The following is a 72,089-nucleotide window of genomic DNA, read 5'->3' on the forward strand; positions in this document are numbered from 1 at the left end:
CACCCACGATATTAACCTAGCCGGCATGACGCAAGAGTAATCTAGGCGTCCCCAAATTACTCAAGAGGGGATGAATAATATTTTTATAGAGGACTTAAAATATATTCTCATGACATTAGCCTCTAGGACCAATGACGTACCCAAGCTGGAAATTCATCCCTCACCTAGAGCCAAAGTAGCATTAAGGGGGGGAACGCCAAAGTAGCATATGAGTCAAAGTTACTCAGAGCACCTAGTGTAAGTGATGCAAATGTTAAACACTTGACCACCAGAGAGTAGCTAAAGTAGCATCCTAGGGGAAGTGATGCAAATGTAAAACACTTGATCACTAGAGAGTAGCCAAAGTAGCATCCTAGGGGGAGTGAAAATCAACCCAACCATCTCTAAAATAATCTTTAAGCTAGAGAGTAACTAAGCCAAAGAGCCTCTAAGTTACCCAGCCAAGTTAGAAATGAGGGGGGTGAAAATATGTTGTAAAACTCACATCTGACCACCTTGCAGTAACATAAGAAAATGGCACCAAGGGGGGGTGTTGAGAAATGTGGTGCCATTGAGCACAAGGAAGAGATAGGGAGTGAGTTAAGTAAGCTAAGCAAGTGCAAAGTCCAACATGAAGCCACATGAGCAAAGGGAATTATCCCACATTGATATACAAGCCTAAGAGTGTACCTCTTTATATAAAAGGGGGCCATTTTAAGCAATGAAACATGAAGCAATCTCTTGAGCCTCTATATGAGTACAAGTCTCAATCTTTGCTTAAAATGAAACATGAAGCAATCTCTTGAGTCTCTATATGAGTACAAGTCTCTATATGAGTACAAGTCTCTTGAGTCTCTATATGAGTACAAGTCTCAATCTTTGCTTAAGTCTCCTACTTAATTAGTTTAGTAGTTAATCATCATGTTTATGCTTAGGCGTCACCCACCTTAGATTAGTTTAATTATTAGATTAATGCAAGATTAGCACTAATCACCATAATCATGCATATGGTACCCATGATTCTCAACACTTGTAAGTTCTAGGACTCTTCAACAGTCATGGGTCGTATCGTGAGTTAGGTTTACATTCTCCATGTCTCCCCATTTAGATATATATATGGAGGGTCGACGTTGTGACAAGGTTAGTTATAGGTGCATGTATGTGTGTGTCGTGAGATGCAAGAGATGAAAAAAATGTGATGCTCTTAGTGAAATCTACGGATTACGTACATGAGCAATGGGTGAAAGATGTATCCCTATGTGTGTACTCCTCCAACTTGAAGATTTATCTAACTCAACTACTTTCTTCGACTCTCTTGTTGTTTCTTTCTTTGACATTTCGTTTCTTAGAGAGTCAAGATCATTAGATTGTTAATGCATGGTAGTAGTTGGCTTTGCCCATAGCAGTGGAGCTAGGTGGCAAGGAAGAAAATAGGGGCTAATCTTCACCAATTGGCTATTTCTTAGGGTTTTTTCGTAAAAACATTCGCCAGGTATCTTAAAATAAATTTTCTAAATTTTGGCCGTTTTGAAGGGTTTTAGAAAATATTCACCCAATTTTGGACATTTTAGGGCATTTTTTGAAAATATTCACCCCATTTTCTATAATTTTAAATTTATATAAGAGAAATAATCACCAACCCACCTACACATATATATTCAAGGAGGCATCTTATTTTTTACCCTGCTGGGTGGCCTCGTAGCTCAAGGGATTTATCATTGCCCATAGTTGCCATGGAGCTGGTGGTCTCGTGCCTCAAAGAATTTGGCATTAATAAGCACTAGGGATAGAGGCAATATGGATCACTAAGTAGTGGGGCTAAAAAAGAGGCCACAAAAGGTTCCTGCTAAGTGGAGAAAGCTGTAGGTACGATAAATCATACCATGCACTAGGCTTGTGTTGCCATGGTCCCCCCCATCTAGAAATGTAGACTTAATGCAGGTGCTTAAGATATCAATGCCTATTCATGTGTCTACAGAGCTCGTGTGTATATTGTAGGTGTCATAGGTGGGAATTGGGCAAAAGGGTAGTGGAAACGTTGTGTGGTGACTGGGTGATGGCCTCTACTACACTTCCTGCAAGCACACAAGAAGAAGACACAACGAAATCAGAACTGGGGGACACTCAAATCCTAACTCCAAGGGCACCGATCAACTTTTCTGATGTCCCCAACCCTCCATCTGACTTAATGGAACACCTCAACAATCTTCAACACCCTCCCAACCTCCATGTTCAATGCAGTTGCCTCCTCTAGTTGTACTCTCATGTCAGCATTGACCTTCAAAAGCCCTAACCATTACTCCTCGTCCCTTAGCTGACCACAACTGACTTCCAGTTGACCAAAACAAGTTCCAATTGATAAAAAATTACTCAGATTCTGCCTCTGAAATCCTCCACTACTCCCCAGTTAGAAACCTATCCTCCAGGTCCCTCTATTGTCCTCCAACATCATCTGACCTTACATACATATCCCCAGGACCTTCGTGGACACCCTACTAACCCTCAACTATCACCCCTCTGACTGAACTTGTCGGAATTCTACGTCAGCAGTATGACGCAAAATCGGCTGACTCAAAAGACTACACTGAAATAGAAACCTTCTTCAAATGTCCTCAGGTATCCACAGGCCCTCAAGCACTTCTAATCTCAAAGAGATCACAGTTTCAGCTCTCTGCTACTGCTAACTGCAAACAGATGACACACAGCTACCTCAGAAACCCCATAAGACCACAAATCCTTTTGACTCTTGACTATCTAACTCCAAACTATCATCTCTGACCCCCCAAAAGCACTTCCCCTAAGCTCAAATAAGCCAAAGCAAAATCCCTCGACTGACTGATTTGATGTACAACTCACACAGAACCTTCACAACTCAATTGACTCAAACTGAGTCAACACTGACTCAGTATCACCTCAACATACACCAATCCAACACATACAGGTCTCTCCACCATGAACTCAATCAGAACATCACCTTTATCACAATAAGAACATCAAAACAGTAGATTATATACCCAAACACTCTCTCTACTTTAGATATACAAAAACAACAATAGCCCTAAGACATGGGCACTAACTTGAGAAGCAAAAACAACAAAGCTCAAGGATCCCCCTCAGGTGAACCCAACAACAACACTTCAATCCTCTGCATCCACTATCGCGCACGACAGGTCTTCCTTAGCACACAACTGACAAAAAACAGTAACAATTGAGCAAAATTGAGTTGGCTCAAGTTTCTAATGGAGGCACCGCACAAAGAATCTAGGGAACTCACATCCTAGTCCTTCGGTCTTCAGCTCTACCTCCACTTTGATCCAATCAAACTTCTCACACTGTACTAGCCTTTACTCTGCAACACTTGGAAAAACAACAGGATGTCCAGCCTGCAACTAGACTGTAGGAGCCCACTCAACTATAGTCACACTTGCTCTCCTCCTTTTGGTGGGAACTCTAGCCTTGCCTCTACCTTTAGAGCCCTTAAAAATGATCACAATCATTCCTCTTCAACCTGCATCGCCACCTTTCCTTCTTCCAGAACCTACATAATCCGCTTCCTTTGTTCATCCACACACGCTTTTTTCATTCATGCACCTGCTCATCATCTTGATTGCCATGTCGCTCTTTGCCACTTGGGATCCACCTCATACCACCATACACACCTTGCATCCATCGACACATTATGTTTTGGAGGGGCTTAGGATTCACCTCACATATAGCCCACCCCCCGAATGAAACACTTTCAAGTGTTTCATATCACTCTTTTGTTTCAAACTCATCACTTCAACAAAATACTTTATACAACTCTATTTACACCATCACAGGCATCATCTAGGACTTCAACATCCACTTGGGTCAAATGGGTACAAAACCCTCCTCCATAGCCATCCCGCTGCACTGAGCCCCTCTACGCTTTTCCCTCATCAAATAACTACTACATTTAAGCATTCGTTCTCTCCAACCTTCTTCCTTTCCCTTCACTCCCATCAATTCTGAGCTCTTCACACACTTTGAATTCCTCTTAACTCCATGTACTCCCATCAAGCTTTCATATGCCCCTAAAGACCTCCAGAATCACAAGATTCATCTAGCATCTATATTGCATACTCACCTTTCATTTGTCCTTGTAAAACATTATTCAAATCATCTAAACTCTGCAACTTCTTCAAATACTCTGCATCTTGCAGGTCATAGCCATATACATGGTTCACAGCTAAAGACTGGGCATCATCTACAACAACAACACTCTCATCATCACAAAAAAACATCCCAGTGCCAGGCCTTCCTCAACACTAACATACAAAGAGCCTAAATCAACATCCTGCTGCATGTCTTGGTCAGCATTCTTAGTTGCTTCACTCCACAGCCTGCTCACAGTATCCAAAAGTTCATCTTCACTCTGACACTCACTCATGTATCCACATGGGCCTCGAGCTGCTCACCATCACTCGTAACCATAGATTCTTCAAACAAGGCACAAACACCCTCCAAAGTGTCATCCATGAAGGCATCCACAACGCTATCTACACCACTATCCATATCGTCATCATGTGCACCCGATTGCTGAACCATGCCAGCACCCTCATCTCCTATGGCAACATAGAAAGGCAACTTTGATAAGCTATCTTCCTCACACTCTACGTCATCATCAAACAAACCTGCAGACTCCATATTAGAATCGTTTGATGAAGCAACCACCACCTCATGCTCCTATGGCATTTCTAGCACACTAGGGATTATGTGTACCACCTCCATAATAGACTCAACAATAACTAATCCATCTTCCATTGCTTTGTTAGCATCTACTAGCTCCAACTTTGGGTCCGTGGCTATACAACCTGCATTCTCTGTCACTTCACAAATAGACTGATCCATCACCCTTGCATCCTCAGACACACCTCTAACACACGAATTTACAACTTGCACTCTACATCTAGCAGGACACACATCAATAAAATCAAACATACACACATCAATCAAATCAAACATAACAAGTCTAATAGGCCTAGCGGATGGCATACCAGCCTTTCGTCCCACCTTCTTCTCCTGATACATGGCAGTCTTCACAATTTCAACAAACGTGAGTGGGTCCTTTAGTTCCACCTTCTCTCTGATCCTCTCAGTCACAGCAACTCAACAAACTTGTCTTTCTTCAAAAAAAGTTAGGAGGAGCCTGGTTCTCTCCCAAGGTCTTCAACATCCTCCTCCAAGCAACTTCAAATCTTTCCACATAATCTAACACTTCCTCACTCTCTCCTTGGGTCAACCTACCTAACTCCCTCAACAAATCCTTTGGACTATCAGCTTTACCGTACTTCCTCTTCAAGGCTTCTCTCAAACTATCCCAGCTTCCTGTCTTAGCATCTAAGGCCTCATACTCAAACCACTCCCTGGCTGCATCCTCTAGCAACAAACTGATCCACTTCATCTTGTAGGCATCCTCCTCTCCGTTGTTCCTCATAGCAACCAACTCAACACTCCTCAAAAACTAGGTGACATCCTCACCCTTCTAACCTCTGAACACATCATAACCAAATCCAGCCATTGGCCCTGCGTTGATCAACAAGCTCTCAACAAGTGAGTTCCAAACAAAAGCCTTCTGATTTGAGGTGGCACCAAAACAATGTGTGGTGGCCAGGTGATGGCCTCTACTACATCACTTGCTATATGCAACAAGCACACAAGAAGAAGACACAACAGGATCAGAACTAGGGGACACTAAAATCCTAGCTCTCCAAGGGCACCAACCCCAACTCGGTTTTGGCCCCTAGCCCTCCAACTAACTCAATGGAACACCTCAACACCCTCCCAACCTCCATGTCCGATGCATCTGCCTCCTCCAGCTATACTCTCAAGTCAGCCCTAACCATCACTTCTTGTCCCTCAACTGACTTCCAATTGACTAAAACAAGTCCCAAGTGACTACTCAAATTTTACCTCTAAAATCCTCCACTAATCCCCAATCAGAAACCTGTCCTCTAGGACCTTCTATTTTCCTCCAACATTAGCTGACCTTACATACACATCCCCAGGACCTTCCTAGACACCTTGCTAACCCCCTCAGTTGTCACCCCTTTGACTGAACCTATTGGAATTCTACCTCAGTAGTCTGATGCAAATTCGGCTGACTCAGAAGCCTACACTAAAATAGAAAACTTCTTCAAATGTCTTCAAACATCTGCAGGCCCTTAGGCACCTCTAATCTCAAAGAGATATCACACTTTGAGCTCTCTGCTGATTGTAGCTGACACAGAGTTGCCTCAGAAACCCCATCAAACCACAAAGCCTTCTGACTCTGACAGCTCCAAACTGTCATCTTTGACCCACAAGCACTTCCCCCAAGCTCAAACAAGACAAAGAAAAATCCCTCCACTTTCACCTGACTAATCTGATGTATAGCTAACTCACAGGTGACAAAGAACCTTCGCAACTCAACTGACTCTAACTGAGTCAGCACTAACTCAATATCACCTCAACCGACACCAATTTGACACATACACGTCTCTCCACCATGAACTTAATCAGAACATCACCTTTATCACAACAAGAACATCAAAACAAGAGACTATATACCCAAACACTCTGTCTGCTTCAGATATACAAAAACAATTCACTTTCTCGACAACCCTGAGACATGGGCACTAACTTGAGAAGAAAAAACAACAAACCTCAAGGATCCCCCTTAGGTGAACCTGACGACAACACTTCAATCCTCTGCATCCACTATCACACACAACAGGTCTTCCTTACACACAAATCAGCACACAACTGATAAAAAACAGCAACAATTGAGCATAATTTAGCTGGCTCAAGTTTCTAATGGAGGTGCCGAACAGAGAATCTAGGGAACTCACATCCTAGCCAATCTTCCGTTCTTCAGCTCTTCCTCCACTTTGATCCAATCAAACTTCTCACACTGTACTGGCCTTTACAACACTTGGAAAAACAGCAGGATGTCCAGCCTGCAACTAGAACAGAAACCTTCTTTAAATTCCCTCAGACATCCCTTAGGCACCTCTAATCTCAAAGAGATATCACACTTTGAGCTCTCCTGCTGACTGTAGCCTACACACAGCTGCCTAAGAAACCCCATCAAACCACAAAGCCTTCTGACTCTCCTGACAGCTTACTCCAAACTATCATCTCTGACCCACAAGCACTTCCCCCAAGCTCAAACAAGACAAAGAAAAATCCCTCCACTTTCACCTGACTAATCTATGTATAGCTGAGTCACAGCTGACACAGAACCTTCACAACTCAACTGACTCTAAATGAGTGAGAACTGACTCTAACTCAGTGAGAACTGACTCAGTATCACAACTCAACTGACTCTAACTGAGTGATACTGAGTCAGTGAGAACTGACTCAGTATCACAACTCAACTGACTCTAACTGAGTGAGAACTGACTCAGTATCACCTCAACAGACACCAATGTGACACATACATGTCTCTCCACCATAAACTCAATCAGAACATCATCTTTATCACAACAAGAACATCAAAATAGCAGACTACATACCCAAACACTCTTTGTGCTTCAGATATATAAAAACAATTCACTATCTCAACAGCCCTAAGACATGGGCACTAACTTGAGAAGAAAAAACAACAAAACTCAAGGATCCCCCTCAAGTGAACCCAGCAACAACACTTCAATCCTCCGCATCCACTATCGTGCACGACATGTCTTCCTTACACACAAATCAATACACAACTGACAGGAACCAGCAACAATTGAGCAGAATTGAATTGGCTCAAGTCTCTAATGGAGGCACCGCATAAGGAATCTAGGGAACTCACATCCTAAGCCAATCCTCTGGTCTTCAGCTCTTCCTCTACTATGATCCAATCAAACTTCTCACATTGTGCTGGCCTTTACTCTTCAACACTTGGAAAAACAACAGGATCTCCAGCCTGCAACTTGACCTATAGGAGCCCACTCAACTACAATCACACTGGCACTCCTTCTTGTGGGAACTCTAGCCTCACCTCTACCTAGAGAGTCCTTGAAAATGATCATAATGGTGCCTCTTCAACCCACGTCGCCGCCTTGCCTTCTTTCAGAACCTACGTAGCTCGCTTCCTTCGGTCATCCACGCACTTGCTTTTTTCATTCATGCACTTGATCGCCACGTTGCTCTTTGCCACTTGGGATCCACATCATACCATCATATGCACCTTGCATCCATCTACACATTATATTTTGGAGGGGCTTAGGATTCACCTCACAAAATGTAGAAGGTCCTTTCGATGAAAACTCTAACACACCGATTTCTTCAACTCATACACATGGTTTGAGATAGGGAATTGAGTAGTGAGGTTGGCTGGTATAAGGCAGGTGTGAATGAGATCGGTTTGGTCCATGAGAATAGAAGAATTTAAGACACCCAACATGGTATGTGAATCGGTAAACTATGAGCGATGGGTAACTTATCGGATAATGCCTGTGGGATGCAGCTTTGCAATTAATTAGCATGGTTGTGGACATGCTTTTCATCTTAGAGAGAGAGGCAGAGCCCGAGGGAGTTTTGGGCTTTTTTAGCGTCGATTACGTTATTATCTCTTCTTCCCATTTAGCTTCTCTTCTTTGAGTTCTCTTCTCGGGGAAGGTTTCCATGCTTACTCTCTCTCTTTCTCCCTTCTTCTCTACTTTCTCTTTTTCTCTCTTTCTCTTTCGCTAAAATCAAATGATAATGTGGCAATTTGAGCCCACATGATGATGTGGTACTTTTTGGGTGGTGACGACAATGTGAGCCTATATGATGATGTGGAAATATGATCCTACATATGACATCACACGCATGATCCTACATGATGAGGTGGCACTTTTTTGGGTGGTGACATGGTAATGTGAACCTACATGATGATGTGGCTACGTGAGCCTACGTGATGGCATGGCACACATGATCCTACATAATGAGGTCATAATGAGGTGGTGCTTTTTTTCAAGATTATTCCTAATTAATGAAGATGACGTGTGGTAAGATGAGCATATGTGATGACATGGCTCACCTGAGGCTACATGCTGAGATGGCACATTTTTTTGAATATTTTTTATTGATGATGATATGGCAACATAAGCCTACATGATGATGCGATTTTTCAAGAGTTTTTTTTTTCTCTCAAGAATTCCCACGATATTCTAGATACAAATAATTTAAATATTAAAAGACGAATTCTTGGCATATTTCAAAACATGGATATTTTTATTTATTTCAAAACATGGATATTTTTATTTATTAAAAAATGAATTTTCATCGTACTTTAATTAGAAAATGCATAAATTGAATTCGGTGTTAAAAGAGATGGTTTAACCATAATTTCATGTAGAAAATTATGGTATATTAATGTTGAGGATCAAAATGGAGAAAAGAATATTTTAAGATATTTTTATGCCAATAAATCAATAAAATGATGTATGAATATTCACAAATGGATTATTGGAAAAAGAGTTATCTTTATAAAATTCCATTATTCTTGAATAGAACTATTTATAATTCTAGTGTAAGCAAGTACAAACATTTGTATTAGGTAAACCTTTTTTTGGTTTATTGAACTTAGCTTGTGAACAATATGGATAAGGAATTCCAAAACTTCAATGGCTAATGTCCTTGTCCACTTAGGGTATGAAGACCTTTTTTGTATGTAATGACATGACTTTTTATTTATATGGATGGAAGGGATTGCAACACTTTAAACATTATGTGTGATTAATGGATGGAATAGAATGCTACACTTTCTTCACTAATTTATTTGTCCATTTGTACACTTTTTTGTTGCAAGGATGTACTAACATTTTGTTCTAAGTGTGTGGAAGAATAAGTGAGGGGGAAAGAGAGAGAGAGGTGGTGTATAGAGAGATGTTGGAGAGAGGGGGAGAGGGAGAGTGTAAATTAGGGAGTGAGAGAGAGATAGAGTGGGGCAATAGAGAGAGATAGAGTGTAGGGATTGGGTATGGAGAGGAGAGAATGTGAATGAGAGAGAGAGATACATACTATGAAGAGAGGAGAGATAGAGGAAAAAGCACTCGCCAAAAAGGAATATTCGCTCATTGGGAATTGCTCACCAAAAAAATGTGTTCCAAGCAAGCCATCACCTCTCAAGTAATCCTTAACACTCCACAACATTCCTCTTGCCTCCTGGCATCAAACACCCTCTCAAATCATTATGGAGATCCAAAGAAGAAGAAGAAGACCACCCCCTCAACCTTAACCTCAACAACCCTTCAGGGAGGTCACCAAGAAGGAGTGGGAGTGGGTACCTAAGAGTACGTAAGATTGGGTACCTAAGAGAATCCTCGATAATTAAGGAGGAGTGGGTACCTAAGAGTACCCTCGGTAACCAAGAAGGAATGGGTCGTACCCAAGCATACCCTAGGTAACCAAGGAAAGTACGATGCACAAGAAGACATGGAAGTCACCATTAAGCTAGACAACTACTATCTTTGAGTCCTATTGGATCCCTAGTCATAGGAATCTCAAGGCTTTTACAACAAAAACCGTTCTATATTAGGTCCAAAGCTAAAGAGAGTTAGGTGGCAACTTTGAATGCCAGTTTGAGCCTAGCACACGTTCCGTTGAGTCTCAACCAAGCTACTAGAAGTGCAAGGCTTCTATGAAGGGAAACCCTACATTTGGGTTCCAAAGGCACAAAAACCTACACCACAAGCATCTGTAACCACAACATGCCAGACCAAAGATGGAGTGGAGACCAAAAGTCATGCCTCCATTACTGACCGCCGCAAAGCTGAAGCATGAATGGAGAGCAACGGGATCCACCTCGACTTATATGGTTCACCACATAAGTCGAAGGAGTCCAAAAGTCATGCCTCCATTACTGACCGCCGCAAAGCTGAAGCATGAATGGAGAGCAACGGGATCCACCTCGACTTATATGGTTCACCACATAAGTCGAAGGAGTCCATGAATGCCAAGTAGCAAGAGACAATGTCTTGCCCATGTGCAACCTTACCCTCATTTGTTTCCATCAATGAAGAGGCAACCCCATGGTGATAAACCCCAAAGAGTAACATGCACACACTTCCATGGCACCATCAAGAAACCTAAAGGCTTAAAAAGATTACCACAACCTCACAACACCCTTGTGAGCCATGGCGAAATACAACCTCACCAGTTTAAAGAATTGGAAAGACAAAGCTCAATCACGCGTGCTAGCAAAGCCAGTGAGACAGTGATGTCAAGGCATTTTTCCTAGATGGGCAAGCGACTCACCTTTACTCAGTGAGGCCATACGATAAAAGACAAAACCTTAAAACCTTTTCAAAGTACATATGTAACGTATTACTTTCTATTATATTGGGGAATGATAAAATTTTTGAAACCCAAAACAATACTAAAAACGATAAAAAATTAAAAACATGCATGTACATCCACAAGCATACAACACTTGTACACACCCACACTCAACCCCATGTGCACCCACACATACATGCTCTGCTTGAAACTCCCCTCTGGGCCAACTCCGGGTATGTCGTGTCTATTCAGAGCCTCAACGACATCCTTTTCAATCAACATTGGTTGATGAATAAACATATTCTCATTTTTGTTGAGGCCGAGAACCCTCAAGTACACAAAGTATAGGTGCTTGCATGCAAGATATGGCTTCCTCTTTTCAAACCTTCCCATGAAATCTGGACAAGTGCATGTTGGATGACCTTTGATATGTGTATCATAAATACCAACTTCTATGCCTTCCCCAAAAGTTTCTATAGTGAAAACCTCATGTTGTTTAGACTCCATCACCATTTCTTGTGTTACCCTTGCTTCATTTCGAGAGCTCTTTCAATTCTTGTTACTGCTTGCTCTGAGATGTTAGGCATGTATCTCATGCGTCGCCCCTCTCGATATGTGACATTTTTTGCTGTTGTTTCCTCCTTTCGAATCTCCTAGCTCACTCCTTGTATTGTAGAGGAGGATATCTTTCCTTCGACTTTCTCCATTTGCAAATTGAAACCTGCAAGATGCAATGCATCGACCTCATCTTTTGAGAGTTTAGTACCCTCTACCACAAGCCAAAATAAAGGGACTTTGTGTGGAGGATGATAAATGTTCTTATTAATGGCCCATGTGTGCATTACATCTGTGTTGCAAAACCACATCATCTAACTAGTCTTCCTAGCCACATGAGACCTTGTTGAAAAAACGAGGGAATAGGTGCCCCCTTTGCACATCCCACAATAGTTCATCCACGTTTTCACATCCTTCCTAAATGCCCCAGACATTTGACCCTACTATTTTCTGGAGTCCTCCTAATTTCCCAGAAGGTTTGATGTATTGGTACTTCCACCACACTAATATATGTGGATTCACTGCTCGCACTTGTCTCTTTATCTAAGAAATGAATCCTTCTAGGTCTTCCAATTGGTTTTCTATCTCGAATATGCACATTGAACTCTGGCCTATGGCTTGCATCATCCTCCACATCAATTACTATAGAAGATTGCCTCTTACGCCTTGTTGACTCTCGATCACCACTTAAAGGAGTTGGTGCCTTGTACATGGGAGTACCTACAGTGCTGCTTTTCATAGTCCGTATGAACTATGCTGGACTAGGAGTGGTAGAATTTGCCCTTTCAACAAGCTTCTCAAGACTAGGCCCTGCTCCAATGTGTTTGCCAAGGTTGTAACAATTCTGTTTTGCACTTTGCAAGAGGGCGTTGGCCATGTCTGTAACACAAGCATCATATAATGATATTGTTTGCTTGAAACCCTCCCCAACTAGCCAATTTCCATGCTTGGATTCTGATAAGTTTGAGCGTGGTGTGCATGCTTGATCACTACTCTTCTCTACCTGCAATAATTACTCAAATAAGCCAATGACAATAATTTCTATGTTTGTAAAAAACCAAACTTAACAAGAGATAGGGGTAGTAGTCATACAGAAATCATTATATTGCCCCAATGGGCAATATAATGATAGGGGTAGTAGTCATACAGAAATCATTATATTGCCCCAATGGGCAATACGAATTTCCCACCAACTAAACCATACGTCCATAGCAGGTATGTCTCAATCACTCACATTGCCACTTCACCACCATTGTCGGATGACACGAGCTTGCGCTTGCACTTGTGCTATTATTTTTGTCGTTGTTGCTGTTCGCCATTGCTCACACATGTTCTTGTGTACACCTTGGACTGCTTTCACGACATACTTTGTGGTATGAAGGTTGAGGCTCTATGCCCAGTGGAACACCCTTCATCTCTAGTCCTTCATTGTATACTTCTCTTATGGCATTCCAATTTGTTTGGGCCTCATCTGCCATGAACCCAAAAAAAAAAAAATCGGCCTTCTCAAATCCATGTGTCACCATGACATTATTCAAGCATTCCCAAAATAAGACTTGAGAGGTCTTGTCCTCCTCTTTCATTTCACATGTAGCTACTGTAAGAAGCTCCTGCAAGCTACCACACAAAAACAACAAAAAAGTGATGACATGATATCCATTTAATGCTATTATAGTGTTTTCATAAATGAATTCCTTGCTACCTTGGATCGTACACATGGCATGCCATTGTCACCCAATCTAAAATGGCATGGCATGCCATTGTCACCCAATCTAAAATGCGATGTGTGTGGTCAAATTGTATCCAAGCTCTCCTTAGATCACCATTGCCAGAATGCCTCATTCTATTTACAAGATCAACACCTGATGTAGGTCCCTTTGTTGACATCTTGAAGACGAAACATCAATCAGATGAACTCCCTTGGCCTAGAAATCTTCTTCCATCATGAAAGAAATCGTAGGTACAATCCTTCTTCAACCGCAATAAATCATCATAGCCAAAAGACCCGCTGGAGGACCCCTACATTCTTGCAATATTGACCTGCGAAACCTGCAATATAAAATTGGTTAAATAAGCTCAACAAACCACCTCTTCAAGTAATTCTCAATGCATACTTACTTATTATTTTCAACTAGAGGTCCAAGCTCCTCCAACACATCACTGAACTCCTTTTCTCCAAGCTGCTCTGCATGGCCCCCTTCCTTTTCTCCAAGCTGTTCTGCATGGCCCCCTTCCTTTACCAATGATGTCATAACCAATTCTTTGGCTACACACATTTGCACCCTTCTTGTACCGGCATTCCTATCAACACTAACCACTTTTTCCACCATTTCTCTTGTGCTCTACTGTCTAATAATTTCTTCAATGTTCCTACCTACACAGTGTGTGAATGATTTCCCACGTGTATCATTAACCGAGTGAGGGTCTCATCACACTAGGCATGACATAATAATACACATAACAACCACATGATCCCTTGCATGTAGCTGGCTTCTTGAAAAATAGTAGCAAATTATCTTCCCATTATGTATGGCTGGGAGGCCCACTATGCAAGTCCTCTTAATGCATCCTTTGAAACAACTATCATTGCTAATGCCAGTGTTTAAATACCAGGGACAAGTTGTATTTGGGCACTCCATTATGCCAATACAATGGCTAATCTTGCATACTCATTTAAAGGAAACATTTGAAGTGGCTGACTTTGTTCAAGTATGACCATCTAACTTGTGGTCGATCCCTGCCATTGCTGAACTGGATCCCTTTATGTTTGGAAACTCGAATATCACATCTCCATCATAAAACCTTGAAAGCTCTTCAACTTGTACAACTCGTTGAATTCGCCGCACAAGCTTTGCCAAAGTGTTGTCCTTCTTCATTGTAAGTAAGAAATCCATGGTACTCTTACTACTGTGGCGAGAAAGTGATCCTGTCTGAGGAACCTCTGTCCGTGTAAGGGAACTGCATCAAGAAACTGTGAGGGACTTTCGAGATCCACAAACATCCGACTACACATGGGTGTATGACATTATGAAGTGAATGTCACCTCATACACTAGAGAAAGTGACCCCTTAAGGATATAGAGGTCATTACCTCATACACTAGAGAAAGTGACCCCTTAAGGATATAAAGGTCATTACCCTCCATATCTTGATGTGGAATAAAGCTTACATTCTTTTTCGCATCTTCTCTGAAATGATGGCATCTAAGGGCTTGAACTCCTTGGGATAAGATTTTTTAATCAAAAAGTCCTTGCTAACAATACCTTTCCCATTGCATAATGGAACACACGTGTCAGCATCAGTAAGCTGGGGGAATAGTAGCTTGGCCTCCATGAAAAGAGAGAGAGAGAGAGAGAGAGAGAGAGAGAGAGAGAGAGAGAGAGGATGGCAAGGCAAGGGAGAGATAATCCAAGAAACTTAAATATTTAAATTAAAAAATTTAGGGTTAGGTTTAGGGTTAGGGTTAGGGTTATGATTAGGGACTAAAATGTGCTTAAATATATAATTAATGAATTATTTATTGGGCAGACCTGATAAGGCTCTACAATGTCTCTAATACAAAGCTAGATGATAGGATAAGTATGTGGAGTCACACTGACTACTGCTGGTGGCTACTTTCTACTAGAGACTTGCCACACCCTAAAGCCTTCCACTGAAGCTCATAGCCTAACCTCCTACCCATTCCTTCTAAGAAAAGGGATCCCCATGTGCACTGTAAACTAAACAAGAGATGGGGTCTTATGATGGCCACAGTGGTACTTCCTCTTTGGCAAATTGTGGAATAAATATGTAGAGCCAAAGAAGGCTTGCCTAGCCTCGCTAATCATGCATAGAGCCATTTGGACTCAACAAAGAGCATTCAGCATTAATATTGGGGATGGTAAGTGCCATAGATGCCAACAGAGAGCATTCAGCATTAATATTGGGGATGGTAAGTGCAATAGATGCCAAGAGATGGAGGATGACATGTACATATTTATACACTGCCCCCAAGCCAAAAGATGCTTTGACTCTCTGGAAACTTGTATACAGACCTAGAATTGTCTCACATCTGGCTGAAAAAAGCTTTGCTCCATGCAGGTGAACGGTTTATCCAAAGGAGATTGAGGGACCTGGAGACTAAGATTGCACATCTACACAGGAAAGCAAAGGAAGGACCAGATGAGACAAGCTGATCAGTTTAATCCAGGAACTAACGGTTTTGAGAGAGATAGTAGTCACCAAGGATACTACTTTGGTAAAAGCTCTCTATTTGATGTCTCTTCTCTAATTTCTTAATATAAATAGCCATTACTTTAAACAAAAAAAATTAATTTAACAGCCATCACTCATGGATTATATCAATAGGACCCCCATGTTTTTTATAGAAGACAAGATCATCCTGAAGAGTCTAGACAACAATCTTTCTCTGATTAATTATCGTCCATGGGAATTTTTGCCAATGATTTTTTTTTTAATATGGATAGTTTCGCTTTTCTGTTCAATGCAACATGTCAGAAGATAGGTTTTTTAACAGATTATCAAATAGTGCCATTATTATAGCACATAACTTTCATATCCAATTGTTAATATTAATTGTTAATATTAATTGTTAATATTAATTATTAAGTACTTTAATTGTTGCACCATGGATGCCTTTCCATTCTCTTTGCAATAATAATGTAATATCTTTTATTTTCCTCTTTTTGATGCATTCAAAGGGCTCATCTCAACACTCTATTAGGATAACTCCTAGTGGTGGAAGGTATCCCTAACCATAGATGCTTTTGCCACGTCAGATTGCTCGGTAATTTGACGTGGCAACTTATGGCCACGTCAACTTACGCAAGGCCTATAACGTTAAGGATACCATCACCCTACTCCAGCAATTTAAAAAAAAAGCCTTACTCTAGCAATTAAAAAAACCCTAATTAAGCAATTAATTCATGCAGTTTAATTCTCCGGCACCCAGCCGTCTCGTGGGCTCCAGTGCACCGACCACATCAAATTGCCAATATTCATCTTGCTTCTGCCACGTCAGATTGTCGATGCTCGAAAATCTGATGTGGCAACTTATGGCCACGTCAACATGCGCAGGTACCATCGCAACCCTAATTTAATTACTAGTTTAAAAAATCCATGCAATAGATATTGTAAAAATATTTATAAAGTTTACTTTTAAAAAAACCCTAAAAGGTTCATAATTTTTAGATATTGTAAGGAATTTCGATGACAAGAATAGAGCATTCTTTCTCCATTATTAACATCTAGAGACACATTCATACAAGCCTTTTCTCAAGAATCATCCTTTTGTAGATGACACATACAATTAGATGTGGTGGAGGATAGTATGATCCTTATGGCGATGACACATACAATTGCCACCCTTGGATAGCTAAAACCTTTGGATAGGTAAGAACATGATCGTTATGATTGTGCTGTTAATTGTTAAGTGCTTTAACTGTTGCACCATGGATGCCTTTTCAGTCTCTTTGCAATAATAATGTAATATCTTTTATTTTCCTCTTTTTGATGCATTCAAAAGGTTCATCTCAACACTCTATTAGGATAACTCCTAGTGGTGGAAGGTATCCCTTACCATAGATGCTATTATATATAACATGGCTCATTTTGATGTTTAACTATTAATCAAAAAGCAATTCTCTCTCACACACACACACCCATGCACGTGAGTTAGATGAATAGGGTTTTTAATCATTATTAATTTTTATTAATCTTTATTACTTTTTTACTAATCAAGATTATTATTCTTTATAAATATAGAGCAAACCCACTACAAACTACTTCATTAAACCCTCCCCCTTGCCAGGTTCTCTCTCTCTCTCTCTCTCTCTCTCTCTCTCTCTCTCTCTCTCTCTCTCTCTCTCTCTCTCTCTCTCTCTCCCTTCCTTCGTATTTATTTTTTTGATCATCATGGTATTTTTTCTTTTAAGATCCTAACAAGTGTTGTTATGTGTGTTGTGCCTTTAGATTGGCCTTTACATGAGGGTAGAAGATGGCTCCTAAGACTCGTTCTAAGAAGGCTCATACACAACATGATGTGGTGGATGTCTCTCAACCAGAAGGATCCAAAAGCACTGAAGTGCCTCGTGTGAGTGAGGAAGCCTTAGTCACACCCGCAGTGGATAGTCATGTTGGCGGCTTAATGACCCCCCAAAGCTCTAGGAAAAGGCTAGTCCGTGCCAACAGAAGATGTGCCTTCTTTACCAGATGAGTTTGGCCAGTTGGTGACTACATAACTATTGCAAGATTGGTTGTCTAAGCATTTTGTGGACAATGAAGAAAGGCTTCCAAGGGTACCATTGTGTAGGCTTTTATGAACCCAGCCATAAGGACCACGGATGATCATCTAAGAGAGCTCAAGAAGAGTTTTGATCAACATGGTTATGTGCCTACACAGGGTGAATTTATTGTGTCAAAGAGTTTTCCAGGAGAACAACCAGTGGAATTTCACCCTTGAGAAGCAAAATGGGCTAATGGATTTTGGACAAATCATTCCCATCGTTTCAATGTGGCAGTATGCATATCTCCTTATCTTTATTTTATTGATGCTATTTTATTTTGTCCATCATCATCAATCTGATGGTAAACTCCTTGCATCTCTAGATATAGTGTCCGTCTGAGACAAAGATTGTGAGCTTTCGCGACCTCCACAATGGTTGGAAGATGATTAGGATTGCTTGTTGGGACAAATGTCCTGACATCTTTTAAAAACTCATTGGCTAACACACATGTTGCAACCACAAGCTCCTTCGTCCAAGCATTCCATCTAGGCACAACAGGATAATCCAAATCCACAATCAATGATGTTGGGAAATCCGCCCACACTAAAGAGCATCCCTGAACTGCCAAGGCCAAATGAACAATAATCCAATACTTCTTGAGACCCCCAATAAACCTTGACATATGTGTGGCCCTCCTACAAACAATCATGAAATGTCAAGGTCAACTGTTATTAGTTTCAGAAGACACAAAGCAATGATCTATTTGTTTGAATAATTGATACACTCTTAATGAACTAGATCCTCCAAGAATTGTGTCGGTTACATACACTATTCTTTCTTCTATCACCATATGTCGTGGATGAATATCTTGAGATGCTATTTTAAATCAAAATAGAATATTAAAAACCCAAGAAAAGAGCATTGCATGAAACTTGTAATGATTAAAATATTCTTAGAAAGAGAATGACTTACTAGGTGGAGGACCAACAGAACTAGCTGTATCCCTATTGGAGTGTGATATGCTCGAGATCTCGATTGTCTTTTTGTCGAATGCCTAGATTCGGAGTGCACTTCATCTCCCTTTTTTGATGGGCCAAATTTCGATGGAGACTCCTCTCTCTCTTCTTCACTGCTTGACTCACCTTGTTGGCCTTTCCCCTTCTTCTTTTGAGTTTTTTGCCTTTTTTGTTGGAGGTCTCTTACCCTTTTGGAGCTTCTCTGGTGCTTTCTCTTTGCCTTTGCCTTGTAGTACACGTGATTTTGCTTTATCTTTGGAGCTTTTACTTCCATGAAGCCCTACGCCAATACTTATCATTATTATATGATGTCAATATGCATTGTTGTAAAGAAATGAATACTTCACTTACTTGTCCACAAATCTTTCTCTTCGGGTGGATATGTGTTGTTTTTATATTCCAGCCACCATGAGCACAATTTCCACTCCTCTGTCCCTGTGAGATCTTCAATCCAAATCTAAAGATAAATGCATGTCTCTTCCACCTCACTATTCTTTGGCTAGATGGTGGAGGGAAGGGACATCAACTTGCTCTTTAAATGTTAGCCACCACCTATTCAAACATATGTCAGCATAAATATAATTTATACATATTCAACGTACTAATGTATGTTTGTTTTATACCTATATAAAACTCATCGTGCGGTTGACATCATGTGTGGCATAGCATCTGCTGAATAAGAAGGCTTCATAATAGAAAGCCATGATCCAAATGCATGTGCAAAATGCTTATTTTTGCACTCCTTGAGGTAAGTCAAGAATGGTTTAGCTCCAAGATCCACTGCATCCATGAGCCTTTCGAACCTCTATAGACTCACACTTAATACCAAGCAATATCTCCAATGTTTTTTGTTTCAGGTAATACCAATAAACAAATTTACACAAGAAAGATCGGAATGTATGGTCACTATGACCATAACTTGCATCTATCATTGCTTGTTTTCCACCTGCAATTACTTCTACAATCTTTGCCTTCCTGATGTAATTAAAATAAAATTATAAGGGTTGTGTGTAAGAGAGATATATGCATGTTCTTTCAACCTTATGTATTGGACACTTACTTTCTCTCAGGCAAGATTGAGTGCCCCAAAAGTTGTAACTTGTCCATGTACAATGTTGGCCTTTCATGTTCCAATGTTGGTATTTGAAAATTACATTAAAGAATCCCTTTCCATTGGCAGGATTGGAAATGGCCTCCAAGAATCCCTTTCCATTGGCAGGATTGGAAATGGCCTCCAAGAGATGCCCCATTTTGGTGAAGACCTTTTCTACATCCTTCAAATGCGTTTGCTATGCCTTCTCCTCTTCTTCTGTGCGATCGCCTCCACTAGGCAATTGATGTGTCCTCGCCTTTAATGTTGTTTTGAACTCCTCCTATTTCACTCAAGCATGAAAGATTCATATATTAAGATGTGAAGTTTCAAAAGTAAAGTAATTGCTACAAATAGGCAAGAAAAAATAGCATACCTCTGGAATACAAATTGGCACAACAAGGTCATGGGCACCTTGTACCATCTTGACCTTGGCTTGTGCTTATCACGTGCCGTAATGAGTTCAACCCATTTTCACTCCTCGTTTGTGAGCTTATCGAGTAAGGTGGTTGGGTTGGCAAGCCCAAACCTTTTCATTAAAAATACATTATGGACCATTGTTGAAGGCACATGCATGCATGTCACTCTGCTTAAAGTACCTCATACAAGATCAAAGACATGCTACACTATAAAATATATGTAATAAATTTATGTCAATTCACGAAGTCACATGTTTAGGTTCGCCTGGTACATTTACAACTCAGCCTTCTCTTTTGTTAAAGGCGATGATAGGACAACGAACTAACAATTATCTTTCGGGGAATTTATCCCACTCTACAATCAAAGGCAACATTAAACCAGCCTAGGTAATGGAAACAAAAGAGTAAAGCATTGAGATAAGTTGTACTTACTTTTAATATTGCATTAGTCCATGTAACCACCCTGTGGTTTCTATCCCATACGATAAGTTTCTTATTATGAAGGTGTTTCCACCTTTGTGAATTAATCATCTACAAATTACAGAAACATATAACACAATCGTCATGTATAAAAACCAACTGACGAGGTGACCTACACAAACTATGTTTACATATAAGTATATAATAGCTTTATCAATGGTTTGAACAAAAATGTCTAAGTTGTAATTGTGGGGTAGGTTCCCATTATACTTATTGGAGTGTTTGTACGCAATCCACCAAGTAGATATAGCCCAACATATATCCGAGAGAATGGAAATGATGCAGTGGATGGGAAAGGTTTTGGGCCACATTTCATTATTATTTCAGAGGTTGAATACTACAACAAGAAAGAACCCAATCTGATAATGGGTAGGGAGGACCGTAAGCCTCTACGAGGTCTAGCTCTGAGAGACCAATGGTTACTGCAAGGTATGAAACAAGAAAGAGCTTTTTTATAATTTGAATTTGTGAAATCATGTTCAAGATGGTAGGGAATGTATCTAGTTTTTTTCACTTTCCAGGTGGTTGCTTGGAACTTTCACCATGGAGGGGGACCTAGTTCTTGATTGCTTTGCAGGGACATGTAGCATGGCAAAGGCATGGAAGCAAATGCTCTGACATTGAATAAGCATTGAGAATGATTTGCTATGCCATGAAATTGAGTTGGGAGGGCTTGAAGACATGCCTGAAGACCTCGATGACAATAAGTTCATTGGCAAGGAGACAGAGGCATTGCAAAGGGCACAAGTGGATCCTATGATGGCAACTCTGCGACCTTTGCCACCATGGAATCAAGGTCTTAGGCCATATGCACATCCCTCCCCATCTATGCCACCTCCATTTTATCCACTGCCATCTAATGCACCGTTTCCTTACCATGTTTCTCCATGTTTTATGCCAATCCTGACATATCCTCCAAATTGGATAGCACCATCACAGCCCCTTCCTTCTCAAGGGCAACATAACAGAATCAGGAGCTCGAGTATGCCTCCACATACTTGAATGACTCTAGGAATGGAGGTTTTATTTTGCACTACAATTCTCATAACATCTTCTTTTGTTATTTATGAATGACTCTAGGAATGGAGGTTTTATTTTGTTATTTTGAACTATATTCTCATGGCATCTACTTTTGAACTAGGATTCTCATGGCATATTCTTTTGACATTGTATGAATGAGACTCTAGTATGGCGTAGTTTGCATGACATTGTCTATTGTAATTGTTTTATATTGAGGGTTTAAATTGATATTTTGAATCATCAATTGTAATTTGCATGACATAATCTATTGTAATTGTTTCATGCATGGAGAGAGGGGGAGAGAGAGGGGAGGGGTGTATCTTGTACCTTGTATAGTAATTTTGAGTTACATCAAGAGATAAGGAGTTAGCATAGGGGTGTAAAGAGATAGAAAATATGACAGGGGGGTTTAAAAGAGAGAGGGAGAGCATGGATGTAAGAGTGAGATCGAGAGAGAGAATGAAAGAGGGTCCTAGGGAGAGAGTACGAGAGTGAGGGAGTGAGAGTAGAGAGAAAAAATCACTCGCCATTTTGGAGGAATCGCTCGCTGGAAAATGCTCTCACCAAAAAATTTCCCCCCTAGAGGTTGAGACTTGTTAATAGGTGTAGGGTGTCCTCATCCACCAAGGGTACAATAACCATTCCATTGGGAAGCTTGAGTGTTGCGGTTCTTTTTCACCAAAATTGACTACACAATCATTGTGACTATAATCCATCCCCTCCCAAGGATAATGCTCTCTCTCATTGTACCTACAAGGGTCACATAAAACTTGTAAGGTACGTAGATTTAGTTTCAATATAAAATGTAACTTCAAAACAATCGACGATCATGGATGGGAATTTTTTACTATGGCAATGGTTGCTAAGAGGGGTGGGTGGCCTAATGAGAGGTCCACGTCTCTCAAGATAACACATTGTGGCTAGCCCCAGTGTCAACTAAGGCATGCCATGTAGCTAGGTGGTCTTTTTGGGGAAACTCTAGCTCAAGGTGAGCAAATAACACCATTGGTTCTATTCCAAATGTGTCAAGTAAGAATAGGGATATGACTTCAGCACCATCTAAGCATGCAAACCTTGTCCCAAGATTTTGTGGAAGAGTGTCCATGGTCCTCCCCAAAACGTGAATCCAATCCTCAGAGTTGGCAGGCTCAAGGAGGGGTTCATATTCTTGGTCCTCATTTTCACCATCCCACATCTTGATACAAGCTCTATAGATATCAATTGACATGCTCTGAGTGGTCATGTCAGACTCATTGTTGGTGAGAATGCTTCAACCCTCATGGGATGAGTCTTCCATATTTTCTATTTTTAATGACTGCATATGTTTATGTGATTGGTTTTCCAACCTTATGTGTCTCATGTAAGGCCTTCTAAGGATTATGGTGTATGACCCTCTTCTCTAAAAATCCATCATCATCACGAATGTGTGATGTAAGCTTAGCTCAAAGGTCTTAGTCTTTGTACCTTGAAGGAAACCCAAAGGTTTAGTTGTGTTCCCATCGGTAAGCTTGATGATGACGAGGCTCATGCCTATGAGTGGTGAGCTTCCCCATTCCTCTTGGCAATCCTTGGTGATTATGTTGTCACACCATGACCCAAGATTGCAGAGACTATCATTCCTTTATAAACGATAGGTAACACTGCATTCATTTCGATGCTTTTAAAATAGTGTCCCAAATAACACGGCATTCACTTATTTCATCACTTTCATAGACACTTTTAGCCATCCTTTTATCTTGGGTATGGATGGAGAGTGCTCAGTGTTGCATAACTCATCCTCCTCCTCTTCAGATTTAGGTATATGGGCTCTTAGGTTCCTAGTCATCCAAACCGATAAACCTCTCCAAAGTTGAGAATTTCAATGTAAAAGAGAACTTATCGGCGACCCAAACTTTCGAGGATAAAAGAAGGCTATGAGATAGGACTATGTCCTTTGTGTAATATTTACACTCACTTGGAGGTGGGCTTGGACTTGCCAATGTGTACGAGATGTGTATTAATCCTCCCCTACGAGAGGGAGTGCCTTTGATGGGGTTGAAATATAGTCATCACCTCTACCAAATGGGGTGCCTGTGATGGGATCAAAATGAAGTCGCCTATTAAATGGGTTGCCTCTAATGGGGTTGAAATCAAGTCGTCACCTATTAAATGGGATCAAAATGAAATTATCATCTATCACATTAGAGAAAATATTATAGTGACTATGATGACCCATGGAACCTCAACTTTCACCTCCCATTGAGTCCTCCTTCATTATATTCGGTGATGTGGAATCTAGTTGGATTGGTTCCAAGAGATAGAGGCTTAGGAACAGGCTCATTTTACATTTTTTTTCAGAATGGTGGTCATGGGTTTGAATAAGTCCACCTTGTACACTTAACAAGTTAAGGCTCGTCAAAGTGGTTGATGCCCTGGCCACTTGGGGTGATTCTCACTATGTTGGGAAAATCCTTAAAAGCATGTTCAAATCCACACTTGTAACATGTGCCTCTGTATGGAATGCCATTATGGTTTGGCAATGGATCTAAAGATAGAGTTGGGATACTTGGTGACGGGACCTCTATGAGGACACTTAGTAACACGGTGCAGGCTCTTATAATGATAACACTCTATGAGGACACTCAACAACATGATGTAAGCCCTTATAATAGAAACATTGAAGAGGTGACATTCATGTTATGTTATTGAAGTCTCTCATGTTAGTTGCACCATAGCTTCAAATAAGGAGGCATAGTCAATGGGGGCTACTCTGGATATCTATATGAATTATATTACTCATATGACTCATAGTCAATGGGGATTACTCTAGATATCCATATGAATTATATTGTTCATATGATTCATAGCTCTCATGTTCTAGACTCTCGAAGTCTAGTGGAAAAGTCATAGAGAAACCGCCTTGGTGTGACGAGTGTCAGAGGACGGCAGTGAGACGAGAGGCTAGATGGAGCTCTTGAGCCATGCTCGAGCTTGGCGGATAGGCAACTTCCCACCATGACACGTTAGGGTAGGGTTTCCTTAACAAGGATGATGACTAAATTTTATGAAATTGGAGATCCCATTTAGTAACTAGAGAAGTTCGATCAAATTTACGAGGCCATGGGAAGGATTGATAATCCCACCAAGATATGTTCATTCGAACAGTTGTTTAGGCCACATGAAAAGGCCTGCTAGTCTTGAGACACACATTCATTGTGGGATTCTTGCTCACTGGAGCTAGATGGAGCCCTATGGCACATATCTATAACCTCAAGCAAGATGAGGGCAAAATAATTCAGGACTATATTACTAGAACCAAGTATCTTTTTATGAGATGCAATCTCATGATGCCACCCACAAGAACCTAGATGACTTATCGATTGATTTATGATTAGTCTCAAGAGAAAGAGGCTTCAAGACTATATCTACAGGTCTGTGGCACTATATCTTTACTCGGTGAGTGTTGCCACATGAGGTAATAAATCTAGTATAGACAATCTACAAGATAAGGATGTAGAAGTTGTCCACCACCCAAACCAAGAGATATGGGACACATCATCAAAAGCCTTAACAACTAAGGGTACCCCACCAACATCAGCATGGACAAGTAAGCAAAAAGTTTCTCAATCGTTTAGGCCAACAATGGGGCAAGGCCAACTAGTTCCTTATGTGGGACACTGACATTTATTTTCCACAGAGAGATATGGTTTAGGCCAACAATGGGGCAAGGCCAACTAGTTCCTTATGTGGGACACTGACATTTATTTTCCACAGAGAGATATGGTTTAGATGCAATTTGCTATTGGGATCATACACAAGCACATAGTGTCTACTACTAAGGCCTAGACAACACAACCATTATTGGCATGAGGGAAACTCGAAACCAATCAATAGCCCTACTGCCCATGCCAAATGCTTCTCAATTAGCACATAATCTAGTGCCAAAGCAATCACTAGCCCTACCACCCATGCTAAATGCTTCTCAATTAGCACATAATCTAGTGCCAAAGCAATCACTAGCCCTACCACCCATGTTAAATACTTCTCAATTGGCACACAATCTAATGCCCATTTATCAAAATCCCTAGACCAAGAGATATGTATGTAGACCACCATAATCTAGTGCCCATTTATCACAGGACCCCTATACCGAGAGGTATGTACATAGACCACCACAACCTATGCTTCCATTGCCAAAGAAATCACTAGCCCTATCACCCATGCCAAATGCTTCTCAATTGGCACATAATCTAGTGTCCATTTTTCAGAACCTCTATACTGAGAGGTATGTACAGAGACTACCACTAATGCCATACCCACCTCCAAGATTATCACCCCAACTAATCCCTCCTAGAATCCCACCAGTACATGTGGGATCTCCACGGACGAGGATCGCGTTGGTTATCCTAATCACTCAAGATAGAGAGAGGGAGAGGGAGAGAGGAAGCAAGATGAAACAAGTGATTAGCACTAATCACTCCCAAACCCTATTCCTAAGCGCACCTCACATGCTAAATTTTTGATGCAAGAGAGAGGGAGAGAGAGAACACTCCACTTCTATTGAACAAATGGGAGAATGAGTTACAAACAAGAGAAATTGGCTTTTATAGCCTTTTCCCACTAAGCCGCCCAGGAGTAAGTGACCCGGGGCGCCCAAGACATAGTTACAAGGCTTTTCTCTATGGTTTGGCCAACTGACCAAGATCCTCTTGTATGTCCTTTGAAGCTCAATACTTGGGAGCATCTTTAGGGCGTTTCCCTCATCAAATAATGTGATTTACAATATAGCATCATTACATAAGTGTGCATACATAGTTATCATAGGAATGTGTTAACCAATATGTGGTTAACATACTCTCCTTTCTGAAGTCGATCGCGTCCTCGTGATCGGTGAGGGGTTGTTAAGGCACGCGGGGAAGTATCGCACTTGGTTGGTTCTCCTGTCTCTCCGTAAATGGGAGGGGTTATTGAGATGGAAAGAAGTTAGTGGAGTATTGGCGATTAAGTAACCAGCGAGTTTGATGGGCTCTTATGAGTTTGCTTGTTTGTATGTGCCCAGTAGTACTCTTTATTTTGTTTTCTTTTGTTTTTTTTTCGCCTCTGCGGTGGGACATCCTCATTAGAGGAGTCAGAGTACTTAAATAAGTAGACTAGCATGGAATACTTAATGACCAGTATCCCAGTAGTAGGTGCTATGATTAAAGAGGAGTTAGTAAAACAATGGGGCTAGTAAGCAAGTGGTGAGGGGGGAAATTCCGGAGGGACAAGGAGGCAACATGCATGGAGACTGCTTGTGCTCTGAGATGTTGTATGTTGATTGGCAATGTTCATGAAGCTCTAGCATCTTTGTCAAGACACCGTGATGGGTATCTTGGCTCTTGTGGATGTTGAGTCATCAAGTTGCGGTGTTCTCTCTTTTTCTTTTTATGAAGTGTCTTCTTCTGTCATTAGATCTCTGGGATCCTGTGTGGATAGGAGTGGTAGTCGATGTTGAGGATCCATACATGTGGAGCTAAGAAGAAGTCAAGGGTAGGATTGATGAAGTATGAAGCATAGTCATTCGCGTGAAGCAGGGGTGAAGCAGGGGTGAAGCATAGTCATTCGCGTGAAGCAGGGGTGATTAAGAAGATCTGGGCGATGGGTTGTACCATGGACCAGGCTTGCGCCCCACCATGGTCCCCCCATCCATGGTGATTAAGAAGATCTGGGCGATGGGTTGTACCATGGACCAGGCTTGCGCCCCACCATGGTCCCCCAGAGATGTACCTAGATGGTTGTTGATGATGAAGTTTTATTTGGTGTGTGCGCATAGGATAGAGTCCAGTGAGATTTGTAGGTGTTGTGCATGGGCGAGGGCAAAAGGTGTGCCCGTGGTCCTAATCACCTAGAGACTCTTTTTTTTTTCACACGTGTTTATTGGTCAGCACCCTTAAAGAGGGTTTTGTATTGAGTGGACCATGTGGCTAGAGTTGTGAGCTTACCTTTGAGTTTATCTTTGAGTAGTTGGATAAGCTCAGCCATGTTTAGCATTGCCCCTTGGTTTCGTTTGACGAAGTCAAGGGGCGGGGCTCGGAGCTTCGTGGAGCTTCGTGGATGAGGCTCCGTGGGTTAAAAGGGTTGGGCGAATTGAGCTTTGGAGTGCCCATGGGTTTGGTGTGGGCAAGTCCGGAGGATTTTGCTAAGGAGGAGGGGAACTTACTTGCCCATTAGTCGCCAAACCATCTTTGTCGATTGGACAAGTACTAGCATGGTGGGTGTGGTTTGGGTGAACTACTGGAGGGGTATGCCTTGGGAGCCAAATGATGGAATTGCCATCATGGAAGTCTTGGGCTTCTAAGAGACATTTGGGCACCTAACGCTGCAGAGAGTGATGAAGATCCGTGGTTGGCGAGGCTTCCGGCTTTTTTGTCAACGAGGCTTTGAGCTATGAGGTGGTTGTCGACACGGGGAAGAAGCCTTTGATTGTGGCTTGGGGAGCCACAAGTGTGTGTTGCCTTCATGGAAGCCTTATGGTTGGAGCACATTGGTAGGCACCCAACGTTGTTGGTTACGTTGTGCTTGGGGTTGCCGAACCCATGGTTGTGGGACCTCCTCTTGGTGTTAACACTAGAGCCTTGCTCCTTTTGCACCACCCCCTAGAGAGAGAGAGAGAGAGAGAGAGAGAGAGAGAGAGAGATGATACATGAATGATGGATGTGGATGTGTGTGCGGAGTGTCTTGGTTGCTATATTTGAAAGATTGATACTAATAAAGCACGAGGCAAAAACCTTCATCTTGGAAGGAATACTCTCTAATATGGTGCAATAATTAATTGAATGCCTTGATTTCCATGCTTGGGCTGCATATTGTCATTATACATAATACATTTTGGAATATTTCAGTCTAATTATGTATTTGAATAAAAGTATAGTTTACATCTAATTATGTATTTGAATAAAACAATATATTTTGCATCTATTATGTATTTGAATAAAACATTATATTTTACATCCACATACATTCAAATTCAGTTTGCTTCCCTTCGAAGTTTTTTTTAACAAATTGCATTTGAAGCTGGGCTCTCGTTGCTGAGGGGCAATTGATGGATCTATCCATGGGGGATGAAATGGGGCGGGGTACCAGGCCCAGCAGCAAGCAAGCTCACCTCTCAGACAACGAAATGCGGCAGCTTCGCTCCACCTCCAAAGCCATCTTCATGCAACAGCTCGAATCGCCCACCAAGGCCTCCGGTAAGTGCTTTTCTGCTCCTGTCATGCACCCGTGGGTCGTTTTTGCTTTGAACCTATTTCCAAGCTGCTATCTGTAAATCGATCTCCACCATTTAAAAAAACGCCCATCTACCTGTTAATCCATCGGCAGCTGTTGGCTACTCTCTCTCTCTCTCTCTCTCTCTCTCTCTCTCTCTTTTTGGGGGGAAAATGGAAGCCACCATGTCATGTGCTTAATGCTGTAGAGTGGAGTCTGTATTGTATGTTTTTTTGGTTTATGAACTTTGGCTCGTGTCCAGTAGACATAAAGCTGGCCCAAAAGAGAAGCCCAAACGAACTTTCCTAACCTTTAGGAGCGAGTCCCCGTGCTTAACATTTAGAATTTGAGAGCTTTGAGATTCAGTGGCAAGCATATGGCAATGAGAGCCTTCTTCTTTCTCACATGTCATAACCCTATGTCCATGTCATTATCTTATGCCCATGTCATTGCCTACTTGGCAGCTACATCAGCAAATATCTGACATGTATGCAAATATTTACCGGGCCTACATGGACTGCCATGTCATCAACTTGTGTCCATGTCAACGCCACACCATGTGATGTTGGGGTAGTCAAATAACATCCAGAAGAAGCCACAATCATTGTTAGTGATGCGCTCTTGCTTGCTTAACAAACCAGTTTGGAACTTCGTTCACGACTAAATCATGTGATACTAATGTACAACTCATCTTTGTAGCCAATTGCGGAGAGATGGCGTCATCAGAATTGCCCATGTGACATGTCAAATAGGACAATGAACCACGGTCTCTTTGCTGTGCCATAAGCGCAGATGAGATTTTTCGTTTGCCCTTCAGCATCACCCTCCTGCTTATCATCAAATATCATTGGGGATACTAGATTCAAAGAGGGTAATAGCTGTATGGCATTCGTGTTAGAAGGCGAAGGGGTAGATGTAGCTTCAGCGGTGATAGCCATAGTAGAGGATGATGCTTTGGTGGCTTTATTAGCATGCCACTTAGTGCAATCCTTCTTACTTTGGCCTAGTTGATGACATAAAAAACAATGATTCTTTGTCTCATAGTGATAAAGCTTGTGCTCCCCTGGTTGGACATAACCTCCAATAATGTCCTCCTTGGCCTTCTCCTCAGGTGTCTTTTTAGGCTTGGCCTCTGTGTTTTTCTTGCCGCCTTAGTTGCTCTAAGACTTATGTACATGAGATTTGCAAATTGGGCACTAAGGTACCCTCTCATTGACAAGATCCTCTGGCAAGGCATCGAGGACCATGGCCTCTACAAACTCATGGCTCTTTACTCTCACACAGGTACCCGCACAGGTGACCTTTGGCATGCTAGATTTGGACATCTTCATTTGGAGGCATTGCGGAAGGCTTTTTGGGAGCAGTTGGTTGATGGATTACCCAATGTTGGCACACGTGAGGGCCCTTGTCACTCTTGCCTCAAAGACAAACCACATCGGGAGGCCTTTACAAAGAAGGCTACACGGCGAACTATGGCACCTCTAGAGTTGGTTCATGCGGATTTGTGCGGCCCGATGCGCACTCTGTCTCTTGGTTCTGCTAGTTATGTTTTTCTCTTGGTTGATGATTTTAGCCGGTATACATGGCCTATTTTCTCAAGTCCAAAGATGAAACTTTGGACAGATTCCAAACATGGAGAACCTTGGTGGAGAAACAGTCGGGACACTTTGTCTTGACATTCCGAGTCGACAAAGGTGGCGAGTTTATTTCTCGTCAATTTAACTAGTATTGTGAGCTGCATGGCATTCAAAGGGATTTTGCCAACAATGGTATTCCTTCATAGAACGGCGTGGTGGAGTGGAAGAGCCGAACAATGGCTCGGACTATTTTGGAACATCGGAGTCTTCCTCAAAGCTTCGGGTGGAGCCTACTGTTGTTTATATTCTTAATTAGTTCCCTACTACTGCTGTTCTAGGATAGACTCCCTTTCAGGCCTACCTTGATAGAAAACCCACAGTTTCTCATTTTTGGGTTTTTGGGTTTGATGCATGTACCTGATGGTGATAGGGGGAAGCTGGACGCTAAGTCCAAGCATCATATTTTGGTTGGTTACAGCTCAGAATCTAAAGGTTATCGGCTCTACAATCCTGCAACCTCAAAGATAATCGTTACCAGAGATGTGGTGGCTGATGAGACTGCATCTTCGTTGCAGAAGGGGCTCTTCATCTCTAGGGGCTGATGCGACTCAGTCCTCCTTGGTTCCTCACTAGATCCTCCTGTTCCTCTTCCTTGACTTGACACGGCACGTCCTCAAGTACCTTAGGTGGAGGAATCATCCGACATTGATCAAGAGAGATTTTTGTGGATGCTCCATAGTAGGCTTCATCTTAGGAGCAAGGTTCGACTTCTGAGTGGGATCTCGGATTTCCAATTGGTTGTACCAAACTTTGTGGGGCTTGAGGGTAACACGGTTGCCTTCACTTCTAGCAGGGGTCCCCGTCGATCTCAGAGCGATTGCGTACCACGACATCATCGCAAGAGAACTGTGCGTCAAATTATGCACTGATGTCACGCATCTAGGACTCGAACCTACTCATATTGGGGAGGCGCTTTCCAAACCGACTTGGAAGCGGGCCATAGAAGTGGAGCTTGACTCTATTGAGCGGAATTAGACTTGGGAATTGGTTCCTAGACCGGCAAAGCAGAAAGTGATTGGTGTCAAGTGGGTCTATAAGACCAAGTACAAATCGGTAAGCACAAGGCCAAGCTTGTGGCCAAAGGCTATTTTCAGAAAGCTTGCTTGGATTTTGATGATACGTTTCCACCGACTCAAGGTTGCATCCAAACGCAGTTTGGATAGGATCCAAACTTTCACTAACGTTTCCAAACGTTAGTGAACGTGGGAGTTTGATTAATGTAGATTAAAAATTGAAGGGCGAACGCACGTCAACATCACGTTTTTTTTCTTCTGTTTCTTACGTGCGTGCGGCTCTCTCTCTCTTCGGCGACAGGCGCTCGTGGGCTTGGGCTTCACTGCTTTTGTGGTCGTGCTGGTCATGCTCGCTCATCGTAAGTCAGTCTCTCACTCTCTCTCTCTCTCTCTCTCTCTCTCTCTCTCCCCCCCCCCCCCCCCCCCCCCGGCACAGGCCAACCTCTCTCTTTCTCCCTCCTGCACTCGCTCAACTCTCTCTCTCTCTCTCCCCTATTGCAAGTCTCTCTCTCTCTTCTCTCTCTCTCTCTCTCTCTCTCTCTCTCTCCCCCGCAAGGCTCTCTCTCTCTCTCTCTCTCTCTCTCTCTCTCTCCCCTACAAGGCGCTCTCTGCTGCACCTCCCCGGACCCTTACACAAAGGCTGAAATTTTATTCTTTATTGTGCTTGAATTTTGAAATATATTTTAGAACTCTCGAGTCGTGACTTGTCTTGACATTTCTCCATTTTTTTGATTGCTTTTTGTGCATATGCCATAGATGCCTCGTGCATCGAGTTCCGTATCGGCAAGGCACACCATCATTCAAGGGCCTCAAGGCACACCCAACACCCCAGGTGTCGGTCGCTCCAACACGCGCGTGTTGAAGTGCAAATATTGTGGAGGAATATTTACTAGCACATCCACTCGTGTTATTTATCATGTTGGCGGCATTGGACCATGTTCATTGATGAATCTTCAAACTTCATATTTCAAAAGTTTATAAGTATATATATTGGGGGCAACGTTCACTACGTTTGGAATCTTTTCAGCACGTTTTCCAAACGTATCGTTCACTATGTTTGGAACCACCTTGCACTGACTGCAGGGATGGCGACCATATAGATTGTTCTTGCTCTTGTTGCACACTCTCATTGGCCCATCTTTCAGATGGATGTCAAGTTGGCATTCCTCAACGGGGAGCTAAAGGAGGAAGTTTATGTGGAACAACCCCGGGGATTTCAGGTTCCTGGCTCCAAAGGTATGGTCTACAGGCTGAAAAAGGCCTTATATGGTTTGAAACAAGCCCCCAGGGCTTGGTATGAGAAGATTGATGCTTTCTTTCAACATAAGGGTTTCAAGCGGTCGGCGGCGGCTGATCCAAATCTCTACATTTATCTTAAAAAGGGTTGTATACTCTCATCATTCTCTGTGGATGACTTATCATCACAGGCAGCCATGCAACGCACGTTGCTCAGACAAAGGTTGCCCTCAGTTAGGAATTTGAGATGAGAGATCTTGGGTTGCTTCACTTCTTTCTTGGATTGGAGATTTTTTAGTGCTTAGATGGCATATTCATCTCATAGCGGCGGTATGTTACAGAGTTGTTGGAGGCTTTCAGGATGACAGATTGTAAGCCCATCACTTCTCCCATGGACCCCGCTATCAAACTTTCCTCTTCTGGATCTGATCCAGTGGCAGATACACTTCTGTACCTCGCTTTGTTGAAGAGTTCTCGAGAGGAGTCTTGGAGTGCTGAGATTTGTGTCCTTTGTTGTTGCTGTGGATAGTTGTTGTGGATATGGCTCCCCCTTGAACAAACAAGGATGACAAGTTGGACGAAACCAACTATGCCCATTGGAAGCTAAATATGCAGATCTGGTTCATCCACAAGGGTTTGTGGGGGATTGTTCAAGGCACCGAGAAGAAGCATGAGCATCCTTAGAACTCTAGGAGGTCGACCCAGGATCAAGAGGACGAATTCCTTGCAAAATTACAAGACTGGGAGAATCGTGATTCGAAGGCGCGTTTGGTGCTTGTGTGCAGACCTTGATTTGGTTGCTCAACACACGGCTTGACTGTGCATTTGTGGTGGGAACTCTCAGTGCTTGCATGTAGGCACCATTGGACACTCATTGGCAGGCAGCAGTGCGCGTGTTGCGGTACTTGAAAGGTACCAAGGATTTTGGCATTTTCTATGGAGAGGGGGCCACTTTATGTGGCTGGAGTGACTCCGATTGGGCTTGAGATGCGGATTCTCGACGATCCACTACAGGGTATTGCTTTGCTCTTGGATCTGGAGCCATTTCATGGACAAGTAAAAAGCAGTGTACGGTGGCGCTTTCACTGACTGGGGGGGGGGGGGGGGGGGGGAGTATCGAGCGGCTTGTTCGGCTGCTTGTGAGGTGATTTGGTTCAGTTGGCTACCCTTGCATGTGTGTCACATCCATATAATATAGAAGTACAAAATATTATATGTAGAGTGTCCTTTCACACTTGATATCCAAGGGGAAAAACCACATGGGAAAAAGTGCCCTTGGTTAAGCCCTGTTTACACATAGCACTACCATAAGTGAGCATATGCCTACATGCCTGCACAATTTCAACCACAAGTACTTCAGCACATATCCTAAAACTGTGCTGTGTGCCTGCAAGTATGTAGACCTATAACAAGAATGTAGAACTACACTGTATCAAAATGGTGTACCTGATGACTTGCTTTGACGGTACTCTAGTATTTGTTGCAAAGTAGATCCCTTCAATGTGGGAGCCACCTATGCAAAACCACGTCTTGCCCGTAGCTACCAAGAACACGTTAGTTGCCGCCTTGTGCAGCAGTGTTCCGACAACTCAGCCTGTGCAGCGCTCAGAACCACCACTTCAGCCGGTTGTGCCACTCACTTTTCCTCCAGATGTAGTGCCAATTTTAGCCCCTTTTGCTTGTTGCGCCACCAATAACCACCAGTGCAGAGCCCATGCTAGCCTTTTCTGTTGGTTGCGCCACCTACAACCACCTGTGCAGTCGCCTTTGCAGCACCAAAACCAGCAATGTCAGCTCCTGCTCCTGCTGCTGCCACCTGCGTTGAGCTGCTGCTTGTTGCTATGATTGCTTCCTGCTGTCTCGCCGTCGGCGACTGCCAACACTTGCTGCCTCTGATGTATAGCTGCACGTGCTGCGTGCTGTTGCTCCTGCACTGCGTGCTACACAGCTCAGTGCCGTCGCCTGGCTTCGCTTGCTTTAGCCGCCTTTGTTGATGTCTGGAGTCGCCAGTTATTGCTTGTTGCTGCAGCGCCTGCTGCGAGTGCCACCTATGCACGACTGCCCTGCTATGCGACGCACAACAGCACCACAATGTGTAGCCGTTGTTGCCGACTTGCCACCCAAAGCTGCCGCCTTCAGCTAAGCCTAGAGCATAGCCTGATTGCGCAATGACCTGACACGGCTCCGCTGTAACTCGCGGATTCCCGGGGTACTAGGGCCTTTGACACACTTGTTGATACCATCAATGCATATTAAAACACTTAAACATGGCCACAGCCTTAATACATATCCATCATCACTTTGCATGAAACATAAAAGTTGGACAAAACATCCACAAATGCTGAGAATGGAGCTTGCACATGTGACACCACGTAGAGGCCGGAATAGGCCTCCCCTCTGGAGTATTTTATTACCCAAGGAGAATAATATCATGTACAAGCTTTGAGGGCCTTACTCTCCCCATGGGAGATGCCGGGTTATCCATATACAAATGCCATAGCACAACCCAACATGAGGCCACCAAGCCGGAACATAGGCTGTAGAAATGCCGAGCCAAAAATATAATCCATTTACCTCCGTGTGGGTACTAATTCTTCCCAAACCACGGGTCTTCATGCAATAGAGATGGTACAACAGGCTCAGCTCTCCATTCAGGTGGTACAATAGGTACAGTGGTTGGTACAGCCAGTACAAGGGCTGGTACAGCCAGAACAGTGGCTGGTACAGCTGGTACAAGGACTGGTACAGCCATAACAGTAGCTGGTACAGCAAGTACAAGGTCATTTATCACCCCTTGGGGAGTGTATGCCTATAGGGTGATGCCATTTGGCTTGACCAATGCACCAGCAAGGGTTGGAACAGCTAGTACAGTGGTTGGTACAACAAGTGCAGGGGTTGGTACAACAAGTACGATGGCTAGAAATCATAATAAATGCTTAAATACCCTTACCTTCAGTATTTATTCGTGATGGAAGCCTCCAAAACAGTCCCCAACAGCTGGTATTTTTCATGGGCAGCCTTCAAGAGAGAGAGAGAAAGAGAGTAGCCATCATTAGGGCAGCCTGTAACGGTGGTAGAGGCTAGTGTGTAGCAAGAGAGCCTCTATTAATGAAGGAGAGGGCTCCAATTTATAGATTTGGGGCTCCCTTGAGTGAAAATGGAAAGAGAAGGCTATGATGACAAGTGGAGAGCCACACAATAGTTGGAGTGACAAGTGTGAGGCCACTTGTCTCACTTTGATCCACTTTCTTGCCACATGTCCCAATCTAAGAGATGGGTTCTCCCATAATCTTTACCTCTAAAAATATCCCAACTAGTAGACATTCTGTCATGGGCACCTTGCCAACTCTTGGTATATGCTCAATTCCAGATGTAATGACGCGAACAGAATTTCCATCGGAGTCGGGCCAAAAATAGCAACTCTCCTAAATTTTAGGAGTGTGGTCCTTTGTATTCTAGGATAATCCCCCATTCCCAAAGCTTGTACTTTCCAAATATTTAGACATCTTGGAGTCCACTAGACTGCTTTCATACTGGAAAATGTCCCGGCTGGTGACATCCTCCCCAGCTTCTTAAAAGTTGTCCGCAACTTTAAGCTTCAAGCCATATATTCAAGATATAATCATGTCCCATCAAGTGGGCAAGACGAGACAATCTCAAAAATCCAATATAACTGAAGAATCCATGTCCCAAAGAAATGGGTGAGACTAAATAAGTCTCTATAATAGTAATATTAAAATCATGTCCCAAAATAAATGGGCGAGAATTCCGTGGAAGATATGCTAGACACAGGCACAAGAGCCAATTGTGTTTCAATCACCAATATCAATGAGATAATCATTTGCCAATGAAAATCACCAACCAGGTGCTAAGACACTTAAATAAGTGCCATGTACAAGAAACTATTGCCTCGCACAGAAACATGTGCTATGCACACAAACTGGTGCCATTCAAGAGCACAAACCATGGTGACAAAAAAGCTGGTTCTCCATAGTTATGGCAATCCTTTCTCCCAATCCCAACATTTCCTATGTTCTCCCATACAATCCCAACTCTGATCAACAAGCATGGTGTGGAAACAATGAAATACTCACTTCACAATCGCAACACGAATCCACGTGTATGGTGGAGTGTTCATTGAATTGCACTCTCACAATCCCAACATGAATCCATATGCACGGTGAGATGAACAATGAACCTCTTGGCCTCTGAATGGGGAGACAGTGATTCTAATATGGCTTAAATAAATAAATCCATGTCCCAAATAAACGGGCAAGACAAAACAGTTCCATAAGTCCAGATATCATAATCGTGTCCCAAGTAAATGGGCGAGACAAATCAGTCCCATAAGTCCAGATATCATAATCCATGTCCCAAGTAAATGGGCGAGACAAAATAAGTCTCTTGCCAGCAAGGCATCGGTCCACATGACCCTTGGCATAGACATAAGTCCCGTGCCAACTGAAAGAATGTGCACAAGCGGAAGCAAATAAACATGAGAGAGAAAGATTGCAAGCAAGAACTAGAGCTTTATTAGCTTTAGGTTACAGAGTGCAAGAGCCAGTAAATAGGGCAATGAATGATGATTGAATGAATAAAAGAGAGCAACTCTTATATACTTGTGCATAAAGCAGTCGGTTGTAGGAAACAGGCCGACAGGACTCCACGGCAGTATAAATAGAGATGCAATATTTTAACACCTCCTCTGCATCTTGAAGTCTGCAAAAAAGTCAGAAGAAAACTGATGATGAAGGTGCGACCATGGACACCTCAGCATGGCCAGTACTGAGTACACCTCGGAAAATGCACATGTCAGCTTGTTGTCTTCAGAAAACATAATGCCACTATAAAGAGCAAAAGAAAATCTGCTTGGCTCCAAACTCAAAGTAGAACTGTGAACACATCACATCCAATAACCTCGAACAAATGAACATGGAACACATCCTGTCCATAGTCTCTGTTGACCAATAGTTCTGGAACTCATTTGAACCATGAAGGAAACTTGGTTGATCCTGGAACTCATCCGGACCATCAAGTGAACTTGCCTGTCTTTATACTTGGAACTCCGACACACGGGTCCCATGCTCCAGATTTAATATCAGAGAGCTTTTGAAAGCCCCTTCTCCCGCCCACAAGCCGTTTCTGGAAGACAGCACGCGGGGGAATGCCCTTAGGATCAGAGCAGGACACCAGTCATGTTCTCTCCAGATTGAAAGGCCTTGGGAGAGCTGGGTTATCACTAGACGAGTTAGTGTCAGTGTCATGTGACTTGTCTTTGCCCTTCTTTGAAGACTTGCCCTTGTCCTTGGTTTTGCCTTTGTCCTTTGACTGACAATCCTTTGATAGGTGGCCTTTCTTCCCTTACTTGTAACACCGACTCCGAACTTTCTTCTGCACCGTCGAGAGTGCCTGATCAAGTCAAATAGATGATGAAACTTTCAATTTCCCCTGTGAAACTAGGATGGATTCCTCTTCCAAGAGGAGAGTACACAGATCATCAAACTCGAGGGAACGTGTTGTGATCTGTACCCGCCGCAAAGCTCGGGAAACCATGTCATAATTTGCAGGAAGCTTGATGAGGAGGAGAGCAGCTAACTGAGAAGAGGTCAGGGCAGTACCCATTGCCACTAATTGGTCATGAATTACCTTAACCTTCATTACAAATGACTGCATGGAAGTCCTTGCTGTAAACTCCAAGGAAAAGAGCTGACCCAATAGGTTGACAGACCGCATTGTAGAGTCCCGTGCATATAGATTTGTCAGCTTTCTCCAAACAGAAGCAGCACAATCCAATGTTTGCACGGCGGGGGAGACCTCTGGTGAGATGGCTCGTACAAGTGCAGAGTGAGCTTTTGAGTCTTGATTCTCCCAAGCTAAAAGTTGTGCTAGAAAGGCATCCTCTTGGTCCTGAGTCCACTTCCTAGAGCTGGTAGGGCCTTCGGGCTTTCGTTCGTGGCCCTGAACAATCTCCCAGAGTCCCTTGTGTGTGAACCAGACCTTCATCTGTAGCTTCTAGTGATCATAGTTTGAACCATTGAGCTTGTCCTCCTTGTTCGTGCAAGGGGGACCCATGTTTGCCGCAAAGAAGCTATGTCTCAAACAACCTCTGGAGCTAAGCAATCCACGTGCTCTCTCAAGCACCTTTCCACAGGATCCAACTAGGGACTAGTAGCCCCCTCTGAAGATGTAGGCTGGACAGCAGCAAAAGAAACCCAAAAAACACACCACCGGGAACCTCCTACTGGAAGAGGTAGGGGATCTTGGAGGGAGAAGAGCTGATGTGCCACTTGTCTGATGCACTTACTGAATTTGCAGCTAGAACTCCTCCACTTGCCTCTGTAGAAGAAAACGCAGAGCCTAGGGGCTGGCCGACAGTAGTTGGAGGGCTTGTAGAGCAAAAAATGCAGCTAAGAAAGAAGAAACGCAGCCACTGTTTGAAGGATCTACAGCTTGGAGAATCTAGGGAAGCAGAAAACGGAGAGAAGCAGATTGTGCAGCAGCTAGAGCCTAGGCGTAGCCGCGTATGATACCATGAAAGAATGTGCACAAGCGGAAGCAAATAAACATGAGAGAGAAAGATTGCAAGCAAGAACTAGAGCTTTATTAGCTTGAGGTTACAGAGTACAAGAGCCAGCAAATAGGGCAATGAATGATGATTGAATGAATAAAAGAGAGCAACTCTTATATATTTGTGCATGAAGCGGTCGGCTGTAGGAAACAGGCCGACAGGACTCCACGACAGCATACATAGAGATGCAATATTTTAACACCAACCAGGCGTCATGTCCACTTTACCACTTGCACTCCGTGTTGGTACTCTGACCACACACCTTGGATGAGAGGTGGACTCAAGTAACAAGATAAAACACACTCGCAGCAGGCATAGATAGCCTGGTGTTCCATAAGCATTTCTGCTGCACATAGTTTATAGGCATTTTGGCCACCAATAATTTGTAGGCATTTCGGCCACCAACTCACACTACCCTCTCAAGTGCCCATGTTCCCTTTCATCTGCTCTCTATTGTTCCACCCAGATATGGTAGCACGTAGGACAAGAGAACACTACACATGGTATGTTGTGCTCGACACTATCCTTTGAAGTGCCCATGTTACCTTCCATCTGCTCTCTATTGTTCCCCCCACACATGGTAGAAACAATTTTCAAGAGAGCACGTAGGACAAGAGAACACTACACAGGGTATGTGAACCATGAGTTTCATAAGTCCAATGCATCCCAAATAAAGGGGGCCAAAAGAATAATCCATAAATATGAGGATAGATCCAAATCCCTAGAAAAGAAGTGCAGGAATCCACAGACCTGTATACCATAACTCTTACCACATACTCCGTGCTAACCACACACCTTGGAGTAGAGGTGGACTTTATCCATAAAAACATCATATCCATGAGATATCCAAATATTTCTTCTCTATAAACTCGGACAGATTCGTCCATAGAAATTGCTTGCGAAGCCCAATATCTATATAAATCTCATCCAAGAAAAAAATCTCCATAGATATAATCCATCCCAATAAAGGGAGCCATAAACAATGTTTCCCTGAAACCATCTCAAGGCAAACAACAACACCTTTCTCCTTGCGTGGCTATACAAGGGTTAGTGAACGTCAAAAACACTTCATAGTAAATAGCAAAAGCACCAACTTTGCAAACTCAAAGTATACTTAGTTGTTCTTTGCCAGGTTGGTCATGAAGCCAAAAGAAATATCTTATCACTATATCCTTAAGATATCCCGAGATATATCTCCATATAGCTTGCCGGTAAGCTTGATAATATAATCCACAATATCCATATGGAAAGAGTGCTAAACGTGTGCACATAAAGCCAACTCCATACTTCCAAGCACATGTGACACCACGTAGAGGCCAGAATGGGCCTCCCCCCCTCCCCCCCTTGGAGTATTTTATTACCCAAGGAGAATAATAACATGTACAAGCTTTGAGGGCCTTACTCTCTCCATGGGAGATGCCGGATTATCCATATACAAATGCCGTAACACAACCCAACACGAGGCAACCAAGCCGGAACATAGGCTGTAGAAATACCGAGCCAATAATATAATCCATATACCTCCGTGTGGGTACTGATTCTTCCCCAAAAACCATGGGTCTTCATGCAACTGGTACAATAGGTTCAGCTCTCCATTGAGCTGGTACAGCGAGAACAGTGGCTACAAGTACAAGGGTTGGTACAGCCAATACAGTGGCTGGTACAGCAAGTACAAGGGTTGGTACAACAAGTATGATGGCTAGAAATCATAGCAAATGATTAAATACCCTTGCCTTTTTCGAACAGAATTTCCATCGGAGTCGGGTCAAAAATAGCAACTCTCCTAAATTTTAGGAGTGTGGTCCTTTGTATTCTAGGATAATCCCCCATTCCCAAAGCTTGTACTTTCCAAATATTTAGACATCTTGGAGTCCACCAGACCCCTTTCATACTGGAAAATGTCCAGGCTGGTGACATCCGCCGTCTATACATGTGGTCGAAGGGGTACAACACTAGTGACAGGTCGCAAGGTTGCATAGACTAGAGGTTGCACAGGTCGCAAGGTGGTCAACATGCTCTGATACCAAATGTTGATGGAGGAGGGCAAGGAGGCTAGAGCAATGGAAAGCTTGAACACACAGATTGAACAACCACAATCGACAACATACATAGAGAGGAGTTGGCGGTGGAAGAAGACTCACACAGAATCTCTTTGCTACTAATGTAAACTACCCTCCTACATCTAAGGACCAAGGGGTCCAAGTACAAAGTGCCATGTGTCACCATAAAGCATATAAGAGACACTAAGGTATAAAAACTCCAAATAAACTTAGTGCCTAGCACTAAAATCTCCTAACACCTACATACATGTCCACTACAAAATGTGTAAATCTCCTACAGGTCAGGAGTACGAGCCCGTAATGTTCAAAAATAGAAGGAAAGGCTAATCATTCTCTTTTGAACGAGCCTCAAAGAATGATGAGAAGAACACTTAAGGCAAGAAGGGAGCAATGTATGGGAAATTTTGTCTCAATAAGAATTTGAAAATCACAAGAAGGAGAAAAGATGCTCGAGTTGCCATGATGTTACTGGTTAGACATTACTAAGCTCACCAATTCCTTAGAGGCACCACGTCAGCTGTCACGTTCACACTCTCCCAAGTGGGCCGTGGGCATGCTTCTACCCATTGGTGAGCTTAGAGGTTGAGATAGTGGTTGGATTTATGTGTTTGTAAGGGTGGTTGTGCCAGATCTTTGTAATATTGTCCAAGCGTGCAATGAGCAGCCTAGTGTGGACAAAGTTGTTGCATTATTGTGTGAACACACTTAGTTGGACTTTATTATCACAGTTGGTAGAGCTGTTAGCTAGCTCACCAACATAGACACTATAAATAGGAGTCTAGGCTTTAGCCATATTTCATTCATTGATGAGTGAGTTATAATTGAGTCATTGAGAACTCGGGAGTAGTGCTACCATTGAGTATCTCTATTCAGGCTTGTACATATTCATGTTAGTAGTACGTGGTAGATTAGGTCATCTGTTGCATGCGTGGAAGCCTTGCTATACTAATCCACAGCCCTAAGCCTATGGATGCATGCTTACAGTGGTGCACCTTATGTCATTTTGGCCAGTGGATTCATGCATCAGTACAATCCAGCCATTAGTTGGCGTAAGATCACCATCCTATCATTTAAGAACTTTAAACTCCAATTCTATTTTGGCTGAGGTTGTTTTAGTGTCTAGAGTGCAGACAAGGTAACTTGGCACCTTCACAGATTTAGGAGCAGTCATCATCAGATCAGAGTTTATATATACGGAGACACATTTTTGGGTACTCAAGAACTTCAGGCAATATTTGATCACATTTGTGGGATGTCGTAGTATCTAGTCCATACTATGCATAATGGAGTTGATAGTTATATAGTCTTGTGGGTTGACTACCATGCGTATATAACATGCACGTTTCTAAAAGGTGAATTTGGGCATGTTCCTGGATTCATCTAGGTATATAATATATGAACAGAACACCCAATTGGTTTGGTGTTGTGGAGCATTGGGGTTGACTCTCTTTCCCACTGTTCCAAGATAAGGAGGAGGGGATGCCACATGTATGCATTGTCATACCGTTGGAAAACTATGAGAGGTGAGATGAATGTTAGTCATTGTGAGCCCTATTTGATAAAGGGACAGAGGCCTAGAGTAAGCAAGAGGATTAGGAATGCATTTAGGTGGATTAGGTGCATGTGTGTGAAGGGTTTCCAATTCCTTGAGGCACTGGTCTATGAGAATGAGCAGGAATGGACAGCAGTGGTGGGAGCATGGATCGATGTGCAGCATGTTTTGAAGTCCAACGGCAGCCCCAGACCAGCCTAACCAGGCGCCCAAGGCGCGGCCAGTGAGTTTGAATCCCTAATATAGCTTACAAAAAAAAGGTTTACGCTTCATCAAGCTGCCTGAGTCTATCCTGCTATGAAATGAATGAGAGGTCTGCATTTGTTTAGCATTGCATTCAAGTACAAGACTTAAAAATAGCATTTATTGCTGCTCTGCATGCCACAGTTTGTCACCTTTCAAGTGCTCTATCCTTAAATTTGTTTAATGCAGAATTCAATGATGTTCCAAAGCCATTGATTGAAGGGGTTTCTTACCCAGCAACGCCAAGATGGAACATTGAGAGGCCTTTTTTGACAGGGCAACTTTTTCATCAGGTAACTGCTTCATCTAGGGTTGAAAATGCTTCTAAATTAGGGTAGTTGTTTTTTGATAGCTTGTTTCACAACTATTTAATGCCTGCTGCACATGTCTAAATTGGGCAAGTTACTGCTCTTGAAGCTGCAGGATAGCAGATCAAATCCACAACTGCTTGGAAGCAAAGGAGTTTTGTCAGACACCTTCAGGTGGATTTCAATGTTGTCTTGCTTCTTTAGTTTGTTGACTGTGTTGTCGGTTTTTAGTAATATGCTTTACACACTCACGTCTTGGTGCATGGACCTTCAATCTTCCTGCAGTATGGCTGATCTCAACAGAGCAATTGGCATTTTTGCCCCATCTGTGCAGGTCAGTGAAGGTTTACTTCATTGTGACCATGGAGTTTTTTTGTAGTGATTTATATATTATACTATAGTTGTCTACGATAGCCACTCGGGCAAGAGCTCACCGACTTGGTATGATAGTATCATACTTTTTGGGTAGCATTGGGATGACACAATCTTTTTTGTGGAATCTAGGAGCTTCTTCTTATCGATGACTTGTTGTTCACAATGGTGGGCATAGAAGGAAAACACATTTCAGTGAAGAGGGGAAGGTTGAAGGACACTTCACTTAGCTTCCACATCGATCCATCCATGGACTTATCCCTGCAGGTACGAGGGAATTTTTCTTCCTATTACATCCTCAAATTGTTGTGGGATGGTTAGCATAGTAAGTTTTGAAAACTGAACGTGCAAAGGTTTGGTGAAGGAGTTGGCAAAGAGGATCCTGCCGCTTTGCGAAAGCTATATCATTGTCAGCCAATTTACGGAGTCACGCTCACATTTCAAGCATGGGTTGGTGAATCACGCCTTTGCAGCTGCTCTCAGGGCCATTCTGCAGGTTAGATCTCTAATGGTCATGTTGTTTTAATACGAATTACAGATTTGGTTGAGTATACCTTTATCCAAAAGTTTAAAATTTGTGGTGTCGCCTATATATGGTAATCCAAAGGAGTTTGATGTCAAGAGGCCAATCGACTATATGGGAAAGACAGTTTGAGTCTAAGGCCTCTCTGTGACGGCTGTGACTTGAAATATGTTATTGAGACCAAAACACGTTGCACTTGATCCATTAGTAAACTGGATGTCAAGACAACATTGAAAATGAAAAAACTAGTTGCCAAAAAAAAAACACAGGGCCAAGTATTATCTAGGCCTGGTAGGAAATAGCAAGCTGCAACATGTACAATTGTGTTCCTTGGGAGATGTAGTCGCAGCCACATGTATTGGCCTCCTCGTTCTTCCTGAAATCTGTAAGGATCTTGTGTAGATGTGGCCCGAGTAGGAGGACGACGACTCCTCCCACCCTTGTACCCCTCCGGATGTCCTAGTCTCCCCTCTGTACACCGATTCCCATTTATATCCAGCTACTTGTGGTAATCCTCTCTCAGGGTTCTGATGTGTCTGTGTATAGAAGATATCCTTTCCTAGTGAAAGCCTCTAGGATATGACCATAGCGTGCCATGACAATTCCAGATGGCCATCTTTAGTCTTGTGCTGGTCTCATAGACCTCACCCCAATTTGGGGTGATTCCATAGTTGGTACATTTAGGATACCTTTTCAGATGGGCCAAGAGCATATTGTGAGCCCTAGTCAAGGGACTTGTCGCTAGGCACCATCTAGGTTACTTAGGGTAAGTCAAGTCATGCTTGTGGCACTACTTTGTAACCCTCTTTGCAAGATGTAATGGTTGTATAAGGCAAGACCAAACACTTATTTGACCCATGGTTGGGTGTTTGGGAAGGCAAAGTCAAGATCGAGTCAGTGTCCAGATTAGGGTCAAGTGTGTGAGGGCATGTGTGAAAACCATTGAATTCAATGGTGACTAACAATGTTCAAAAGTGGGGCCATGGTGCTGTGGAGAACCCATGGGCACTCAGGTGTGGTGTGCACTGGAGGGTTATATATATATATAACTCAATGGTTTTCACACATGCCCTCACACACTTGAGAGAGAGAGAGAGAGAGAGAGAGAGAGAGAGAGATTAAGCGTCTTCAAAAGACCCAATGGGTCTATGAGACCAAAGTGATACAAATTACAATAGTATCCATGTAATCTCATCATGGTACAAAAGAAAACAAAGACTAGAGCTATGAGTCAAATCCGAGCCACATGATACAAAATGGGATGATCATCATCATACAACCTATGGAGCTAACCCCCCCGGTAGGAGGAGGGGGCCATTAAGGATATCAAGCATGGGGTAGCCTGTAGAAGGCTTTGCAGATCCGTTGGGCATGTAAAGGTGGCTCTGTGCCTCTCCAAGATCTCAAGGTGGGGCTGATGTTTAGTGCCGTGGCTCAATCTAGAGTCACACAAGAGTGGGGTCTGGCGGGAGGTCAAGCACTCGAGAATGTGTGGCTCGATGAGGCTGTGGGTATGTCATCCACGGTTGGTGTGGCGGCCTCTCGTGGTTGGAAGAACGGAGTGATGATCACCTTGGGCTGGGGTGGATGTCTCCCCTGAGGTCTTGACTCCCTAATCATTGAGTCTCTGTGGCGATGAAGCTCTAGTAGGAAGAGGCCTAGGTACCGTTGATTTGGATAATCCATGATCTTGGATAAGGGTCCAAACCCCTCTCTGAAGAGACGGTGGAACCTCCCTCGGATCTCATAATATACGGTGCACCTACACATGAAGTGCTCCTTTGTCTCAACCTCCCTTTGGCATATAGTGCATATCCTTTCCTCACGAGGATCTACAGCCCCTCTCCTTGTCTCTATCATGAGGCTGTGCAATGACACCCGCAGCTGGCCCAATGCAATCCGCATGGCATGTGACATGTATATGACAAGATATTTGGCCCTCAGTATGAAACCATGCTTTGTAAGCCTCATGAAAATATCCATGTAGTATTGCCGTTTGTTGTTCATGTGTTTTGATCTAGGTATCCTAAATGTATAGTCCCAATAAATCATGTGTGATCATTCGGTTCCTGTCATCCTGAGGCAGCTTGATGCATGCATACATATCCCCTTGTAGCTCTATGTAAGCATGCATAGTAGCTCTATCTGTGCATTGATATGGCATTACATTCCGGCTATGCCATGACTCGTACCCATCTGCTGCTAGCTAATGGGAGGACTGTAGGGTGAGCGTCGGGAGTCTCCAGGGGGCCATGGTACTAATCGTGTGAATGTATGTGACTGTCTAGAAGAGTGCCTCTACTACCATGGGTGCTGCAGCAAACTCTGCCAGGATAATATCATGTGGGACATATGGTTTGCTGCTTATCATACGAGAGAGCATCATACTGTAGGTGGATCCAAACTCTGCAATCTTGTGTACCATGTCCTTGAAGTAGAAGCTACAAGCAGCCTGAAAGGCAATGGTGTCATTGTAGAAGAAGCACGCAACACTAGCATCGATCTCCTCCTTCTTTGGGTCCCATCTACTCTGAAGTGTACTCTACCTCGAGCGAATGCTACCCCTCGCCCCCACCGTTTGTGGTGGTGCTCCAAATGGACTTGCAGTGGGTCCAAAAAATGATGGCATTCCACCAAATGAAGACCTAGTGGTTTCAGAGGTTTGTCTTAAAGTGCCCACATATGTGGAAGGATCTACTTCCACCCTTGCTCTCCAAGCTGATAAAGATGGCCATGTCGTTTCGTCTTTTCAACGAAGCTCCTCTCGACTTTGACTAGTGATGTTAGTATAGAACGCTGTCTTGCCCATGCTGATGAAGTAGGTGCGTGTGAATATGAGTTGCACTAGGAGACTATATTTGCATGTCCATCAAGCAATCTTCATCATCCCAAACCACATGGGAGGGCAGCGACATCGTCGAGCCCTCTGAGAGATTGCCTTGTGCAATGTCAGCCTCTCTCGAAGAGGCAAAGGGCATCGACAATGAGTTGTCTTGATGTATTGTGGCTCAGCCACGCATGAACGACAATCACAATGCCCATTGGTGCTAACTATTCAATGCATCACAATAAGGAGGACAGAGGGATTAATTGAAAAACAAGGTCCATTTATTCTAAAAGGGCTTGCAAGAAGTGTCATATAAGGAAAAAAACCATGCAATTTAATTAAGATGCTTCCCATCTATTGAAGGTCCATTTACAAATATACAAATACTCATTGTTTAAACTTTATTGAGTGTGGAGGACGGAGCTGAGAAGTGAATGCAATCGCCTTGCTCTACACGGAGAGAGAGAGAGAGAGAGAGAGAGAGAGAGAGAGAGAGAGAGGGGGGGGGGGGGTGGAGGAGGTAAGTGCTTGAGCTTTTGGATTTGATACTTTGCTCTTGGAACTTGTGTTCAAGTACGGAAGAGTACTGCACGCTTATATGGTAATCAAGTACGTTTCTTCTAGTCGTTAGCATGGTCAATGTTTCATTTTTTTAATGTTCCCAAAATCAGATCGCACACACGTTAGCTAGGCAACGTTTTTTTTTTTTGCCATGTGGCGTTTCCTGCTTTGGGACCTCACGTTGTGTCTCATCTGTGGAACAGCTGTTTCCTGTGACGAGCGTGGCGGGCTGGACTTCTGTTTCGGCCCGTTTCCGAGTTCTCAGCAGGCGGAAACGGCGTTTCCCCGTTTCAGGGGGGTGTTTCCCCCGATTCCTGTGACTATGGTCTTTGTAGCATTGGATCATGAGACAGTAAACAAAAAAATAGTCTAACTAATTAAAAAGTGTCCCGAGGATGTATGAGACCAAATTCATGTGGTGGGAGTAACAATGTAGTACCAAGCAGGCCCTGTACGCCAAAGGGGATCACTGTATCCCAACGTCATCTAGGATCTCATATAAGATGTCTATATCCACTGCTTGTGGTGGAGCACTCCTGTCACTGGAGAATCTCCCTGATCTGGAGAATATCTCTCTCTCTCTCTCTCTCTCTCTCTCTCTCTCTGCATTTCTATCACTTTTACATAAGCATATAGAAAATGTGTACAGAAAATTTGCCATTACTTGCTGAAGTCTATAGGTTTCTATTGGACAGGATTATCATGCATTGGTTGCACAACTAGAGCATCAGTTTCGGCTCGGCAGACTTGCTCTTCAGGGCCTGTGGTTCTTTTGCCAGGCAAGGTTTGAATAATCCAGGTAGGTTTTGCATGCGGTTTAAAAAGTAGTTAATCAACATGGTTTCACATCCTGTGGGTGCAGCCGATGATGGGGGCCATGCAAGCTCTTGCAAGTGTGGTTCAGAAAGCAACTGGAGGGTCGTTTTCAGGAGCTGCAATACTCAACTTACTAGAAAATCAGGTACTGCTTGATGCCATCCTGCTAAGATAGATGCATGTTTTTTTTTAAATTTTAGGATGATGAGAAAGCGGGTGCCTGTTTTGAAGTTACAACCTTATGGTCAAGTGCATTGAAAAGATTGGTTTTTTTGTCTTGTTAAATGGTAGGCAGCAGCCATAGCAGGCGACAGTGCTGCAAGGTCCTTGCTTCAAAAGCTCTCACAGTATGCAAGCAGTCCATATTTGGGGATTCTTGAACGGTACTATAAGGATCTCTAGGGTCACTTATGTGAAGACTTAATTGTGTTTGTTGTTTGATATAGAAATTATTCTTGAGTTAATCGATGTGCTAAACCAACAGTGAAAACTTTTAATGGTTCTGAAGATGGGTGTATGAAGGAGTGATCGATGATCCGTATGGGGAATTTTTCATCGATGAAAACAAGGCACTTCAGAAGGTAGGCAATGTAACATGTTACATAGGAAACCTGTATGCAGCGTGTTCCTAATTTGGGAAGGTGATTATTCTCAGGAGAGTTTGAGTCAAGATTACAATGCCACTTATTGGCAACAGCGGTACAGCCTTAAGCACGAGCTTCCGGGGTTTCTCTCAAGTGCGGCTGAAACGATACTGACGACTGGGAAATACTTGAATGCGATGCGAGAGTGCGGGCATAGTGTACAGGTGTGCTTGTTTTCTTTTCCCAATAGAACCTCACTTCAGTAGAACCTTTTAAAAGCACACCTGTACAAGAGCAGATACCAACCCTCGAGAGAGAAAAGAAAGGAGTGAAGTGCTCCTTCCATGGCTGGCCACTCTTGGAGGGAGCATTGAGGCACTGGCTATGTTCTGCAAGTGTGCTTGCTCACATGATTTGCACTCTGATACCGTTTGATGCAGTAGATGACTTGGCTTGATTGTGTCTGTACGTTTAGATTCCTTTCCCAGATGATGCAAAGAGAGCAAGCTCTGGGACCCGTCATTACCTCGAACGGATAAACGTTGCATACAATTTTGCTAGTGCAGAGCTTCTTAATTTGATTGTTCAAAAGGTAAGCTCAATAAAGAAGTATCTATGGGCGTTTTGGTTTGATTAGAACCTAAACACACCTCACACCTCATAAGATCACAGTTTGTGTACTGATATTGCTAAATTTGGCGAACAGTTTGATCTCATGGGCCGGCTCCGTTCTGTTAAACATTATTTTCTTGTAGATCAGGTATAGTGCTTTCCATCTGCAAAGTTGATCTGTTGAATGGTGACCTTCATGCCGCTGAAGGAAACGGTCTAAAGCTTGCATTATCATGATTTTTTGGCTCATCCCTTGCATTGTTGTTTGTGGGCGACCTAGGGGGATTTTCTTGTCCACTTCATGGACATTGCCAAGGATGAGCTAGCAAAAAGGCCGTCAACGATCTCTGTAGAGAAGCTGCAGGTAAGGCGGTTTTGAGCTTATCCTGTAAGGAGCTGATTTCTTGATGCTATTGTGCATGGAGGAGATGAGAACAATGTTCACAATGGGCGAGCTGCTGGCCACAAGTTGTTCTTCAAATGACTACAGAAGGTAGGAATAAATTGACTTAAAATGCTTTTTGTGCAGTCCCTTCTTGACCTGGCATTGCGTACCTCGGTTGCTGCATCAGATCCTTATTACGAAGACTTATTTTGCAACGTGGTACGTGTCTTGCCCATCAAAAGTGCAGTGGTAAGCTGTAGTAAATTGTGGTCTCTTCGTCTGTTCACTTCAAGGCTTGGGTCGCCTGGTTCTAATGTGGTGACGGGCAGCTTTGACCTGCAAATTTGCTAACCTGTTAGGCAAAATCAAGCATGCTGGCCAACCAAAAAATGCCATGTATGGAGTAAGAAATTCCCTGCAGAATGTAGGAAGCCCTGACCAACAGCATGCAGAATTTTGGAAGCCCTGAACAATCATAATATGGCCTGTCCTTCTCATCTCGAGAATGAGAACAGGATCCTCAGGGCTTTGACATTGGGAAAAGTGCCCGGGTCAGCACTTCTCCCCATGAGAAGGCTCCCCACCGGCTCTTGCTGGTGGTTGCCTTTCTCCGTGGAAAAGTGCCTTCCCAGGCACTTTTCCATTTGTAATGTACAGGTTCATCGTTCCGTAGCCAACAGGCGCGTAGCCATGTGTTTTCAACGGATGCGCAGCCCAGCGGTGCCAGTTTAGAACTCAGACGGGGAATTTCCTGAGTTCAATCCCCGCTGGCTACTCATTGGTATTGTGGCCACTGTCACAAGTTCTCCCAGCCTCCAATATCACGACTACAGGTGGATCTACTCAAAGAAAAAAAAAAAGAATTACTGTTTCATACATGAGATTGATAAGCTTTGAGTGCTATGCTTATTGAATGTGCAGGAGAAAGTTCCGTTGTTAAAGCAACTTGAGAATCTGCAGAAGATTGGAGGTGGTGGCTTTCCAGATGCAGGCTTACGGGGTGAGAAATTCGGAGAGTTGGGCGGTTTGGATCCCTCCAGCAGCCAGGCTCCATCTGGTGTCATTACAGGCCTAGAGACTTTCGCACTAAACTACAAGGTTTATCTGATTTTCTGACTCTGGCACAAGATGATAGTCAAAACCTCTGCTGCTGCTTGAGCTTTATCAAGGAGGTGTATATGTATTTCTTCTGATTTTGAGCTTTATGCTTGGAAGATAACAGGTGCAATGGCCTTTATCCCTTGTGATATCAAGGAAGGCTCTAATGAGATATCAGCTCATATTTAGACTCCTTTTTCATTGCAAGCATGTAGAGCGGCAGCTTTGCGGCACGTGGCAAGTGCATCAGGTGTGCCTTTTTTTTTGCTAACCAAATCTTTTTTATTTGTTTTTTACTTAAATGCAAGAAAGGGCTTTAGAAAAGCTCTCTACTGTGTCTTGTGACTCCTGTTTCTGGGCACAGGCGACACGTGGCCTTCAGTTTATTGGAACATCAATGCCGCGATCCTATGTCCTTTGCCAACGGATGCTGCATTTCACACAAACCTTTGTACATTACCTGACATTTGAGGTGAAATGGTGTTTGCTTAATGTTTTCTATCAGCTTTATGATGTGGTACCCAGTCGTTTAGGCAGTCCACACATGCATGTGTACGTATCCCACATTGCTTTATAGGATTATATGTGTGAGGAGCGCTAAGCCATACTGCTAACCTCAATATACAATTTCAGAGTTTTAAATCAATATAACTAAGCAAAGTTGTTTATTTCATTGTTATTATCAAATAGCAATATATATTAGGTGGTATACTATATTTCATTTTTAAGTTTTAATATTTTTCTGTATAAAATTGTCATTATTATTTAAAACTAGTAATTAATATTCAATAAAAAGGAAAAATAAAGGATGATGTGAACTTAAGAAATTGAATTATTAGAATCAAATCGTTTTTCATACCCCTCTCTCTCTCTCTCTCTCTCTCTCTTTGATATTTTCTAATTAAAATGTGATAGTATTGACACAAGTTTACCAGCCCCTCCCATATCTGCTCTATCCTGTTGCTTATCTCGGAGTCTTGTATGAGGCTGTCCGGGATCCTAGTGCTCAAGTGTCTGTCCTGCCTCTAGGGGTCCTCCAAGGACAAAATAACTGGAGCATGATCGGAGAAGGTAGTGCCTGCCAAGATACCAATCATGCCCCCATGACCGCAAGCCCACTCATCCACATAGAAGCTATCAAGTCGAGAAAGATTGGGGCCGGTGCTCCTCCTGCCAGACCGCGACAAGCATAGATGCCTGGGGCTGCGTCCAAACTTTGGCAAGTGCCAAGGGTCATGTCTTGCAAGCCCACTCATCCTTATTGAATCTATCAAGTCGAGAAAGATTGGGGCCGGTGCTCCTCTTGTCAGACCGCGAGAAGCATAGACTCCCGGGGCTGCGTCCAAACTTTGGCAAGTGCCAAGGGTCATGTCCCCTAAGTGCCAAGATCAACTCCTTCCAACTTCCAAGCAGAGTACTCTGAGCCAAAAACTGTAGCCATGCCTCCTCCGAGTCTATCCTTTGTTGACTCTATCAGGTTAAAGTCCCCACCCATGCACCAAAAGTTGGCCTGAGGAAGGGACTGACAAACTATACTCTAGAAGGTGGCTCTGCTTGCAGCGGCGTTCGGAGCATAAACATTTAGGAAGCCCCCACAATCCTCGCCAATCCTGATGGTAATCCACTTAGCCCGACCAGTGTCAATGATGCTTGAGCCAATTACTGCCGGCAAGAGCTGCTCACTAACAGAAATACAAACTCCTCCCTACGTCCCGGAGGGGCCTGAAGAGGGAGACCAAAAAGTGACTCTTGCTTGGTAGAATCTTCTCGCACTGACAGGTACACCCCTTGGAAAGATGGTGCTCTTGGAGGAAAAGAATATCAATGGGTCCCCAACTTCTTCTCTATTCCTCCAAGGATGCCGTGCCTTTGAAAACACCGAGGCCCCCCCAAACCCTGAATGTTCCATAAGGCAATCCGCATATCAAGGTTTGTGGGAAGCGGAACTATCGGAACTACCCTCCATTCGAAGAGTCTTGGGCATTGGTTTTGATGGGGAGTAGTCACAGTCGGTCCTAGGACAAAGGCATGCCAAGTGGGCGTGGATTTTGTCCTGCATGTGACGCCACTTTGTCGGAGCTCGAGAGCAAGCATACTCTGAATTCCACTTGTCTCAATGCATGTATCTATAGGAGGGGGGAAGGGGTACTGCCACTGAGATACGAAGGAAAGCAAAGAGCAGCACCTCCAAGCTGGAGGACACCACCTCCCCGTCTTGATCTCTATGGCCTGAGCCTCCCAGCTCCATCCGAGTTAGGGACCAAAGATGAGTAAGCACGTCTGTGATGCGCAGATCATGTAGATGATGAGAAAGCTCCATTGCTTGCCCCTAGATGGCGGTAGACACCGACTCCGAGTCCCAAGCCTTCCCCGGGGCTGCACCTTAAGGGGAAGGAGAAGATCATCGTGCCAGTCTCTGGTGTGGATGGCTTGGAGTGATGAAACACCACACAAATCCAAATGGGAGCCACCGTTTTCTCGAAGATATCAGTTCCTTCGACACGGAGACATTGGAAGAAACTGTAATCCATTGGCTGCCCCCAGGATCTTGGGGGGGCCACTTGGCGACTCTGGCGGGAGAGCCCTCACTGGGGAGGCGGCGATGGTCATATGTACTGGCTCCGAGAAGCGATGAATCAAGCGGCGGATTGAACTCACCGGCTGTCTCCGCTCCGGGTCTGGCACGTCCGGAGGGTGGTGGGAATGCTTAGGAGAGGTGGAGGGAGGGGGGAGGGTGGGCTCCGAAGAAGATGGGGCAGGGGGAGCTGCTGCGGGGAGAGTTGGAGACAAGGGTTGCGGATGAGGTGGGGGTGGATGTGGGGGTGGGGGAGGAGGCGGAGGGGGACGGTGACGGGGACGGGGACGGGGACGGGGAAGTTGCGAAGAGGGAGAGGGAAGCGAATCCTCCAGAGAGGAAGGGTGCGAGGAGGGGCCCGCTGAAGGCTCGGTGGGGCCAATCGGCCTCACTGGAATCTGGTAACATGAAGAGGAATCTTGGTGGGGTAACGGCCTCCAAATCGCCCCCGGGCGGGGGGGGGGGGGGGGGGGGGGGGGGGGGGCATCGCCATCGGGGTTGCTTCGATAAATGCTTGAAACGGTTCTCTAACTCAACCATATCCTCCTGTGCTCGGCCAGCCTGGTGTGCACAGCGGTGCCACTCAGCTGTGGAAGTCGGCTGGCGGCTCCATCACGGGCCAACGGTCTGCCACTCTCCAGCATCAGTGTCAGCCGCGGCCTGATCGTGGTGCTCTGCTGCTTGAGGGCCAGCTTTCCTCCTAGCCCCTTGAGGAGGACTTGAGCTGGGACCCGAGGGAGGGGACCACTGGGGCCGGTCTCTTGGACTGGCGACGAGGACAAGCTCTAGCGAGATGTCCCATTTGCTTGCATATGAAGCATTGGCCTGGGAGGCTAGAGTACTCTACTCTCTACAGAATGGGGGCTCCCTGGGGGCAAGGAAGAGATATGACGTGCGGCACTGTCTCCGGAGAGGCTGTGTAGATGCTAAGGGATGGAATCCTAGCCGCCCGAGGAAGAGCCGAAGCGCAGTTGGGGGGGGGGAGATTCCATCACTCTCCCGAGATAGTTCCTTCCTGAGGCCTAGGAAGCAAACTGTTACGGAAAAGCCCGAAACACCGGCCAGTGGGTCGGATGTTGGGTTAAAGCTATGCTGCCACCTCGCAAAGGTCCGGGCCGTACACAATGTGATGGGGCTCAGCTGCACAACTCTATCTGAAGCCTCTGGCGAGTCAAACTCAACCTGGTAGCAGCCATGCCCCAAAGGATGAATATCAGTAATCTTTCCAAGTGCGCCAAGGAGGCTAGCCTGTAAAAGATCCTTGAGCTGTCCCCGTGGGGGGTGCTACCAACAATCTTGCACACCAAAGTAGAGGCCTCTAGGGATGCGATTGTCAAAACGAGGAGCTGGAGGTCGGCTTCTGAAAAGGATAGGAAAGGGACGGTGGCCTCGGTCGGGGATGATGGAGCGGTTGCCATGGAGCCCTCGGGGATGAAGACCAGAAGAGGCCGCAGCTTGCTGAAAGATAAAGATGCCCAAGAACTGAAAACCTGCCTGTCGATTACGGAAGAGAAGAGGTGAGAAGGGAAGAGGGAGTGGAAGGAGGAGAAGCCAAAAGGGACCAGGGAGAGGCGGACCGGGGGGGGGGGGGGGGGGGGGGGTTGGGGCTGGTTGTGCAGTGTGCTGGAGAGGGAGAAGTCAGGGAAAAAGGGGCAGTGGGCAGGCTTAGGGGAGGAGGGGGGTGGTGGCTAGCGGGAGGGGAAGACACAAGGGGCAGGGCGACGGGGGGGGAGGGGGAAACAGGGGACAAGGGTGGAGGATGGCGGGCACAGGGGGGAACATACGCGGGGGATGGTGAAGCAGGGGAAGTGAGGGCGAGCAGGGAAGGGGTTGCGCAGATGGACAGGGGGGAGGAGGGTGAATGCGCAAAGGGGAGGGGTGGCACGATGGCGAATAGGGGGAGGGCGGGCGATGGTGGGCAGGGATAGGTTGGGGGTGGGGAGTGCGCTCACAGCTCACACGACTCAATGTGCAAGCAGATTTTGCTTGCCTTGATCCAAAACTTATCCTTGCCTATAAGTAAGCTGCCTTTTAAGCAGAGATTGTTTCTTTGGCGCTGTTTAGTGGGTGTGCTCCCTGTTGCAGAGATGCTGGCTAAAAGAGGGTTAGCTGGAGCTACCTGCTGTAGATGTGGAGCTCATTTTGAAACTGTACCACATCTATTATGGCATTGTTTAGAGACAAGGGAGTTTCTTCGACGATTGGCCGATGATATTACATGACGCTTTCCAGCCAGGCGATACGGAAAGCAATTCTGGATATTTGGGACTGGTGTGCCCAATTCTCTTGATTTTGATGTTTTCTTTCTATGGACTAGATATTGGCTCCATGGATAATATGGAAGATGAGATACAATGCTATGTTTGGGCAGATGCCTCTAGAGGCATATGCTTACTTAAAGATGAATTTGCAACAATTTCTCCATGATTGCTTGCAGTTGGAGGACATTGCTTTTAGCCAGTTCGAGGTGGGCAGACGCCTCTAGAGGCATATGCTTACTTAAAGATGAATTTGCAACAATTTCTCCATGACTGCTTGCAGTTGGAGGACATTGCTTTTAGCCAGTTTGAGGTGTTTTTCCATTGCTTCTGAAGTTCTTTGAAGATGGACTTATCTCGAGTCCATCTCCTATATTGTACATAAGTCATTGTTAATAGAAGCATGGTTTTCACAAAAAAAAGTGTGTGTATGTATGTATGTATATGGTGCAAAGAATAAATCAAATGTCACATGGTCATTATTCAAAATTAAGGCAAGGCATGTAAAATCTTCTTTTCAAATGAATTCTTTTCGGTGGGTTTTTGTTTTGGGGATAAAATACAGGTGATTGAGCCCAACTGGCATGTTATGAATGGAAAGCTGCAGACTGTGAAAAGCATAGACGAGGTTTGTTAATCTGATCATTGCTGTAAGAACCACCATTCATGGGTTTCTTTTTCCCCTAACTTTAAGAGGGGTGGTTTGTTGCTAGTTGTTTTTTAGGTGATGGCACAACATGATTTTTTTCTGGACAAATGCCTCAAAGAGTGTGTGCTCCTTTGGCCTCAAATTTTGAGGGTAAGTTTGCAAGTGTTGTGGAGCTTCCTCTTTTGTTGCAAGAGTTCTCTCTCTGATGGGCGGACAAATATGAAACTGGAGCATTGTGTTCTGAGATGGATCTCTGGTGCTTCCTTGCAATGCTATTGAAATGGACTTTTAAGTATTCTGTAAGGTGGAAACATGGGCTCTTTAGCTGCTGGTTTGATTGATGTGTATGCAGAAAGTTGAGAAGCTTAAGTCGATCTGCCTGCAATATGCAACTGCCACACAGTGGTTAATACCCTCGATGTCCACACCAGATCTGAATGTGTATGATCCAATGGCATCTAAGCTGAAAGATACGGAGAAATCAGAAATTGTGAACAAGCCCGCAAGGAGTAGACAGGGTCGCGAGCAGGCTGCAAAAGCATTTAACCCATCAGACGAAGCAACGTTTAGGACCACCATCGGGTAAGTGTGAACACTGTTTGTAAAGATTTTGATCGATTGTTTGTCGGTGTCAAGTTTCATGTTTGCCTTCAACTTCCTCTGACAGAAAAATTGAAGAGGAGTTTGACAAGGAGCTGAACAAGCTAGTGCTGCTTTTAACTAATGGTTCACAGACAGATCCCTATCTAGCTCATTTAGCGCATGGTCTGCAAGGCGTGGGGCAGGACATTTGAGCTTAGGTTGCAATCAAAAAAGTACTGGTACTCTGGACTGTTTGTGCGTGAGGTGTAGTTTTTTTTTTTTTGGGGGGGGGGGGGGTGCTAATGCAATTTTCACATTGTAATGCAGTTTCTTTATTTACTTTTCTGAAAGCACCCTTATCCAATCCATAGATTGGGCAGTGGACCTGTATTCTTGTACATGAAGCCACTATTGGGTTTCTTTAATAACATCAGTAATGCAGAAGGGCCACCAATGTAGTGGCCTCTTTGGAGGTGGGCTCTATTGAAGTTCTTGTGGTCAGTTCCACGTTCTGGTGTAGTGTGTAAGCGAGTGGGAGTTGGGAGTGGCATGGTCCTCACATGTGCACATGCCTGGGTACATGCTTGGTTGAGGGACAACGATGCATACACACACAGAGCACACTTGCACACCCACATGTGCATGACTGCAATACTCAGGACCAAATTAGTGTGAGGGGGGTTACACCCACACACAGCTCACACATGCACACCCATGGGGGTGTATGCTCGTGGCAGTCATACACACTTTTCGCGTTCTAACATGGAGGCACGCACAGTGCAGCATGCATGGCTTGGTGTGGATAGATTTCTTGTTGGTTTCTTTGTCCACTTTGCAAGGAGAACGAGGAATCACGTGCATCACAACATAAAGGAAGGCTTAATAAAGGTGCAAATGAATTTTGATATGGTTGCATTGAATGTGATATAAAACAAGTGACCCCATTCGAAATCAAAGTTGTGATCTCTAGTTCATGTTTAGCTTCAAATGCATGAGGGCGATGTTCAAATGTCGAGGATTGTTAGATGTTGGAGAGAGAGAGAGAGAGAGAGAGAGAGAGAGAGATTCTATTATCGTCTTTGGGAGGTAAATATGACTGATGTTTTCAACCTTCATCCAAGTAGACATTGGAGATGATGCTCCCCCTCGACTACAATCCATAGAATACTGCAAGTGAGTACAAGGTATTAAATAGGTACATCTTGAGTCCAACTTTAGATCTTAACATGGTTGCACGTGTTCTCAAATTCCTAATACGGGTCCGACTCTAGTATAGGTATCACAAATCATTGCCATCTATGCTTTGATGTAACTTCTAGGCCCATTATCTTGAAATTTTCCACTACTTTCATTGGCTTTGACTTGTTACAATAGGGAAGGGACCCTTTCAAAGGTTTTACTAAAATTGCATTTTCTTTTGCACATTGACCATTAGTCCATTGTGCGTACAGAACAGTTCCAAGATAGCCATAACTACTAGGCATACAAAGATGATATCATCAACATAAAGGAGAATAAGAATGACTATTGCTTGAGTGCATAGTGTGGGTATGTTCTCTTGCCTTAGCATAGACAAGTTCCATGGGCTGTGAGTCTAAAGATATATGGCAGTGTGTCCTCTCTCAATCCATGTGAAGCCAACATGTGTTGCAATTAATCCTATTAAACTTACTAACGGCTGAACCAAAGCCCTTGCTGTCAGACAAAACTCTTCCAAGACGGTGTGAAATGATCAAAGACATGAGTAGGATGCCTCAAGAAACATTGTTGTATTGTCAACAAACTTATAGAAGCTCCTCCTCCATGTGCAATGGCATTCTCAATCTAGATACCACAACATTAGAGCAAAGGGAAATGCTCAAAGTTTTTTGCAACAATGAGATACATCAAGGTAGTTAAGGGGAAGCCCTTCCATATGGTGGAGCAAGAGATATGGAAGCGCTCACATCGACCTCCACAATCAATCACAACACTGTGAGCCTCTAGATAAAGGCAAGAGACACCTTTGATCCAATCCTAAGAAAATCCCATGCGTGTGAGAGTACCCTCAAAGAAGTCCTAATTTGCTTTGCCATAGGCTCTCAAAATTAAGTAGCAAGATGGCCAAGGGATGGTTACTCGCCTTGGCTTACTCTGTTGTTTCCCAAAAGGAAAAGACGTCAAAGATGCTTCTTCCTTGTAGGAATCCATTTTGTGTCATGAATGACTATTTGTAATGAATGACTATCTATAACATTGGCTGCAATTTCATGCTCATTACTTTGGCAAGAAGTTTGTATGATGTTCAAAGTATTGTGATAGGCATCCACTCGGCAACTCTTAAGGACCTTGTTGAGAAAAGGAGGCATAGAGATCGTGTTTCACATATCCTGTATAATGCCACAATGATCTCATCCCCAATGGCATAAACTTATGAAAAATGTGGTGGAGAGGCCATCATCTCCATGCAATTTACCATGCGGTAATGTCCGAATCACACGTCTAAGCTTATTTGTCAAAAAAGGGGCATCAAGTAATACACGTCATTGAAATTAACGTAGGTAGGGACTCCCAAACCTTTTGCTTTGCCCTATCCCTTTGAGGGGAGCAAGCTTCTTTGCAACTAATAAACTACATTAAAAATTGGAGGCAATTCTCCTGATCATGTCAAGCTGTGAGATCTCTTGTCGTTCTATCCGAGATCTTGTCTCATGGCTAAGGCCACTATGTGATAAAGATCACTGCACTCCCTAAGGCAAGAGCAACTTTTTGCCTATAGTCAAGAGAATCACAAACTCTCCAAGCATCCATCACCCACCATGATAACTTTGCGTTGGTTAATGACACTTTGGTATGCATACACGGGGAGGAGAGTTTTGGCTCCCTAGATCTGTGATGAAGGACAATGTCTTGACTTTGTGGTGCCTTGAGCAATGGAGATAGTCACAACCCTATCAAGTGCACAATCATCAACATAATGGTGGTCCAAGCGGGCATAAATGCAATCTGCACCACTCCAGCAATTACTCAAGAAAAGAGTGAATTAGGATTCCTCTAACCATAGTTCTTGCCATGAAAGGAAAAAATAATTCTCTCCTAGGATGCGGTTAAAAGTTGCCTTCATGTCCCCCCTTCTTATTCATAGGTTGACAAGTGAATCTGGCTTCCTATGGAAGTCATCCTTTAACCAACAATCCTTGCCATGAAAGGAAAAGATAAATCTCTTCTAGAATGTCCTTTCAAATGGCTTTCATGTATTGTTTATCCATTTTGGGGTTAACAAAAGCGCTCTCTACCACATATGGGAGTAACAATAAGTGTCATGAAAATGCGCTATAAAAGTTGTAAATATTATGAGAAAAGTTGGCCGTAGCCAAGCTTATTACTAGTTAGTTCTTCAAGGTTTTGGCACCCAAGTGTGAATATGGGTTAGATGTATGTGAGACATTTTCTCATAATGCAATGACACAATCCTTCATTGTGCTAATTGAGCTCTTGACTTCTCCTTGCTCTTGCTCTTGTGTATGTGAGAGAGAGAGAGAGAGAGAGTTGAGAGAAGACGTTTGCCTACAGTTTTTAATACATGTGCCTCTTTATGCTTTGTGTAGAATGTAGAGAGAGAGAGAGAGAGAGGCATGTTTTTGTAAAGAGTTGTAGCTGACAACAAAGTAAAGCGATGAAAGTAGTAAAGGGAGTCGAAGAAAGTAGTTGAGTTGGAGAATTCGTTATCTTGGAGAAGTGCACAAACACACACACATGTTCCATCCATTGCCCGTGCATGTCACTTACATATTTCACTACATGCATCATAATTTTTTTTCAGCTCTTGCATCTCACGATATGTATGCACACATGCACCTGTAACTAACCTTGCCAACACCAACCATCCAGGTACATCTTTGGATGGGGAGACCATGGCAGGCGCAAGCCTCACCCATGGTACAACTCATCACCTGGAGAACCCTTGACCTTGCTGGTTCCTCCAAAGAGCTTCATTTCATGTAACCTTTGCTTCATCTCTAATTTACCACCAACAAAACCTTGCATTGGCCAACGTGTTCGCCACGAAGCAACCTAATCTCTTTACATCATGCTGTGAGATCCAAGCATAATACCCTATCACCCTAGATGTTTCGGGCCACCATCTACTCATGTAAAACATTCATGGTGGTTTTAGGGCTCATAGAGATTCCAAGCTTGAAAGCAAGGTAAATATTTCCATGAGACGGTTGTCTATTTCCATTCTTGCTTGAATAATAGAGAATTCTTAAAAGGGTAGAAACGTGGCATAATATCTTTGACACCATTGTTGGGGATGCATTCTTGCTTCTTCCTTCTTCTTAGGACACTCAGCTCTTCCTTGTATGTTTTAAAATCAACATTTTTTATTTTCGGGAGGTTTTAAGTGAAGACATGTGTGGATAAGGTTGCTACTATGGAATGGTGAAAAGTGTGGTAAAAGTTTGATTCTTGTTGTTTTTAATTAAGGGATTGGGTTGTGAGTACTTGGGAAGCATGGAGAGATAATCTAATTGATTTATTGTTAATTTTTGTTATTTTGAGTATTTATGTTTTTTCACGTAAAATACAACGTTGTTGTGTTTTTGTTTTATTTTCCAAAATCATAAAACCATAAAAAATAATGTTATTTGAGTCTTACTAAAGTTTTCATTACTTTAGCTTGGGTAAATTGGCTTAAATTGCACCTTTCGAGTAACGAAAAATAGGTTTTGGACCTCCAAAAATCAAATCAAAGTCTCAAAACTTGTTTTTCATGACTATGAGTTTTCATGATGTGAAAGCCTAGAGAAATTCACGTTCCAAAAAGTCCCATGATTTTGGGGATTGTCTTGCTAAAAATAGAAAATCTTATCCTTGAAATCTTGAAAAAATTTTGGCATGAAAAACCAAAGTTTTTAACGGCCATGACTATCTTGAGTTTTTCACGTGTGACATCTCCTAGATATTCATGTTGTGAATTTTTTAAGAAAATTAGGTTGAAATAATATCATCATTTGAGGTTTTTAAGATGACTACATATTTTAGATTGACTGTTAAAGTTTATTGGAAAACAAACTTCACCCAAAAGATAAAGTTCATTTGGCGTGAAAAACCAGAGTTTTTCTCGTCGTGTGGCTATCTCGAGTTTTTCATGCGTGAATATCTCCTAAATATTCACGTCGTGATTATCTTATGGATTATCTCACTTGTAGATGGTGCTTAGTCTAATCAAGTATGGGAACAATGCTAGGCCATATTTTCACCTTGAATTTGAAGGGTAAGTTAACTATTTTACGAGTTATCATGTTGTGAATAACTTAGTTCTTGGGTAACCTGAGGTTCATAAACAAAGAAAAATTGGGTCCAAACAATGGGATTTGGCATGTTGAAGCATTCTTACATGCACTTGAGATTCGAAAAAATACTGGGAGATAAAATTACTCCAGAGGTTAGTGCAGCAAACTCCAAGGATATTCCTACTAGAGAAGTATCAAATTCAATTCTTCAGCTTTCACACACAATGTGTTTACATGAAAAGGTTTGAATTCAAGCAAAAAAAAAAGTCAAGAACCCAAGGGGAAAGACCAAATGATTGAATATCGATGAGCAAGAGGAGGAGAGGGTTGCAGCCTCCCCCATAATATCCGATGGTCTTTTAAACGGGCTATTTGATTTGCAGTTGGATATGGATTAAGAGGCTCGTCTCGAGACGAGGGTCATGCAATGACCAATATCCAAAGGTTCTCAACATGAAGAGGGGTTTCATAAGCAGCACCTTCCTTAAAAAAAATTGCACAGAGGGAAACCTTTAACCATCCTAACGAGAAAATCTCCTTCACTTCTAAGATTAAGAGGGATGCAGAAGGCATTGCAAGGATTGGAGAGACCTTTTTCCCAACGAGTGATGAGATGGAGGTAGAAATAAAATTCAGAGAAGCCTAGAGGCAAATGAAAATCCTGAATCAAAGGAAACAAGAAGTGGATGCAAGAAGGGCTTTAGTAGAACATAGAAATCTTGAAAGAATGCAAGCTCTAAAGCTAGACACCTAGGAAAGGGATAGAAGGGAGGTTGCGACACAACCCCAAGCCCTTGCCTAAGATTTGGTAGAAGGAATACCACCCTTAGATCCAAAAAGATATTGGAAACATCTATTCTTCACGCCAACTCATAAAGGAGGAAAAACCTAAGGAGTAGCTTTATACAAATAGGACACCAATAAAATGATGAGTGATCATGGTTTCCTTGCATACATGCAATCAGTGTTGTTACAAGGACAAGAAAGGGTTATGGAAATCCCACATGTTTCCACAAGGGTAGAGATGAGTACCATTGAGAAACCAACCTAGGAAGGGGTACGGAAAGAGGAAAATGGGTAGCATACCTACAAGACCAACTTATGAGCCAGTTCTAGTCGTAAACCACAATAATCCTAGCTAATTTGTTAAGGATAGGAAATATAAATAGGTAGATGCGTGGCAAGGGAGTTGGGGACTACTCAAGTTCATGCCCAAAGGTAAAACTCCATGAAGCTACATCATATTGCAAAACTCATGCAAAGCTTCAATGCAGATATCCAACACGTGGAAATCTTTTAGTCTTTTTGTGAAACATGTGGTCCCATTGGATGAGCTCAAGAAGATAAATTCATTTTCACTAATGTAAGAGGTGGGAAGGCACACCAATGGTATATGACTCTAAAGCTAGAGGATAAGGTCAATTTGACTCGACTTCAGAATATGGTTAACTACTCAATTGATTAACATGGTTTCACTCGCCTGACCTACCATAAGGAGCTTTGCCATCTTGCCCATGCAAACGGACACTTAACTTTTTAATAAGTAGCCTTACAAAGAGGAAAAGTCTATGGACTTTAGTGTACATAGTTTCTTAAGACTAGTAATAGAGACTAAACCATTTTTTATTTTGCCTAGCCTAGTGTGAAAAATAGTCACTTATATATAAGTCATTTTTTATAATAAGCAATAAATAATCATTCTCTTAGAATAATTTACTTGTAAGCTCTCCTCTATCCTCTTCTTACTTGTTTGTATGCCATTGAATTTTGCTTGGTGGTAGATAGGTTTGATTGTAGGTTTTCTTCTTGCATTCGCCTGCTTCTTCCTCTGCCTTTTGTGAAAGAGAGCCACTATGAAGATGGATCTTTTATTGCCTCCATCAAGGCATAGAGAGCTCTCCCTTGACCCCTTTGGCAAGGAGCATTCTGGTGTGGCAACGGAGTGAGGACACGTTTATGAGCTAGTGCACCCACATAGGGAAGTTGCATTTACGGCTCTAAGGCAAAATCCTACAATACATGCTTTGGCAAGGCTAAGGTAAGCTCTCGACTTGAACATATTTGTTGTTTTACTGGGGATAGTCTACAGCTTAGCTCCGATTGTTCATCCATTCCAAGCTATTAGGACTATCCAATATTGCGTCGTGTTGATTAGGAGGTCACACTTCAAAAAAATCCATTTTTGGAGCTATGGGATGTGATTAGTTGTGTGTTTATTTTTTATTTGAAGTTTATTTTCCATTAGGGCATCCTATATTCATCTATGAGTAGGAAAAAACCCTAGTTTTTTGGTGATTTGCATGAAATTGGAACCCAAGAGGCTTAGATTTCATTGCTTTGATCCAAGGATTACCTTAGCATTTGTGATTAGGATTTGTTCATGCATTGTAAAATTGGTACATAAGAAGCATGCTAAGCCATAAAAAATAATCAAACAATAGTTAATTAGTTACATAACAATTATTAATTAGGATTAGGGTTGTTAATCACATCCCATCAAGTCTAAAAAAATAACAAAACCATAAAAAACCAAGCCAAATTAGCTCGAGTAGGAGACATGAGCTAGAGTTCCACGCAAAAAGACGAGACCGTGCGTAGATGTGAGCCATGAGCCTGGACACGTGAACTTGCAAAACCATGAGCCCAAAAATAGGTGAACTTGTAGAGTGAGCCTGGAGACGTGAGAGTCTAGGATGCCTACATACCAATTATTACTACCATAAAGACTCGTACAAACACATATACTCATGTCCTTGGAAGATTTTCCTATCATGTAATACACGCTACAAATTTTTTATAATATAAGTAATTATCTCCGAGTTCACCAATTGGCTATGGTAATGGTGCCTTAAAGTTTATGAAGAAGGCTTTCCACTACCCTAGCTTTGGGCATAGCTCCAAAGTGAAGGAGCAGGTTTAGGATGATTGGGAACCTCAAGGCTCGCTCCCACAAGAAGTGGTCAAACCATGTCAGATGCCATAATGTTTCAAACATTTGGTGTCGATCTTAAGCTAGGTTTATCCCAAGCAGACTATGACTAGCAAGTAGACCAATAATCAAAATTAAAAATGGGACATGTCTATTTTTTTGTACCACCAGGGGGATGAATATTCCACGTGTCGATTATGAGCTAGGTTTATCCCATGTAGACCATGACTAGCGAGAGTAGATCATTATGGCAAATGGGACATCTCTCTTTTACTGTACCGCTAGGGATGAATGTTCCACAGTACACGTAACATAAGAAGCACACTCAATGCAAGCAGAAGTTCTACTCTTTATAGGAGTCCACTACTATAGAGGCACCTTTACCCATGGAACTAAGTTCGAGTACTTCTCCATTTAGATGAGGAACAAGGAACACCGGTGGGGTTAAGGAGACAATGTCTAGGATTACTTTGTCACAAAGGGATCCACAAGGGCATTCACCGAACATATCCTAAGCCTTACACCCTTAAAGCCAAGCCAATGGAGGGACAAGTTCCATTGGAAACCTTGTAGCCCAACCCCATAGGGCAACTGCCATTGGAAACCTTGCAGCCTAACCCCATAGGGAAAGTGCCATTAAAAACCTTGCAGCCTAACCCCATAGAGAAAGAAATCCCAAACCCTTACAAAGGGGTTTGTGCAACCACTCCATTACATTTCACTGTGCCATGTGAATATATAGAAGACATGCTTAGGATGGTGTTTGAAATGGGAAGGGGTTGGTGAAAAACCTAGCATCTAGAGGCTCATAGCTGGGCAAAACTAACCCAATCCACATCTTAAGAATGATGACCAAATCTGATGGAACTGGAGATCCCACTCAGTACCTAGAGAAGTTTGATCAACTTTGGCCGTGAGATGGATTGATGATCCCTCGAAGATCTGCTCATTTGGACTTTGCCTTGAAGTTAAAGTAGGACAGTGCTTTAGGTCACTAAACCCGCTTGAAAAGGCTAGCTACAAGGTCTTGAGACACACTTTCTTGGTGGGATTCTTGCCCAGTGATGCCAGATGGATCCCTATTACACAAATATACAACCTCAAGTAGGAGGAGGGAGAGAGCATGTAGGGATATATTGTTAGAACAAGGTATCTCCACATGAGATGTAGCCCCACAAGTGACTAGATGACTTAGGCTAGCTATAGGAGGTCTGAGACACACTTTCATAGTGGGATTCTCACCCGGTGGAGACAGATGTAGCCTTATTACACATATACCTCAAGCAAGAGGAGGGAGAGACCATATCGGACTATGTTGCTAGAGTCAATATCTCCACATGAGATGTAGCCTCCATGAGAGACTAGATGACTTATTTCTCATCGATCAATTTATGATCGGTCTCAAGAGAAAGGAGGCTTCACGACCATTGGATCTATTGGTCTAGGCACTACACCTTTGATGAGTGTTGCTTGTGAGGCAATAGACCACGACTTCTATATTTATATCTTTTTCAAATCTATCTATAGGAACTTCTACATCCTTGTATTTAGCTCGGGTGGTTTCTACATCCTTGTATTTAGTTTGGGTGGTTGACTTCTACATCCTTCTATAAATGAATGTTCCTACACATGTGTGTGTGTCTAAATAAATGAATGTTCCTACACGTATGTGTGTGTGTATCTCTCTCTCTACATTATGTACACGTGTAGAGATACACACACACATATGTGTGTGTATCTTTCATAGAGAGAGAGAGAGAGAGAGAGAGAGAGAGAGAGAGAGAGAGAGAGAGAGAGAGAGAGAGAGAGAGAGAGAGAGAGAGAGAGAAATATGTATGTACTAGGGAGAGATACACACACATGTGTAGGAACATTCATTGTACACGTAACATAGAGATACGTACAATGAATGTTCCTACACGTATGTGTGTGTATCAATATATCACAGCAACCTAACACTATATCATGGCAAGAGAGAGAGAGAGAGAGAGAGAGAGAGAGAGAGAGAGAGAGAGAGAGAGAGAGAGAGAGAGAGAGAGAGAGAGAGAGAAATATGTATGTACATGTATCATGTAACATAGGGAGAGATATACACACATATGTGTAGGAACATTCATTGTACGTAACATAGAGATACATACAATGAATGTTCCTACACGTATGTGTGCGTATCAATATATCACGGCAACCCAACACTATATCACGACAACCCAACACTAGGAGCATCACCTTGTCTTGGCATGACTCCAACAACCTTAATCCTTGTTGGTATCAAATATTACCTTGATGTTGTCCGACTCTCACAAATTCACATTTTTAATTCTAAACTTGGATTATCAATAAGAATTCTTCCCATATATTGAAATGCTTATGCATATGGATTATGAATATGCATCATGAGTTGTAATGGTTCTACATTTAAAGATTCCAAACCATCCATAACACCCAAACAATTTTGCAATTCATGCTCTGTATTAAAGTTTCACAAATTATGACATACCATTAGGAAGTAAAGAACCAATGCAATCATATACACTACCATGCACCGTAAAAGCATATACACCATTGTTGTAAGAAAGAGATTTATCAAACCTTTCATCCAATGATGTAAAACAAACTATTGTAAGCTCAAATCTTTTTTTTTTGAAATTCTTACTTGGCAGTATTATTAGCACATAACAGAGACCTCAATGGCTTAAGCAAACCTACGAGAGCAAGAAGAGACACACGCCCATCTTTACACTAGCATTTCCTTGTAACTTTCCTATGGATGCTGGCGCCTCTCTTTGAGATTCCCTCCAACCCCACAGGTTCCCCTAATGACTACCATGTTTACGACTTCACCCCCAGTCACTGACCCTTTCTTTATGAAAAACATAGTGGGGGATTTCTCGCACATTCTCTCTTCTCATTGTATCAAAAAACAAAAAACAGGTATTTCTCTCTCAGCATGACCCAAAAATGAACACTATAGCTACATCCTCATTAGCTCCATTCACATATGCCACTAATCTCTCATTATGTTTCAAAGATGAAGATACCATAGTAGTACCATTGATTGTGATCCTGCTTATTGCACCCTCATTAGGTGCACTTGTCTCACAACTCTTTCATTATGTGCAATACATGAAGGTATTATACAAGACCCTCATTAGTTCCATTCAGTGTTACCCTTCTTGATGCATTATAAGAAGCTCCATTCATTAGTTCCATTCAGTGTTACCCTTCTTGATGCATTATAAGAAGCTCCATTCATAGCAATTAAATGGTGCATGATTCTAGTAAGTTTCAATCTCTCTACTAATGCCATACATAACGGTGTTATAGCAAGACCCTCCTTAGTTTCGTTCATTCTTAGCCTTCTTCCTTTAAAAGAATTCATGTTATGATGCATGCCTTCATTAGGCTTGTTCGGGGCTCATTCACTCCACTTGTATACCTTTATTATGTTTATTCACTGCCACCCTTGTTATTACACCCTCATTAGTTCCATTCATTCTTAGCCTTCTTCCTTTAAAAGAGTTCATGTTTCTACCAATTCCATGATGCATGCCTTCATTAGGCTCATTTGGGGCTCATTCACTCCACTCGCATACCTTTATTATGTTTATTCACGACCACCCTTGTTATTGCACCCTCATTAGCTCCATTCACTAATACCACTACTCTTTCATTAGGTGCCAAAGATGAAGATATTGCACCCTCATTATCTCTATTCATTGTTTTTCTTCTTAATGCACTCTCATTGGCTCCATTCCCCGATATGACTATTCTCATATTTTGTGCCAAATATGAAACTCTTATGGTAGGACTCTCATTAGCTTCATTCATTATTACCCTTCTTGTTGCATTATAAGAAGTTATGTTCCTAGCAATTAAATGGTGCATGCTTCTAGTAAGTTTCAAATTTTTTGGCAATGATATACCTTCGTAAGCTCCAATTCCTTTCCAAAGAGTCCTATTCCTAGCAATCTCATGGCGTATACTTCTATTAAGTTTCAATGTTACTACTAGTGGCTACATACCCTTGTTAGTTGCATTCACCATTTCCCTTTTTAGAGCTCTATCCTGAGCAATTTGGGATATCCTAGTCTCCTAGCATGCATCCAATTAGTTTTTGCTATTGATATAGTTGTGCACATCGTCTTATATATATATATATATGCATGAAAGTTCTCCTTTTTAGCATGATAAACATAATGTCCTAATCCACTCTCTATCACATGAATCTCTTGCATCAACATGTTAACATTATTACAAGAAATGCTATGTCTCCTTGCATCATAGCAATTAGAATACTAGACTCATTTGCACTTATTCTTCTTTGATTACTTCTCTTATTCCTCAAAGCATTCAAGGAAACTACTTAGAGAGGACATGTCAAAGTGGTTGCCTTCACCATTCTCACCAAAAACCTATTCAAGTATTGAATCAAAACCATTTCTTAATAAGGTAAATAATCAATATCAATTTCTGCACTGAACTTTGCTTCTCTTTGATCTTAGATATGCCTCCACATGAAAAGAGGTTCGTAAGGCTAGCTAAAATAGTACTCTTGATAGAAGGCATCTCTGCTAGAGGTCTATTAGTGGCTAAATGCTAGAGGTCTATTCGTGACTAAATGCTAAAACATGATCTAATAGAAGGCAACTCCTACTATATGTCTATTAGTGGCTAAATTCTAGAGGTCTATTAGTGGCTAAATGCTAAATGCTAAATGCTAAATGCTAGAGCTTTATTAGTACCCTAAATGCTAAAATGTGATCTCAAAGATTTCTTACTCTTGCAAGTCCAACTTTAAGCATTACTGTACTTTTCAACTTCACACACTTAAAATTTGAAAACGAAAGGTAGTAGGCAAATAAGAAGAAAAATAATATATATTTTATTATATCAAGTTTATTTATATACAAAGAGAATCTCATCAATCTTGCTTCTCTGCAATCTCACGAGCTCAATCCTCATCCCTCTCCTAGATGACCATGTGATACTCTCTCCTAGATGACCATGTGATACTCTCTCCTTGACATGGTGTGATAGACACTGGCCATGACTTGGGAAGGTGAAACAATCCTAGACTGTCGGGGGGAATAAAAAAAGTGAGGACATGATAACATCTATAGTCCTAAAGTTCCTAGGCATAGGCCCATATAATCTAAGCTCGCTATCATAGCTAGGGAGACATTCTCCCAGATCATCAAGTCCTAATGATTGCAGTAAGTGGTGATGGTGCGGTGTGTAAACCAACAATGACGTCGCTCAACCCAGATAAGGAAGTATAGCTCCTTAAAATGTAAGCCTCTCACATCGACCATGGGTCAAAACTAAGTGCACAAATTCAAAGACTCTCATATCGTCCTTCTGTGATAATCCAAGTATCTAAAGAGGTATGATCGAGTCATCTACTGCACCATTTAAAAAGAAGGCTTATAAAGTATTGTTTCATTTTTAAAAAACCGTGCTCTAATACCAAATGTGAGACCCCTACCCCTAATAATTTAAATAACTATAGAAAAATACTATACTAAGGGTAGAGCGACTAACTTGGGGCCTCCATACCTAAATTTCCTATCGGCTATCCAACATTTTTCTCAACCTAGCTGGACTGGAATAGTCCTTACGCCGCTAAGGATTTGAGTACGATTCCTCCAAATAGGATTCCTCTTCATTGAGCTATACTAGAATAGTCCTTATGCTAAGGAATTGAGTACAATTCCTCCAAATAGGAGCCCTCTTCATAATTCTCACAAATAAGAGTCATCAATGGCTCCACTGGGCTTAACACGATGTATTTTTCCTTTATTATGAAGGTGACTATTATACCTTGATTCTACTAAAAACTACTACAATCTAAAGCTATTTCCTAGTTTCTTTATCCCTCCTCTTGAGTTTGATCTCACATTGAAATGCACTTGTAATCTTGGGTCCACCCGACCACCCACTTTTTGATGTTTAATCCTTTATCAACTTCAACCACATCCATAGGCTTAACCTAGCCCGTTCTCCAATCCCATGGGTGGTCTAGTCTGCTGCCCTCCATGGTGTTGATGTAAACTCACACACCCATAATTAAGTTCACACACCCATAATTATGGGTCTATGCGCTCACATACCCATAATTGACATTCCCTTTTTCATTACTCACACACACAACAAAAAATAGAGTTCA

General features: G+C 42.8%; 1 protein-coding gene across 3 annotated transcripts; it reads left to right on the top strand.

Moving 5' to 3' along the window:
• The first annotated feature begins 29,045 nt into the window (after positions 1 to 29,045).
• LOC147615216 (Spc97 / Spc98 family of spindle pole body (SBP) component) lies at positions 29,046 to 58,198 on the top strand. 3 transcript variants are annotated; one of them, XM_086779243.1, is made up of 23 exons: positions 29,046 to 29,240; positions 43,755 to 43,858; positions 43,983 to 44,047; positions 44,159 to 44,207; positions 44,378 to 44,512; positions 44,610 to 44,741; positions 48,852 to 48,935; positions 49,019 to 49,117; positions 49,264 to 49,355; positions 49,481 to 49,553; positions 49,628 to 49,780; positions 50,032 to 50,148; positions 50,263 to 50,316; positions 50,449 to 50,532; positions 50,698 to 50,772; positions 51,475 to 51,651; positions 51,776 to 51,901; positions 52,016 to 52,123; positions 57,050 to 57,112; positions 57,209 to 57,283; positions 57,486 to 57,715; positions 57,801 to 57,948; positions 58,043 to 58,198. In XM_086779243.1, exons 1-22 carry the CDS (start codon positions 29,093 to 29,095, stop codon positions 57,925 to 57,927), a joined length of 2,370 nt encoding a protein of 789 aa, XP_086635369.1. In that variant the 5' UTR covers positions 29,046 to 29,092; the 3' UTR covers positions 57,928 to 57,948; positions 58,043 to 58,198. The 3 variants fall into 3 exon arrangements, 2 of the variants coding, with proteins under 2 accessions (XP_086635369.1, XP_086635371.1); XM_086779245.1 differs by lacking the exon at positions 58,043 to 58,198 and having other exon boundaries at positions 43,989 to 44,047; positions 57,801 to 58,007; XR_015262776.1 differs by lacking the exons at positions 57,801 to 57,948; positions 58,043 to 58,198 and having other exon boundaries at positions 57,198 to 57,283; positions 57,486 to 57,537.
• The last annotated feature ends 13,891 nt before the right edge of the window (positions 58,199 to 72,089 follow it).

This window comes from Cibotium barometz, chromosome 40, assembly GCF_041138505.1.
Source record: "Cibotium barometz isolate CiBa-2024 chromosome 40, ASM4113850v1, whole genome shotgun sequence".
Classification (NCBI taxonomy): domain Eukaryota; kingdom Viridiplantae; phylum Streptophyta; class Polypodiopsida; order Cyatheales; family Cibotiaceae; genus Cibotium; species Cibotium barometz.

Excerpts from the sequence above, each read along its gene's own strand:
- LOC147615216 (XM_086779243.1), top strand. The coding sequence starts at position 29,093 with ATGGATCTATCCATGGGGGATGAAATGGGGCGGGGTACCAGGCCCAGC. Across the intron at positions 44,048-44,158 it reads GTTTTGTCAGACACCTTCAG|TATGGCTGATCTCAACAGAG; the intron begins GTGGATTTCAAT and ends ATCTTCCTGCAG. Across the intron at positions 44,208-44,377 it reads TTTTTGCCCCATCTGTGCAG|GAGCTTCTTCTTATCGATGA; the intron begins GTCAGTGAAGGT and ends TGTGGAATCTAG.